Source organism: Centruroides vittatus, unplaced genomic scaffold, assembly GCF_030686945.1.
Source record: "Centruroides vittatus isolate TY-2023 unplaced genomic scaffold, ASM3068694v2 contig_378, whole genome shotgun sequence".
Classification (NCBI taxonomy): Eukaryota; Metazoa; Arthropoda; class Arachnida; order Scorpiones; family Buthidae; genus Centruroides; species Centruroides vittatus.
Window position 1 is genome coordinate 433,562 of NW_027122199.1, and position 66,787 is coordinate 500,348.

A 66,787-nucleotide genomic window follows, 5' to 3' on the forward strand; every position below is an offset into this window, starting at 1 on the left:
GCTAAACTACAAATAACCATTTCCAGTACTGTATTTTATTTATAAATGCATTTTTAATAATATATGGTTAATAAGAATCTATTTTAAGCTTACAAACAAATAAATTTTAGTTTTTAATACACTACAGAAAAAAAGTAATCTAAATTTACGAATACATGTACAGTACATGTTTACAATTTGGCAATGTTTACAGTACATCGCGGACTCTATTTGGGAATGTGGTTTGCTCTAAGACATTATGAAATAAAATGCTTTTGTAAGGTTAAATAACAAATACAGTTATAAAATTATTTTGTGATAGTGGAAAAAACTAATTTATGTTCAATTTACCAATATTTACATTCAATTTGTTTATTTACATCCAGGATGTAGATGGATCTGGATCATCAGCATCCTCAGCTGATTCTGAGTATTTTAACTTAATATGATTTTATATACTTTTATTCTCATTTATTGTACAGTAACATGATTTTATGTGCTTTTAGCGCTTTTCTAGTGATATTACGACATCAATATTTGTGACAGACAGAGTTAAAGTCGATTAAAATGACTTAAACTTGATTTTCATTTTTCCATATATACATTTTTTTTTTTTTTTACAAACGACGTATAATCGAGAACTACTTCACTCGAAACGACGTGACTTAAAGGTATACCTGTAGTTTTATTGTTAGGATTATAAAATATAATCACTTGGTCTTTACGAAATTTCTCGAAATGTCAAAAGATTATATCAGTTTGATTGAACAAACAATTCTTGGAATATCATGAAAATCCATTGTCTTTTCTAGCTCTTTTAATAATTTTATATAAAAAATGAAAATAATAGACTGAAAAGTCACGTACAGCTGACTGAAAAGTCAGCTGTACATGAGTTTTCGTAGTTGAATTTAATTGTAATGTTGAAAAATTTAATTGTCACTTAAATTCACTAAAATTTTTAAATATAAATAAAATTAAATGATCAATTAAAAACTATAACAGCAATTCACTACTTTATTATTTATTATTTATAACGTAATAACACATGAAATAATTATTATTAACATATCTTAATCTATCATCAATTTATGCACTTTTACTTACATATAATATTAGTTTTTATTTCAAAAAATTTATCTAAATATTCTATTCTTTAAAATTCTGAATGTGATTTATTGATTTATTGTTTTCCATATGAACCCTCGATGTCATTAATATTTTTCCTGTAAGTTTCCGTGTGTTTTATGACAATAAATACGTTTAGGTGCACAATACTCAATCGATTTTGCACAGTCACAAGATGAGGACGAGCATACTTTCTTCACTTTTCGTCTTACTGTTTTCGTTAGTGGTTCCAGGACAATCGTTATCCATAAATGAATCACTTAACAACGAAACTCAACCACGAGACGAAAGTGAACGGGTTTTACATTTTATTAAAGATATGGATAGAAACATGAAAACATTAATAAGTTCTGTAGTGAAGTCAAATTTACCTTATATGTTGAAGATGTCCGAAGAGGTGACGTTATCTTCTTCGTGTATGAGTAGTTTAATGCGATTCGTGAAAGATTTCATGAAAATGAAAGATTGGACCTTCAGCTGTAAGTATATTATATAAATTATTAATTTCAACTCACATTTAATTTTTTTTTTTGCTTAATATTACTCTTTGCTTATGATACATATTACAGAAAGTAAATGATGCTCTTTAAGATAGAATAAAACTTGGTCTAAAACAAATCTACTTTTTAATTATATTTATGAATTTCTTTCTTTATCTATTTAATTTTGCTAGTATATTAATAATATTTCTGTAAAATTATATCTAAAGCTTAGCTTCATGATGTCCATGAGCTACGTTAAACTGATCTTAAACGTGATTTTTGAACTAAACCATTTTATTATTATATTTTCTTTTAAAATGCATAGTATTAACAGTAAAGATTTCCACGTATTCTCAGTAATTTGTCTATGGAATGAATAGACTGGAGAACAACGTTACGCCTAATATTGCTCGAGTTATAGCAATCAGCTCTTTCACTAATAATGTCGGCACTTTTTGCCTAATTAATATATCAGATAATCTGTGAATTTTACTTTTTTTAAAGTACGACTTTCCCATTAACTGTATTAATTACCTTTCCGATTATTATATATAACGGAGAAAAACTACAGCGATAGATCAAAAAGTAGTTTCCCAGTTTTTTATATTTCTCACTCTGTCTTTGAAACGCAGAAAAATGCAAATAAGTTGAGTTTTTTTTTCTATGTGTGTGCACGATTTTGTAGTTTAATTTTGAAGCTTAATTAATTAATAACTTTTGTCTTTATTCGAATTTGTGAAATTTTGCAAGTTTGTGTGTAGGGAAATCCAGGTTATTAAATTTTGGTAATTGAAAATCAAAGTGATGCGCGTGATATCTCGGGTGAAATCGGTCTTAATTAATGAAGTTTTTATTTTTTATAAGTTTTTACTTTTTTAAATTAAACTTATTCTTATTCTCAAAATTAAGCTTTTTCATTCTATAAAACTAAAAATATAAAAAGTTTTTAATAATAAAAAACATAACAGATGGCTCTACAAGCAGTTTTAAATACTGTTTCCATGTAAGTAAATCAACCAGTTTCTAGATTTTTTATGGCATGCATTAAGTGTAAAGAATCATACATTTAACAACTATTGTGATATTTTCTATTTTTTATATTTTTTCAAATGTATTGAACAATAATTGTTGTGTTATAAGTTTAGATTTAAGTTTGAATTAGCTGCTCTTTACCAGTACATTGTGGTCCTGTAAAGTTTCTCACATTTACTTTTATGATATCAATCTGACAGTGAAATGAGAACTTCATTTTTGCTTTCAGAATAGCCGCTAGGTGATATATTAATCACAAGATATTCTACAACGTTTTCATTCGGTTAGTGAAATTTCTGTATTTTTCTATAATTTTCATGTGACAAATCGATCTTATCCAATTTTCTTTATTACTTAATATGAAACTTTCTCTACTACCGTTATACATTGGCCAATTTGAACGCGCTGTAATTTCGAGTGACGTATGCTGTTATCTCAACCCATATTAATTCAATAGTTAAATTTTCGATGATTGAGAGGCAACAAATTACCTCTGGATGCAACCTCTTCATCAATGTCATGGTGTACCATGGAAGTCTTATGCATGTTAATTATTTTACAATGCTCAATTATGTTTAGGTAGCAAGTCAATTATTCAATGTTTTTGATTATTACTGGAAGGAAGTTTTTCTGGTTGATGACCATTTTCAAAGAATGGTCCATAAAAAAGTGGTTTTTTTGTGGAATGTTTCGAATAAGTTGATTCTTAAATAGTTTCAGAGCTATTTCTTTGTAGTAATTTGGTTAATCATTGCCTTAGGAAACGAAAAAAGCTAATTATTTGGAATAAAACTATTTGTATTTCCACTACAAAGAATTATTAATCGTCTGCCTTTTGCAATCGGACTTTCATGTTAGTTGCACCTTTGACAGCATTTTGATACAATGTGCTACTCATTCACACACGTCTCATCTAACTACACTGCTGGCCATTAAAATTGCAACACCAGGAAGGAATACGAACGCCAAAATCATACGAAAGGAAGAAGAGGTTGAGATATGCAAATGATTAGTATTTCAGCGCATTTATACGATGCAGGAGGAACCATCGACATCTGAAGCACTACATGAAAGAAAAGTTGTGCAGTGGATTTCTCATACGGAAATCGCTTTGTAAGGTTGGGGTTTCATCAGAATATTGTGTTATGCGTCGAATAAGAAGAAGAAATGCTTACAAGCAAGTATCGGAATTCGATAGAGGCAGGATCGTTGCCTATTGAGAGTGTGGATTATCGTTCCGTGATATTGCCACTCGCACTGGTCAAAATCCAACCACTGTCATACGAATATGGAATCGATGGATTGCTGAGGGTCTTACTGAACGGCATGCAGGATCTCAACACCCTCCCATGAATAACGCCCGAGAGGACAGACATATTCTGAAGTCAGCTGTGCAAAACCGTACAACCACATCACGAACCATTAGTCTGGAAATGGGCTTGTTTGCAGCACGTTCAGTATCCACTCGTACGGTACAATGACGTTTGCAGCAGCATGGACTGTCAGCACGGTGACCATTACTTCGGCTTCCCTTGACAATGCAGCATAGAGTGAGATAGCGACTCTGGTGCGCCCAACGACAAAGCGGGATTCAGGAGTGGCGCAATGTCTTTTCAGACGAGTCCCGGTTCTGCATGCAGCATTCTGATGGCCGCATACGTGTCTGAAGGCTCCTAGGAGACCACTCGTCGCTTGCTTGCATTCGATATCAGCATAGGGGCTCTGCACCTGGTGTGATGGTATGGGCAGCCATTGGGTACATGACACGCACATCTCTAGTTTGGATCAACGGTAATTTGAACAAAGATCGGTACATTTCTGACATCTTATGTCCAGTGGTTGTGCCCTATGTTTAAGGCCTGCGAAACGCCATCTTGCAACAAGATAATGCAAGACCTCATGTTGCATGTCATGTTCTGACTTTCCTCGATACAGAAGGTATTCGATTGTTGCCCTGGCCTGAATGGTCTCCAGATCTCTCACCAATTGAAAACATCTGGTCATGGGTTGCTGAGAGACTGGCCCACCACCCCTCTTCAGCTAATACGGTTGATGAAGTGTGGCATAGACTTGAAGCAACATGGGAATGGGAACATTAAGAATCAACATTTTTGAGTTGCCTGTTTCTATCATCCAAGCCCAATTTGACTCCATGCCTAACCAGATAAGGGCCGTTTTAGCTGCCAGAGGTAGCAACCGTTTCTACTAATTTTGCACCCCTGTAAACCCCTAAACTGCTTGGAAATTTAATCATTTTGTCTTAACGCCATACTGTTTATGTACAATAAATAATTTTTTTTTATTTGTTTTCCTTCTTGGTGTTGCAATGTTAATGGCCAGCAGTGTATATAGTACATATTTTTTATTTTAGAATAGTCGTTACCATCGAACCAGTGGTAGTCGTGTCTGTCCACTGTTTTATCTATTTTACTTTGTAAGATTTACCAACTAACGAGCGGGTACAATCCATCTTGCGTCAGGAGAAGTTCAAAGGGAATCTCATATGTGGGCTGTGGCAAAGGAGGCAAATGAAAAACAAGTGTTTTACAATTAAAACCGTTTATTTAGGAATGTCCATAGCTTACATCAGGTTTATAGTTCTACTTCCTTGCTCTTTCGTCTGTTGTGGCCTCGGGGAGAACGAGTTCAAGTTTTTGAGCATTGTCAGCAGGATGAGAATCACTGTGGCATTCTAAGTGACACAAATTTTCACACTAGCACACAACGAGCTATCTCCACAGAATTGTCAGAGGAGACTGTCAGAGAGAAGCTCTTTGACCTTGAAGTTTAAATTTTTATACGTTTTTCTCTCTTCCTCCGTACTTTTGATTGGTTTCTCGCAGGGTTGTGGAGTCGGTAAAAAAACACTCGACTCTGACTCTGACACCAACTCCTGATAATTTTAGTAGGCCGACTCTGACTCTGACTCTGACTGCTGACTCTGGCAAAATTAAATATAAAGTCATTTTATGGGGGGCAGAGGCGCTCATAGAGGGGTACCCTCCTATAAACTCTAAAAAAAAGCCCAAAAAATTTATCCAAATACTTTTGTACGTAGGCTGTTTTTTCCAAGCTCCGATGTTCCATAAAAAAAGACAAGTAGAAATTACAAAATGAATTTATTACCAAAAGTTAGGTACAGACATGGTTACTTTTCGACATAATCACCTTGGAGATTGAGAAATTTATATCTGTGCACGAGTTTTTCCATCTTAGTGATAGAATGTTGCCGCCAATGACTCGAGATAGACCCTAGCGTTTTTTTGAAGATCGTGATTAGTCTCAAACCTTTGTCCTCCTAGCCACTTTTCCTGCTCAGGAAAGAGGTGGAAGTCGCTCGGCGCTAAATCAGCGCTATACGCTGGGTGTTTAAAAGTAGTGACAACTTCTACTTTTCAGACTTCCACTCAGTTTAAAATTTTTTAATGTGTGGAGATTTCCATCTCTTTTTCTGAAATGAAAACAGCTAGCAAGGCAGACGTTTGAGACTGCCTTGCTAGCTGAATTAATTAATGACGATCTTCAAAACAACGTTGTTAATTAAGGACATCTCAATTCACTGGTGGCAACATTCTATGACAAAAGGATGGAAAAGCTTCTCCACAGATATGACAAATGCCTCAATCCTCACAGTGATTATGTCGAAAAGTAACCATGTTTGTACCTAACTTTTGAGAATAAATTCATTTTGTTATTTACACTTGTCTTTGTTTTGTGGGCTATCAGAGCTTGAAAAAAAACATCCTTGTAGTTAGTATTTTTAATATTTAACTTACATTAATATTTATTTGTATAAAACATTAACTTTTAACAAATATTTAATAAGAGGAGTAAGGGTGCGATAAAATTTTACATCTACATATATTCGACAGCATCTGCACTTCAATTTTACTCGTCCAGAAAAGTTAGTCCAACTAAAACGTGTGTGATCTAGCTACTTCAGCCCCTTGTTCAGAAAAAAAATATGAACTTTGATCAATTACTCTGCCTCATTCAGAAAAATAGAGTACTTATTTAGAGCAGGGATAATAAAGAAATGATTCAAAAATATTTAAATTCAATCGGGTCAAAATAATTTAACTACTAAACACAAACACTACAAAGAACACTACATATTTAATAAATTAAATTGATGCATTTTGTATTTAAAATAAATGAATTATAACAAAATATAAAGAGATTTTTAAAAATTAATAAATATATAATAAATTTTTTTTACATTTAAGTAAAAAAAAACTAAAGTAAATTTAAAATGTGGGAGTCAACACACATTTCCGACTCCGACTCCTCTGGCCAGAAATTCCTCCTGACTGCGACTCCGACTTCACGACTTTGACTCGACTATGCAACCCTGGTTTCTTGTCCTCTTTCTCTTTCTGCGATTGGTCTCTCCCCTGACTCCAGGTGTAAAACGAGACCATCTCGGATCTCGGAAAAATCCGATTCGATCCTGCTCGGGGATTGTTTATAAAGCAATAACATCTGCACCCATAACTCAAGCCATTGTTTGTAATTTTTTTGGCGTCCAGAAATTTTAACGATTGTTTTTATCTATCAATAATTTCCCTTTTTGGAAGTTTATCCCAGTCAAAATTTTATATATACTCGAGTCAAAGATCTACCTGTTTATGAGCAGAGAGTTCACATTCCAGTTTAACATTGACAGATCGTTTAACACGTATCCGAGCAGTCCCGAGTCTCGTTGTTTACATTTTTGTGTCGCGGTGTTTAGATCAAATAGATTTTTACACTCTTGATAAAATTTATTGCTATAATTTTTAGCGCAAGAATTTCGTGATTTACTCGATTTGGAACCTTGTCTTGAAACTCACAGTGCTCTCCGCCTTTGAAAATGTTGCTCGGGTTAGCAACATAGCAACATTTTAGCTGACAGCTCCCAGAGCTTTCAGTTTGAACTCCCATTTATTTGAAAGTGACCGTTTCATTGAGATTAGATCGGTTTCTCCTTTTTACACATGCGTAAGAGCGTTTTACCGTGAGTTATACTTCGAAATTTGCCGTACAACCTCGGTCACATTTGTTGTAACCTTTATATAAACCGCTTTCTCGATCGTCTCATATTTGCTAAACGTTACCCAGGAAAAATTTTTCCTTTTTTTTTGGTTTATTTTTGATGACAACACTTCCTTTCACATTATATTTAAAAATTTTCATTTATTTGTAATATTGATTATGGAAAAAGATTAAAAAATAATCTATCCTAATAAGAGGAGATTTCAATGCAAAGTCTGCAACCTGGCATAGTCTAAAACAGGGATGGGCAACCTTTTTCTATGTAAGGGCCGCATTTTAAGACTTTTGAACTGATGCGGGCCGCATACAAGAGAAAGAGGAAAAAAAATGTTGGTAAATCAGAATTATTTATTCATATATAATTATAAATTAGATTAGGTATACCTAATTTAGCTTCTGGAACTGATGTAAACGTAATATATTGGAAATATTTGGTTAAATATTCGTCACTGCTAGTTTTAAATTAGTTTCCATATGTCTGTTAGCCGGTTTCTTGTTTTAATTTTTACTAAATTCATTGCGGGAAAAAGTATTCACATACATAAGTTGTAAAAATAACGTTTGAATTTTTGCTACATACTTCCTTAAGCTGGGAAATTGATATATTTATTCACATTTTATGCGTCGCGGGCTGCAAAATATATGAATGCGGGCCGCATGCGGCCCGGGGGCCGCAGGTTGCCCATCCCTGGTCTAAAAGATGACCTCGTGGTAACGTAGTTAACAAAACAGCACCCTTCTGACCTACTCCTGTACCATAGGGGAAAGTTGAATCAACCTAACATTAGGAAACAGTCACATTACTACTAGGATCAACCACTGTTACAATACGAACATAGATTCTGCCAGTGACCATAGGTATATCATCATCCAACTGAATGCTACTGGTAACCTCTCTAAGTCATAATTATTTTAAAAAATGACTTCAGATGAAAAAGTCTTTTATTTTTATTTAAAATTAAACATCTATTTTATTTGAAAAAAATGTCATCTGAATTTTTTTCAATTTGGAAAAATTGATTCCTAAATGGTACCCTTTCTTTTGGATAGCCAACTTTACAGGAGCCTACAGGGGCAACGGGTGGCTTCTCTGCATAAGGGTTCTATTGTGCTAAAAAGCTGCCATTCGTAAGTTAGCTTTAAAAAAATTTTAAAATGAAAACATGACAAAACATAAAATGAAAATAAATTTATGGACATAAAGACATATGTTAATATGTTAAATGATTACAAGTAATAAGAAGTGTAAAAAATAATTATAAAATACAATGTTATACACAATACATTCATGTTTGATTTTTTTATGTTTTGAATATAGAAAACAATAATAAAATACATTTTTAAAAATGTTAATATAAAACTGTATTGTATTATGTATTGTTTAGATAAATTTTATTATTCATATAACACAAACTTGCAACCAGATACCATACACTGCAGTACACTATAAATAGTTACTTGACCTAGAGAGCAGCTGCTTCTGGACATTCGTGAGTCATTCTAAACAATGCTTGAGGACGAGTAAGTTCTTTATACACATGTTTGAACTAGTTACTGTAGATACTCGAATGTATTTCGTTATTTTCTAATAATTTTTATATTAGTTTCATCTTATTGTTTATATTATATGCTAAGATTAATTTTCCATTGTTTTTTGTGCTTTACAGGAAAAACTTCCACAAAGAATTTAAAAAATTTTTAATACACCAATCCATAAATTACATTTTTAAAACATTTTAGCATAAAACTCTATTTTCTTTTTGTAGTGTTTATGAAACCGTGCCGGTGCTTATTCTGCAACTTGAACACAAACTATATGGTGTATTTTCTCGGACACATGGCAAATTTCATCACTAAGTTTTCTTCAGTTGAAGAAAACTTAGTCAACTGAAGAAAACTTAGTGATGAAATTTGCCATGTGTCCGAGAAAATACACCATATAGTTTGTGTTCAAGTTGCAGTCTATTTTCTTTATTAAGTATTATTCACAAATAACAAATCTTTATTTTGACAAAAAATCGCAATGGATCACGTGACACAAGCCGCATTTCGGTGTATAAAGCTAAATGTCCTTGAGAACAGCTGTTTTTCAATGTTTGCGGATAATTTTCATAAAACTCTACGACAGGTTTCTAAGCAGATCTGCATCAGTTGCCACAGATTATCAAATACGTCACGATTTTTTCCATCCGATATGCTATCTATATGGATAGGACCAAAAAATGGTCTAAAACATAAACTTTTATTGGGTGTAAAATTACAAATTTGCTGAGGTCATAAACAACATCCAATAGAATGTAAATAAGTTTTGTTTTAATTATTTCGAGCAATGCATTCTTACGTACGATTATTTAAATTAGCCCGAGATATCTCGGGTCCGGACAGCAAGTGTGTAATACTAATAATCATAGTTTTCAATATACTTGTACTAACTGGCAATTATTCTGCAACACCTTCAATAATATTTGGGCTGGTAATCCTCACCACAGTCAATGTTTTCGGAACACCTTAGACCATCTTGTCACCAAGCTTACAAATACAATCACTAACTCTTACAATATTGCCTCCGAGGTCAAACATTGTAAACACAAAAAGGTTCCTTGGTAGACCAATATGCTAGAAAACAAGAAAAAAGTTTTTTTTGTAAAATAAAAAGACAGTCGATCCAAAGATTCTTTTGGAAACCACCATTTATTATGTGTTTTAGAATAAAACTTTAGACGACCTGACCTTTTTTTATAGGCTACTCGGCCGTACAGTTAAACCATTCCTTAAAAACACAAAAAAATTATCCAATTAAAAATATAAATTTAAAAAGTTGAATCTTATAAGAAAAAAGTTGTTAGAAAAATATGGAAGCAATTAAGGAATAAACAGCCCGGACATTAACCATGCGGTTATACGCCTTTAAGCGTATGTCACGTGACTTGCTGTTAATTCGTGATGCGGCATACGCCTTTTGGCGTAATTAATCAAAAAATTCGATTATTTTGCGTTATATTCGATTTTCCAGCTATCTTAGCTTTGATTCGCTATTTTGTAGGTCGATTGACTTTGTTTAAGCCAATAAACGTTTTGTTACCACCCCTAAGCCATAAATATTTAGGTAAATACATCCTCTACTATTCTACAGTAAGTCTTCGCAGTTAACTACACAGTTGGCTGAAAACAATCAAAGGGAAACGCCTTCTACAGTTTTATTGAGTCTCTTCTGTCTTTGTTGACGTTACTTTAACTAATCACAGACTTATGAAATGAAAAAATTGCCGCAAAAAGCCTTGCCTCCAACCTTTGACGTAAAATGTAAACAATCACTGTAAATTCGCTTTTTAAATCGATTTTTAATTCTACTTAACTAATTTAATGCACTTAGACATTAAATTAGCTAATTCGACAATATTTAGGCGAGTAAATATGTTTTTAAAACTATCTTCACGATAACAATCGACTACTCTCCCAGCTAAGTAATTAGAGACATAGTGTGAATAATGCAATAACTTCTCCCCCGCTCTAGGTAGAAAGCTGCGGTTTGTTTTGTTTAATAGAGGACAGATGTTTCTATCTAACAGATGTACAAAGTTCAGCGATTCTCTGTAAATTAATTTTTTTTTTGTTCGTAACCTTCAAATTTGTTCGTAAACTTCATATTATTTTAAATATGTATAAAACTAAAAATTATACAATCGTAAACTGTAATATGTTCTTAATCAAACGCAAAAAACAGATTAAACATAACGCGATTTTAAAGCGAAATATCGCGATTTAAAATCATCCAAAAACTGCAAAAAATGCGCTGCATGACGAATTCCACTCAATTATTTGCTGTAGATCGCTTGCATGGAAAGGGTTAAAGTCAATCTTAGAGATCAGTACAGCGACAAACACAACGCTTACAAAACCCTTACAAATAAAACAAGGACTAACATTTGGAAAAATTTCTGTACCAACACCAGATCTCAACCCCTTGTCTGAACCATACTACTTAGCTTGTAAAGAAAAACGCCAACTCCAAATCCAGCTCCCCAATGGTTGCTACTACATCAACAACACAAAAAAAGTATCATGCTCATCCTCACCAGCCTTTACCCTTCAGATGACCCACAGCAGGATGACAATACACAAGGTTCATCTGGAGTTCTACACTCTTTCACTCATAATACAGACAATAATCACAACTTCATATACATCGAGGTTTCGAATGCCATCTGTTCGCTCTCTGATAACAAATCCCCAGGTCTTGACAGCATAACCCCTAAGATGAAAACAATGTGTTTGAGGCTAATCCTACAGCGTTTGTAATTCTCTTCAATATCTGCTTGAACACAGGACTTTTTCCTACTTAGCGGAAAAAGGCTAGTGTCAAATTGATTCCCAAACCCACCAGCTCTAACACTTACAAAAAATACAGGCAAATCTGGAAAAAGTGTTAGACGGCCTAATGATTAATACGATCATATTGCATCTATACTATCATAGAGCCCTGCATCAGAATCAGTTCGCTTCTCTAAAAAGAAAGGTACAATAGATATGTGATCCACTGGTTGTTAACTACATCCACTAGGTTAAACAAAGCAATCAGCACACTGCAATTATCACTTTTGACTTTAGAGGCGCCTTCTATCACGCCTAGCGGCCTTTTATCCTGCACACATTACATGCTCATCACTGCACTCAAAATCTTTACAAACTTCTTCAATCCTATCTTAGCAACAGGAGTGCAGGTGTATATTCAATACAAAATAACATAGTCATACTCATCACTCTAGGCCAGGGGTTCCCAACCTTTTTGTACATAAGAGCACATTCTAGAATACCGGCTGGACGACAGGCACAATTTATTTTTTCAAGGTGAATTTATATTTGGACATAGTTAACAGCGCCGGATTAAGCCTCTAGCGGGCCCTACACAATATTTTAATTGGGGCCCCATTTAAATAAGTTGCTTCTAAACAAATCTTATATAATGTGACATTAGCATGGGTGACACCCGGTGCGGATATCGTGGTGTCACCCAGGAATATTTCCAGATGGTGCGAGAGATATCGTGGCGGAGATTACTTCTGACACACGGATGGCTGTTGACCTTTTTTTTTCTTTTTTTTTTAGTTAACGACTGCTGAAATTTCTAGGTTACTCCAAGTTACGGGCCCTACACGTTTCCCTACTTTGATTTTATGGTATTCAGAACGGACCGATTTACTTCACTTCAGATATGGGAAATTGAATTGGTGCAGATTTGGCGGAAGTGAAAAAGAGATCGGTCGCATTTCGCTTTGTGCTTTCATCTGTGTTGGACGCCATTTCTACTTTTGAATGGTTAATCATTCAAAGTGAAAAAACTTTTTCATAGCATTTTATCGAAAACCGAAATATTTTTATTTTTATCGTGGTCGCACAGTGGCGGGCACACGTAAAACGATTGGCGGGCGCCATGGTGTCTGCGGACATAGTGTTGGGGACCACTGCTCTAGGCTGTCCTCAGGGATCCAGGTCTGGTCCTGGTTTCTGGAACGTAGCCTATAACTCTATCCTGCACTTAAACGACACCCTGCCTTCTCGATGCCGTATACAGAGCTATGCAGATAACACAATTATCATAGCTTCGCACAGTGAATGCTTACAGGACATATGCAATGACATTCACCGGTAGAGTATTAAGCATAGGCAACCTATTGACACAGACAAATGCAAAAGCATAATAGTCAGCAGGAACGTGCCACTCTTCAGGAAGCTTACCCTTCGAATAGGTGATCACAGAATAAAGCGAACAACAGAAATTAAATAATTAGGTATTATTCTTGACAAGAGACTTAACTTCACACCCCACATTAAATACATCACTGTACAAAGGTAAAAAAACTGCCAACGCTCTTATTATTGCTAGGAACACTTGTGGACTTGGCTCAAGGAGTGCTGGGTAAAATTCAGCCAGCACTCCTCTATGCCATATAGGTCTGGGGCCACTTGGTTGCCAAAGTCCATAACCATAAAAAATTGTTATCTGTTCAAAGGATTGCAGCTCTCCACATTTGTAAGGCTTATAGGACCGCATCCACTTGGTAATGTCAGGATTGACCCCTATCAACTTAGAAATTAAACGCTTTATTTGAGAGAAAAATCTCGTCGCCATATCCTGGCAAGATTATAGCGACTTGAATGTCAGCAAAATGATTACAGTATGTAAGATTACTCCAGTTTGACCTTGACCGATGATATAAACAAATTCAACATGAACAAAAATATTTTCCAGACTTACGAATATCATCCCTCCCAGGTGATCATCCCATGTTTAGGTTTTACACCGACGATTTTAATATCAGTGACAATGTGGGTGCCGCTTTTGTAGTTTACTTTGACATAGGCCGTGAGATTGAGAACTCTTCGGTCTAGGTACACACTGCTCAATAGCACAGGCAGAAACTTTAGCTATTTATATGAGCTTAATTCACATTAGGCGTAGGAAGAACAAAATATACTATTTACACTATCGCATTTATTCTGACAGTAGGTAGCTTTACACAGGATTGCAAAGTTTGATAGCCGCTTAAAACTCGTCAATCTTATACAAAACATCCTCAGACACTTAGACAACAATATTAGAATAGATTCCCAATGGGTCCCGGGTCATGAGGGGATTCTTGACAACGAGACCGCTGACCTTTTGCCAAACAAGCTGCATTGTCTTCAGTCACTTGTAGTTTCATTTACATTCCTACTTCATACATCTACAATGATATCAAGAAGCAAATCTTTCTCTGGCAAGACTGGTAGGCTCACTTACACTTTCATCCCCAAGGTTGACACTACTGCGATTCTTTGCCACTTTTACCCTAGTTACACCGTGACTCAGCTACTTACAGGACACAGCAACTTTAAGCAATATTTGAATATATTTAACTTTGGGGACAATTCACAATGCGATTGTGGAATTCAGGAGGACCAAAAAAACACCACACAACTTTACTTAGTTTTTTGCCGCAATAAGTATAATCACATTAGGAATAGTGTAATGAGAGCTGCTATTCTTGAAGGGTACAACTGGCCTTTCATCCCGCATCAACTCATTCACACTCTTACAATGTACAATGTTCTATCATCTACTCGCATTCATGTCCCTTTGTGGGACTCTTGAGAGCACTCACTCCAGAGGTACAGATGGCAATTAGCTTTCCTTTGCTTTTTTACATATTAGCCCAGGATTATATAACTATTTTCAAAACTTAAACAATACAAACTACAACTCTCAGCTCAAATGCGATTATATAACATGGATGTTATCGTAAAGAATTCTAACGATATTTAGTGTTTGTAGACGTTGTAGCCTGGAAAAAAGCGTCGACGTCGAGATCATTTTTAATTGTGTGTAAGTTTTTTTATTGTATTCGTCTGTTATTTTTAGAAGTTTTACTTAAAGTCACCGGCTGTTTCTGCCAGAAACAGCCGGCGACTGTCTAGGAAGCAGAAACTTTCTGGTTCCTGGACAGGAATAAAAGGATAACTACGATAAATGACACAATTTTTGTTCCCTTGCATTGTTTCAACAGTCAGTATATAGCTGCCTTTTAACTTTGTATTTTACTTCTTATTTTCTGTCTTTTTTTTCACTCTAAATTCGATTAGTCCTAGTTGTTAAAGTGAGGGACTCTTAGCTTTGTTTTCGGTTGTTTTGATAGGTTAGGTTGAATTACATTTGGATTTGTTAGCTTTAGTCATCTGGTTAGGTTTGTCTTCGGTTATGGTAGGTTAGTTTAGTTAGTGAGTAAGTTAACGTTTAAAAAAAAAAAAAACAAAAATAAAAATAAACATTTTTGGAGTCTCTTGTTGGTCCGTTTGTCTTGTCTAGTTTGTCATTGTGTTCGTTGGCTTTTCGCGGTGTTTGTCTAGCTGTTAAGTAGCATTAAGATGCTCGATCGCATTTAGTTTTATTAATATTAAGTAGTAATAAAAATTAAAATGTTTAAACTTCTTAAACACAGTGAGTTAAAATACTCAATTTTTCCGACTTCGAAGTAGTTGACACAAGACAAGTGGAAATATTCAAAAACAACAATACCTTTTATTAAACAATTATCACCATATGCATTATGCTACAAATAGCCTCCTCACTGGTTCACTCAGTGGTTCACTCAGTGGTTTATTTATTATAATATTAAGTAGATATAAGTCTTCCTACTAACTGTCACTTTGCACTAACTTCTACATTATTCGTGGCGGCACTTAATTATGGGTGTTCACTACACTCAGGTTTTTTAGATTCTTTGGGGACCTCGGCGTAGCAGCCTGAAAACTGCACGCTAACCTCAAACGTACTGTAGCCTTATTTACGCCATTCAGAGGGATAATACCTTTCTCTACTGTCTATCACTTACCCTTTTTCTTCCCCTCTCCTTTCCCTTGCCATTCTTTCTTGCCAGCTAAATACTATGTGTCTTTCTTGTATGTATGTATATAAAATTTTATAACAGATGTTTTTAGTATTAAATATTGCCGGAAAGTTAAAAAACTCGTTGCAGGTTATTTTCAATAATTAAAGTTGTGAAATGCTAAAAGTAAAAGAATTATCTTTAGTTTTAAAACAAGTAAAAACTACTTTCTTATTTCAACTTCGAGAAAACGATACAAGTTTAAATGGACGAATCAATAATGAAAAATGACCTCAGTATTTTATTATTACCAGTTTTATTTTATCCTTTTTACAATTTATAAAGTCCAAATGCATTTCGCTCGACAGTTGAGCCTCTTCAGTGGAACAATGAGTAACAAGTTTAAAACAAGTAAAAATAAGTAGTTTTTACTTGTTTTAAAACTAAAGATAATTCTTCTATTTTTAGCATTTCATAAGTATACCGATTCTATTGTTTTATTATTGAATTTAGTATTTTATAATTAAAGTTGTGTTTGTTGTTTCAGTATTGGATTCTATCGGTAAACTTCCCTCGGGATTTTTACGAGCAACATTGTGGATGCAAGGTGACTACGATCAATGTCTTGACATCGAAACCATAGACAATAAAATCATCAGAGGAAAATTTTGTTCAGTTGTTATCAAATTGCCAAAGTTACGGCAGGATACAATACAGATGGTTTCTTCGTCCGACATCACAATCGTTCAATTATTGAAAAATCTTCTTGTGAGTATATAATGATAATTTTATATGTTATTTTTTATTGATAAAAATAATCAATGAACTATTTAAAGTCTCTTTAATCCGAAAAAATCTTTAACGGTAGACTATCCCACAGCTTTTACAGGTTATGAACTCCTTTATTGTTTTTCTACAGATGCATTTCGGGCCAGTGTTTTTTTCCTAGTTCCTCTTCAGTGCCTAAGTTCTTTTTATATTTCTTCACACTTTTACTGTACTTTTGTGTTTCAATCATATTATTTTCCAAAAACCTGCCGTTGTTTTTTTTTTCGTGTCAGCGTATTACAATGATTAAGTTTCCTTTCTTTAAAAGAATGTAACTTTTAAAATACACATTATTCTTCAAAAGGAACACCACAATGTATATTGTACACAATTAAAACAATTTAACAATTCATTTAATGATGAAATACCGGGAAAATAATTGTATTGTCAGTTAAATTGTTTTAATTTGAACAATATACATTGTGGTGTTCCTTTAGAAGAATGGTGTGCATTTTAAAAGTTACATTCTTTTAAAGAAAGGAAACTTCATCATTGTAATACGCTAACACAAAAAAAAACAACGGCAGGTTTTTGGAGAATAATATGATTGGAACACAAAAGTACCGTAAAAGTGTGAAGAAATATAAGGAGAACTTAGGCACTGAAGAGAAACCAGGAAGGAAACACTGGCCCGAAATGCATCTGTAGAAAAACAATAAAGGAGTTCATAACCTGTAAACTCTGTGGGATAGTCTACCCTTATAGATTTTTTCGGATTAAAGAGACTTTTAATAGTTCATCAAATTATACAGCTGTCATTAAAAAATTCAATAAAAATAATCAAGTCAGTTGGCGGGTACATAACTCAGTACAATACAGTAAAATCTTTCACAAATGTTGTATTTTACCCTAACGTTTAATACTGTTATTTATTAATTAAATTATTTAATTTACACAAAGTAAAGAAAATATGCGATTAGCAGTTACGTTGAAAAATATTGTAGTAAAGAAATAATGCAAACTTCGTAACAAATTGTAATTTCTATTTTTAATCTTTATTAACTTCAATAATAAATTAATCTTTCACAACTTTTGAGTTTTGTAAGAAGTGCTCTTGTAACTTGGTCGTTGAATGTAACCTAATTAAAAGCTATTATTTGCAAGTCCAAACAATCTGTTTAACTTAAATGCTGTTATATAATATACTGTAATTTACCTTTTTAAAACAATGTTTCAAGATACACAAACTCATTAACCTTCTTCACACTTTGCCTACCCGCCTTAATCGCAATTTGTGTTTGCACTGTCATGCTCAAGACAACCACTTTTCTCTTACTCTGATACGTGTGTGTAAGCCGTGTTTTATAATAACATAATAGCATATTGAAAATAACTTAAATAAATAATAATTTACAATAAAAGTGAAACCAATTCTACATAATGGTTGTAAGATTTTCTGTTAAGATTTTTGGTGTGAATGGACGTGATTGTCTTCTGTATTTCCTCCAATATTTGAGCTAATAAAATGCTGTAATTAGTTAATTTGAATATTAAATATCAGTGTAAAATGTAATTCACGTAACAGCATGTTTATATTTTGTCAATGCCTCTGTGTATGCTATGCGCGTAAAGTGATTGATTACCACATACATAGGCTTGCATTATTATAGCCGTTTTTAAGCAGCTTCAGTACAATAAAATTGTTAATATCCTCGTTTATATGCTAACTTACGACGAAATCTACTTCAGACAGTAAAAACAGAATCTAATTCGGAGATTTCTTCGAGTACAGAAAGGCAAAAACTATTTCTTATATGTCCAGTCCAGTACATTAGTGAAAACTGCTACAAGCTTTCTGAAGGAAATGTTGTGAAAACCCATAATTAGACATGACATTCCTCATAAAACTATCAAAGTTGTATTAAAAACTGAAACAAGTCTTTCCTAAATAGTTATAATCCAGGTGTGATATAAATCTAAAAAATGTTAGTTTTAAGAATTTGAAACACAAATATTCACTTTATAGTGCAGGCTTCTTGGCACTATTAAGCAAAACAGTCTTGGAATGAAGCGATTTTCTTCGAATCTCGATGGGAGAATAGTCATTAAATATGAAACTTTTAAAAGCTAGTACTTGTCACTAAACTCACTATCCAATATGGGCATACTTACCGTTTTCTTTCAAAAAAGCTCGCAAACTTATATCCTTTATTAAATTTCTCTCATCATTCCGATTTTACATTAAATGTAACAGGAAAATCACTAAGTTGGCATCATTGACTACCGGTATGTAGTGTTTCGCGAATGATTTTTAGTCCAGATGGCATCATTTTGTTCACTTACAACAGTAACTTCGAATGTTTGTGGTTGAAAGTAAATTAAAAATTAAAGTACAGATGTTTTTGAGAAAAAATGATCTATATTTTAAAAACGTCGGTTAAATAAGTTTCATCGATTATTTCTTAACATTAAGATACATCAGTGATACGTTTCGTTATTGCAATACATATCCTTTATTATTTGATTATTCTGATTAGCAGCTAGTGTTTTTTACAATTTACATACTAGAAGATTTTAAAAGCCTTTATCAGTACAAGAACGACTATTACTAACGAAGATTTTTTACCTTGAATTTTCAACGCCACGTTTAATGCTTATTATTAGTATCATTTAACAAAAGCATGAATCAAGCGAATTTGGCATCGCTGCTTTCTAATCAATCGTGTATGTAGTGCCTTCTAGCGAACTTTAAACCTCATTACTTCTGGTATACAGAGGTTTACGAAAAATATCAGAAAGCAAAAATAGCAAAAATACAGTCTTTTATAAAACTACAATAATGTTGTTCTAAAACCCAAGATTAATGGCAATTCTTGTAATTTCCAGAAACCCTTTTCTATATCTCAAGCGGTAAGCACGTTAAATGAGCTGCGTTTAGATGTTTGTATTCCAGATGCCTGCATTGAAAATGACTTGGAAAATATTGGAAATTGGCGTAAGTTCATTGCATGGAAATATTAAAAACATTTAAATATGGTTTGTAGACAAATATATTTTACAAATATTTGTAAAGTAAACTTACCTTAATTTTAATAACTCAAATATTCCTTTATTATAACATTATAAAAATATGAAACAGTACCTGATAATTAATATATTTTAATAAATAAGTTATTTTTAATAGTTGAACTTTATGCTTATTTTTTAAGTAATAAGAAATTCCGTAAAAATTGAAGTAGAATTCTGTAAAACGAAAGAAGAAAAGAAAAAATATTCAATATCTCAACTAATTTGTTTGTAAGTTACTTTTTTCTATGCATTTTTAATTATTACGCTATAATTTGAAAAATTGTAGACCTATAAATATCTACTGTCATCTGTCTGTTTGTTTGTCTGTCTTTCCTTAATCTCGAAAACGAAGACAGATAAATGAACAGCGGGAGGATCTTAGGAAAGAAGAACCCGACTAAGTATACAAGAATATTTAATGTAAATTGGAAGTCATGTTATTTCAATTCGAACATGTTCATTTGAAGAGAGTTAGATCACAACTCTACTGTCAAAGAAAAAATATGATTCACGGGATCAAGACACTAATTTGACGTGAAAAGCATATATAGTTAAACAAATTAAATATATCATAAAACTTGCAGCCTAACATTGTGACCACGTCACAATAAATATTGAAACGTTCCTTTATTTTAGTTAACTGAAAAAATAAGTGAGAGTTTTATGTTAATTAATTCAAGTTTGTGAAAATTATAATTTAACTAGGTTTTAAAACACTCCCAATTTAAAATTTTAATAACTGAGCTATGATTCAATTTATCAATTACTTTTCTTCGATGTGTCATAATAAAAAAATGGCAAATGATTTTAAATAATGGTGATAGATCATGACGTGGTTTACAATCTTAACATTCAATGGATGAACTTTTGAACTATTAATTATATAGATTGGCTGGTTCGACTTTCTTCTTTTCTGTTCCATTGTTTAAATGAAATGTATCTCGCTGAATAGCGTTCGATTTTAGAAAGTTATAGAAACAAATTTTTCAATAATTCACAGAAATACCGAAAACGTTATTTAAATTTTTAATTAATTTTACAGAATACGATCAAAACTTTCCAAAACATTGCACACAACAAATGGCAAAACACGATTAATATACTTTAATAGTTTTAAGTGAAAATTTCTTTTACATTTAAGAAACTTTTTCATATATATACAGTCGACTCTGCATAAGTCGACACCCCAAGGAGAAGTTGAAATGTGTCGAATTATCCGATGTGACAACTAAAGCGAAGTTGGAAAAAAACCACAAAACAACAATTAATAAAATGCAGTAGTGCATTATACACTAGTATAGGCTTACAATACATTGTGTCCTTCATTTAGAATTACTCTGTAGATAAAAAACTGAAAAATTCGTTTAGTGTTGTTTGTTTTGAGCACTTATTTGGCTCGACTGTCTTTTTCAACGATCATGAACGCCATTAAAACATCATCTTCACCATTGTCAATTGTTGTCAAGTAATGTCTAAGGATTCTTAATGCGGGTGTAGTATAGATTGCACCCTACGGAGTTTCGTGACTTTGAGTATATATTTGAACTTAGGGGCCCGAGACGAGTTCAAAGATACTCTACTTTTGGAACGGAGAGGAAAAATAAGAAAGTTATCATACTTTTTTCGGTGATTGCGCGATGATCAGGAGTCGTGTTGCTCTCTCCTCTAAGCCTATCGCGTGTTTTAGAGGCAGTTCGGCAAGTCGGCCATATATACCTTCAACAGAGGCATATGTTGATCCATGAGCACACAGATCGTCTGCAGTTCAAGTAAATTTTTTTTCGCACACCCTCGCGCTTTTCGTTTTCGGAGGCTACGGCCCTTCAGCCTCGCTGTCACTCGCGGTCTGCTAGTACTACGAGCCGACCACGCTATTGTGATCAAGGAGTCGCGATGCTTGAACAAAAAAAAAAAGGAACTGGCATTTAACTGTTTGTTCTCCTGACGATCTCCCCCAGGAGGGGAGCCGCCGGCAGGCCGCCGATTGTTTAATGTCACTAGTTATTGATTCACGGTAGTTCTTGAAAAAAAGAAAAAAAAGGAAGGGGCGTTCGACTGTTCGTCCAATTTCTTGCCTTTCAGAGTTCTTTTTTTAAATTTGTTTGCAGACTTCATTGTGAGATGGCAGCACTAGCAACTACAGTGCTGTCCGCATGAAAGCATTAAAAAGTATGATAACTTTTTTATTTTTGTCCCCTGTCCAAAAGTAAGGTATCGTTGAACTCGTCTCGGTCCCCTCAGTTCAAATATTAGTCCTCAAAGTCCCCCGAAATTCCACAGGGTGAAATCTATACTATCCCCCTTAATGCCTCTGACATGGGAAAATGCAAAATTGGATTCTGGTGTGATTGTTATGTCAATTCTATATTTTCTTTTTGTTTATTAGTTATTACTTTATACATAAAATACATAAAATGTTAAGGCATTTTTATTAATATGTATATGTATATTAATAATATTAATATATTATTATATTATTGTGGGTTCACCGGGAGGTCAGACGGAGTCAGACCTTCTTTTTCTCGGTTAACAAGTCAGTAAAACCTGCTCACTGTCAAGGATGGTGGTCCAGTCTGGAACTAATTGCTTGTCAAGTCGAGTGGAGGAGGAGAGTGAGCTCGTTGATAAGACAGAAGCGAGATTCAAATAAATGACACCCGTTAAAATAAGAAACAGAATTTATTACGAGACACTAAAGAACAGTTACACAGGATGACATCAACAGAGATATTACGTACTAAATTAGAAAAGTACAAACCCGAGAGAGAGTTTACAAATAAGTGGTCATTATACCTTCACAAGAATCGTTAGAGGACAGAGTCAATTTTGAATCCAATTGGTGGCGTAGAGGCTTCGAGTCCAAACAGAGGTGGGAGCTATGAATGACCCTTCTCCTCGCTCCCTTCCTTTTTATTTTGTCTCCTCGTTAATTTTCTTGCCAATTGGCAAATTTGTCTTTAGTTCTGACTCAGTTTCGAGTTACATGGAGAAGGGAAATACAATCATTCCCCTAAGACTTTTGGTTTGGAATTTGGTTATTGATGTTGGAATAAAGACTAATTTAAATTTATATTTTGCCGGTAGATTCGGATTCTCATATCACTGCAGGCTTTCCAAAATCGTACTTGTCCTAAAAGGGCAAGTTTTCGGAGCACGAGGCTAACATAAGATTTCCGGGGTTCAGAAGTCGGACGTTCGGAAGTTGATGACCGGTGATGTCAGTAAGTGCTTGATTGGCTGACCCCGTTAAGAGTGAGGTCGAGGGTGCAGTTAAAAGTTCGAAGTAAGTCATGAGCGTTTGTAGGTTAACCCTTCTTTGTTCTTGAGTGTGTGTTGTCTGGGTCGATAAGGTGTTATGTCGGAATTAAGGATGTAGGCGGTTGTTTCTTACTAGGCGATTATCCTCAGGTGAGCGAATAACAGTTTCTTTAACGTATATTAATAAATTTCAGAGTTGGAGAGTGAAGAGTCAACATACCCAAAGGCTTGTAGATGTCAGGTGAGGCTTCTTCGGTCAGCCATGGCCTGTCCTGTTCTTATAGGTACAAAAGTAATATTAAATTAGAGTATAGAGATTAAAGTTTTGTCCCTCGGGTACGTTGGAGGTATGCATGGGTTTACAGGTTATTTACCAGTACTCTCTCTCGGGATTATTATTAATGATTAAGATAATTAAGTAAAATAATAAAAATAAAAAGGATTAAAGTAGTAGTATTAAGAAATAACCTATTTCCCGCTAATTGAAAACGTATAATATAATAATAAAATAAGGGTTGGTATAAAATTTGTGATCTCGTAGGAGTATATGAATGTATAAAAGTTGTGAAAGTTAACTCCCGAAAATAGTTAAAGATGGTGATTAATAAGTTTGAACAATGGAAGCTTGGGTGGTCCGAGGCTTGGTATCCTCGCTGGAAGTTGGTTCGGCCATTCGCGGAAGTGGCTTGGGTTCTTCTATCCTGTCGAGGGGGGTGGTTTCCGCTTTCATTTCTGCAACAGGCCGTTGGTTTGTTGCCCTAGATCTTTGTCATCGTAGATAATAACGAAAGATGAAAGGGATGCAAATTAACAATGTGGTTGCACCAAGACAACTAAGGAGTATTGTCATAAATGGCGAGTTGGATGTTGGTGGAGGTTTCGTTGATATTTGTAACAAATGGTCGAGATCGTACTGGATGTAGTTCAGTGAGCGATCTGCTAGCTGGATGTCTGTATTTCCAGATATTTTTAGTAGGTCTGACTCGTGCGAGGGTACGAGATGTTTTTGTAGTACTTGTATTTCCGTTTGATTGATAATTTGCTCGATAGGTGGAACGATCAATTGTTGTTCCATGGTTAGGTGTATTGTAGATTGTCTTTGGAAATGTGGTGTGAGGATGAGATGAGGCAAATAGCCAGTACATGCCTTTGGGAGTTTAACTACTCCAGTACCATTTAATTTTCGAATAGTCGATAAAAAGGGTTACTTTTGAGATCGTGTTGGGCATTTGATCGTAAGGATAAGTGGTTTCAAAGTGGAATAGATCCATATGCCTTGTCGATCTATTTTCTTAAAGATCGACGTGTATTTAACGACGATCTGTCGGGTGCAAAGGTCTTTAATCTGTTCTTCGTTTCCGCTAAATAGCGAATATTCGCAACTTTGTTGAGGGGCTCGTTTTATAGGTACATCTAAGGAGCATGTAGCGAAACAAGCTGTTTGACTAGTGATGAGGTCGTGACAGTGTAGAAGCATGTAGGCCTGTCGGTCCATCGATAAAGCGATAACCGGATAGGTAGTTTGGACCTGTATAAAGGTCTTTATTGTAGGTATATAGGTGGGAAATTGGACGATCTTATACATGTCAAAGTACCCACTAGGCGTAATCAAAGGTATTTTGGCAAAAACTAGCAGTCTGCCCGGTTAGGCCACGGTGATGGTGGTAATCCACTGATAGTATTTAAACTACGTGTCTTCAAGGATGGGTTCGATCATCGCATAATCCTCTGGAAGTTGGGTTTGGATATCCCGGAGCGTGCGGTACATAATTTCTCGAGGGATAACATAAATGTTTATTTTTCCTTTCTCTAATATGTTAATCCCCTCGTGTAACTCAAGTAGTTGGAAATGGAGTTCTTGAACAGAAGAATCAATGGTTCGTAAAAAAATTTCGTATACGCGAGGTTAATCTGATAGACATTTATTAGCTCCCCAAAGTTTTCTATTCACTTGTATATGATATAGATCTGATGTCGGTTGTTTTTACTGATGTTGAGCGTGTCACTAAGTAAGGTAGTTTGTGATTGGAGAAGGTGTATTATGCCTTCATTTTGTTGTTAAGAGTTCCAATCTCGGTGTTAAGAGCTTCCACTTCCTCTGATGTAGCAGTTTCAAAGAGGAATTTAAGAGCTTTTCCTCCAAAGTCGATTAAACCTCGTTTCTTATTTCTCGTGGTATTGAGAGTGATGAGTGAGAGGAGTTCACGATAGTTCTTTTGATAATTACTGAAAGAGGCTTTGATTAGTTCAAAGCCCTTTGTAGGGAGTTTCCATTCAGTGGAGGCTGTGCCTTGGGAGAGATTAAGGTTTTGTCGTTCGATTAAAGCTTCCAAATAGTCGAGTGATTCAGAGACAAATTGTATTTGTTGAGATGTTCAAACGTAAAATCATTAACTAAAGTCCAATGACTGGAGGTCATGAGGAAATTTTCTTGGTGCATGAAAACTACTCCTTTCGTAAAGGTTATTGGTTCTGCGGCTGTTTCCAATGTAGCGCAGCATAGGTAAAGGATGCTGATTTGTAGATAGATCATGATGATCTTGGTTAGCTGCATAAGTGAGACAGAACTTTAGGTGAGAGAAAAAATAACTAACTTTGGGATCGTGATTAATCGCGTATTCTCGGGTTCGTTGTTCGCTGGGTTTTATTCTTTCATACAGTATGTTTTACTCGCAGCCACACGTTACGCGTTCGAGAAGAATGAAAGATATAGAAAATGGAAGAGGTAAGGAATTATAAAGGTGTAGAGATTGGTAAGAGACAAATGTAATCGTTTTTGTTTCCGCCGGAAGGCCGTTTTATTACAAGCTTACTATTTCTCTAGCTTGCATCGCTAGTTTCGGGTGAGGTAGGCCGACTGGTAGCGGGGGAGACAAGTCGAGGTATTCGACTTCGGCTATGACTGGGTCGCAGTATGACCCATGGGTAGTCGGCGACCAGTCCTTGACTCCGCAGGGCATAAGGAGGGGTGGCGTCTTGCATCTCTGAAGGTTCGGCTTCAGACATGCTACCTTTGTGCTCACTTTCTTCATCGGCGCTTGTGCCTTCCTCTTCCTGCGATTCCTCAAGCGGAGGAGAAGGGGTGGAGGTCAGTATAAATGCATCCCACGGGTCAAGATAAGGCAGTAGTTCTTTTGCTGTTACTGCGTCCGGTTGTACTACTCGGTTGGGCTGGTCTGTTAGGGCTTCCTCGAGGTGAAATTCTTGTCTCGCTGTGGTTAGTTTAATCCTGTCCGCATGTACGTGCAATTTTCGTTTAGTCCGTATATTTTCGATTTTAAAGTTGACCAGGCCGAGGACATCGATTAATCCGATACGGTCTGTCCCATTGCAATGCTAATTTTTGCTTTAGCCCCTGGGGCGTAGTAACTTCTTTTAGTAATACTCTGTCGCTGATGCTATAATGAGGAGGCTTGTTTTGCTTTCGATGTTGTTCTTGGCGTAGCACTGCTGCTTGGGCCGAGTATTGTTGTGCGGTTTAATGCCTATGCTTCATTCATTGTTCTGATTCCGTGACAAAATTATAATCGACATCGTACGACATGGTAGCTGGGCTAGTAAGTCGGTCAAACGGGTAAGTAGGGTTTTTTCCGTACAGCAAGATGAAAGGGCTTTTGTTGGTTGATGCATGCACTGAAGTATTGTATGCAAATAAAGCGTAAGGGATCCATTCGTCCCAGTCCCGTTGATCTTTAGCCACATAATGCGATAGAATATCGATAAAAGTCTTATTAAATCTCTCAACGACACCATTACTGGCAGGATGATAGGCGGTAGTGAGGAGTCTTTTTATTTGTAGGATTTTACATACTTCTGAAAACATTTTGGAGATCAGGTTCAGAGCTCTGTCGGTTAGAAGTTGTGTGGGAGTCGAGTGTCTCAATATAATGTTTGTCACAAATGCCTTTGCTATCGTTTTACTGTTGACATCCAGTAAAGGAACAGCTTCAGCATATCTACTGAAATGATCAATGAATACTAAGATATATTTATTTCCATCTTCCGTAAGGGGAAGGAATCCAACAATATCCATGGCGGTTCTCTCGAATAGGTGAGAAAAAGGAGCAAATAGTTGTAATTTCGCTTGCGATTGTCGTCCCTGTCGCCAATGTTTAATGCAGCTCTGACAACTTTGGCAATAATTGCGTATTTCTTTTTTAATTTCCTACCAATAGAAGGCTTTAGATATTATTACTTGCATCTTCCATTCGCCCAGATGTCCAGTGATATGGTTATCATGGTACGTATACAGGATATATTCCTTCAGGGCCGAAGGAACGACAATCTGCTCCCACCAATTCGTTCGTCGGGAATTTGTTCCCTTATGACATAGGGCATCCTCCTCATTGAGATAAAATTCTTCCAGGTTTAGGGTATCATAATTTCCTGTGGCCACTCTGTTCTTTAAAGTTTTTATAACGGGGCACCATCGAGCGTCGCGCTGCTGCATCTCTGCTATTCGCGTAACTGCAAAGATAGGTTCAACTTCCTGTATTTGTCAGATGGGTATGCAACTGAGGGCATCCGCATTTCTATGGGAATTTCTTGCTTTGTGAATGACCTCGAAATCAAATTCCTGAAGGAAGATGATCCACTGTGACAATCGGGAGTTGGTTGAGGAGTCTTTGCAATCTAGCAACTATCGTAGGGGTCAATGATCTGTTACTATCACAAATTTTTGTCCATATAGGTATGGTTTAAAATACCTTACGGCCCAGACTGTGGCCAGACATTCTTTCTCGGTCGTACTATAATTTAATTCGGGTTTCCATAATAAGTGACTCGCATACGCAATGGGCTTTTTGATGCCATTCTCTTCTAGTAATAAGATATCCCCAGGGCGGCGTTTGATGCATCAGTCGTGAGAATAAAAGGTTTAGAGAAATCAGGAGAAGTTAATAAATGGGCCAACGTTATGATTTGTTTAAGCGCTTCAAAGCTTTCTTGTTGCGCCGGGCCTCAGTTAAATGAGGCATCCTTTTTCAATAAATCGGTTAAAGGCTTCGCAATTTTTGCATATTCGCCTATGTGTCGCCAGTAATATCCTGTTAGCCCTAGGAAGGAGCGAATTTCCTGGTCGTTCTCTGGTTTAGGGAAGTCTAAAACGCACTTTATCTTATCGGAGTCTAATTTGATTCCTTGTTCGGAGTTCTCATGCCTTAAAAATTTTATTTGACGTTGCAGAAAGTGGCGTTTCTTGGGTTTCAATTTAATTCCTGCCTCTCTTAGTCTTTGGAATATTTGTTCCAAGCATTTGAGATGAGTAGGAAAGTCAGGGCTGAAAGTTAAGATGTCGTCCATGTAGACGAGACATATCTTTCCTTTTAGACTATGTAAGACAAAGTCCATGGTCCTTTCAAATGCTGCAGGGCTATTACGTAATCCCATGGAACAGCGGTTCCATTGATAATGGCTGTCAGGTGTGGAGAAGGCAGTCTTCTCCTTGTCACACACACTTAACTGCCAAAATCCCGAAATCGTGTCCATAGTTGAGAAATATTTTGCCCGTCCCATTAGACTGAGAGATTCCTGTACAAGGGGGAGCGGGTATAAATCAACTTTCGTAACTTTATTAAACTTACAATAATCTATTACTAATCTTAATCCACCTAATTTCTTTTTAACCAGGAGCGCCGCTGAACTCCATGGGGAAGTTGAGTGTTCGATGATGTTATGAGCTAAAAGTCCATTTATTATTTCGTTTAGCTGTTGCCGTTGGGCATGAGGAATTCGATAGGAGGGAGTAGATAGGCGCGGCATCCCCTGTATCAATTTTATGCTGCATGATATCACAGTATCCCAAATCATAATCGTTTACAGCGAAAACGTGTCGATATCTATATAATAGGGCTAGCAGTGCCTGCTTCTCTTCTGCAGGGATGCCGGTCCAGTCAAAAAGTTGACCAAATTCTCCCTCAGACAGTTTTGCAGTGTCCCCCTCTTTAATACTTTCTATAGGATCGTACTCTTCTACCGCGTCAAAGAATAATCCAACCTTTGTGCCTTTCTCCAACTTAATCATTTTACTAGTAGTGTTATGGAGGTGTATAGGTACTGTGTATATACAGTCAAACCTGTTTTTATGCGGGGGATAGGGACCGCATTAAAAAAAACGCATAAAAAGAAATCGCACGAAACTTCACGAATGGCTGTAAAAAATAGTTTTCGCAACACAATTAAAAAATATTTTTTTTATGCGGTCAACAGGGACCGCATAAAAAAAGTCTCACATAGAAAATAACTCAAAACCGTACGAAATAGAATTTATTGACAACAGATGTCAGCACTTGACTGCATCGTCTGGTCTATCGTCTGTTTTACATATTTTTGTCCAGGTGGTGTTTTGTTGACTTAAAAAGTAAATTATTTCATTTTTCGCATATTCATGCAATAATATTACTATAATAAGTGCATTTATGCTATAATAAGTTTATTTAGCTATAATAAGTCAACGTAAGACATGACGAATCGCACGAGACTAGTCGCCAACTATACCGCACAAATTAAAAATTCGCATTAAAAAAATCGCACAAATAAAAATCGCACATAAAAAGAGCGCATAAAAACAGGTTTGACTGTATATATTTTTTAACTTCTCAAAATAAATAGAAAAACCTATTTTTTGAAAGAATTTCAGAATTCTTCGTTTGAGAATTTTTTTGCCTTTTTACATTATCTTTAATTTTGTAAAAATGAAATACATTTGGGGCTAAATCTATAGATCACCTTGATTGAAAAAGTATGGAAGTGTTACATTAGTGAGAAAAGAAAACTAAACAAAATGTTTGTGGCCGAACATTATCGTGATTGGAAAACCGATTGAAGACTAATCTCTTTTGAAACTTTTTTTACAGTTTACGCAATTTTCGCAAAGATTGTTTATCATATTTGTTATACAAATACCGCTTTTACATGTTACATGTTAAATCATTTAAACGGTAAAAATGAATTATCAAGGAAATTAAAATGATAAAGAATAATTAGAATTAGGGTACTTGCACCAGTAATTGACCAATTAAGCACCTTGGCAAGAAAATTTGAATATAATCACTTAACAAACAAATATTTAACATAAGTAGTTGTCATGGCTGGTTACCGAGGACTCGCTGTACATTCAAAGAGCAAATGTTTATTTTTCTGTAATATTGATTAAATTAATGGCATAATGTTTCTAAGATTTAAAATTCACTAGTGAATGACCGACCTTACGGCTTTAGTAATTGACCAGCTGAGGGCTTGTGAATGACTGCAAATGACTAATAATGAGTAATTAGAGTTTTAGGGTACTATATGCAATTTTTATACAATTGTATACCATATATGTGTTGCCAATTTTATGTAATTCAGTTATGTAATTTCAGATTAAGGAATTATAATAAGAATATTAATTTTTAGAAAAGACCTCTAATTCAAAACTATCATATATACAACGTTAAACAAATGACCATTTTGATAATCTATACAAAAATGTGTTTAATAGATAGACATTATTGCAATAATAACTATCTAAGTTTATCTATTGTTATCCTATGCAACGGCTTACTCGAAATCTGATAACAGATTAAGTTGAATCTCATTTTCTATCATTTGCAGTGCACATTTATATGGTTTATTATAATTAATTGAGAAACCATGTTCATTTTCGGGAAACAATTCCTTACGCCAAATACAAAAACTTTTCGAATAATCCGCCCTATTTGGATGAAAAGGATACAAACCACATGTTTCAAACCTGTGTTGAATTTTTTTCAATTTAAAAGCTTTTTCGGAAGCTTCGAACAATAAAACAGAGCAAAGGTAGTTTTGTAAACTGATTTTGGTGATTGTTGTTTGTGTTTGCTGATATTCTTATCCAGAAGCCAGGGGTAAAAAATATTTACAACATATTCATAATATGTGGCATTTATCACCCATCCTGAATCACTTCTGCCTACAGCAAAGCCATTTGGAACTGAATATGCAGTATCCCTTGGAATTCTCCTGTATGGGAACACGATCATAGGATCCACTGACTGGCCACTTGCTAAGAAATTACACAAAACTGCGATACACTGTTTTTCTTGTCCTGACACAATGTCATAAAAGTTCTTATAATCTTTAGGTCCTACAAGTTTGCTAGTTTTTGGACAAAATAACATCCCTGTCTCATCTGCATTGAAGATATGGAAAGGATTTTGCAGTATATCATTTGCCTGTTCTTTTCTCAAATAATTATCTAATTCTTGAAAGTAATTCCCTATCATCTCTTCTGAAAGTGCTGCTCGAACTTTAGATATCACTGTGTTCTTTGCTGCTACATTAGGGTGCCTTTTCAGAAAAAGTCCTAGCCATTTTTTAATCATTGTAGCCGCAGGACCCATTTTTCGTTCTATTGCTACTTTTTAATGTAATTTATTTATTAAAGTTCTATTTGGATTGTCATAGTCCTTTGCTAGCCTTATTACTACTTATTTTATTTTCACATGTTTTTTCTACAGCTGCATACAAATCTCCACTATATTGATAACATCTGTAAGCTTTCTTCGTTTTATTTACTTCATCTGTCCTTTCGAATTTATCTAAAAAATAAATTCAAATGACTTTAGTTGTTCATTCTAAATTATTTTAATACGCAGCAATGAATGACCACATAACTTTATACCATTGTAATTTACTGGTACAAGTTAGTTTTTTGGTCATTCACTCATACATTAGTATGGAACATTTATAGATTTTGAATTTTGTGCTCATAAATGAAAATAACGCATACGACTTCACCATTAAATAACCGAAGTGTTTCTTCTCTAGAGAAGAATCAGGTTTTAAATCCAGTAAATGACTATCCACACACCTTTAAATGTTAGAATTAATTTTTGTACTAATACTACTAATACTAATACTTTAGATATCTACAAAACTATTTTTTTACTCACCGCTTAAAAAAAATCAATAAATAATTATTTTAAAATGCTGCTACAAGAATCTTTGTCACAGTTCTTACCTTATCACAAGCAGGATTACATCTTACACATACATCACATAAACGCTGCTATATTTCAAACACTATCGCACGTTTCTGAATAACCAATAAAACAGAATATTTCAAAATTAGTTGATTTTCAGTAATTCAGCGCTTCTAATTCGTTTTTTATGCCGCGGCGTTTATTTTAAACAAATTTCTGACAATATGGTCATTCATCGGTGCATCTAACCTATTTTAACTTTACAGGTACTTAATATTATCTAGTATAATTTAATATTTTTTTATATGATTACATTCCATTTACTTCTTGAAAGTATTTGGCCCTTTTTGCATTTCCTACATTTTTAATCGTTATTCGAAGATAATATCTTATTCTTTGGATAAGTGTACGAATATTAAACAAAACTCTTCATAAGAAATTTATTTTTATTTTAGATCCGTGTTCGGCACTTTAATAATTTGCGTAATCATAGCAACAACCGTCCATGCTTTATTTAAATTACAATTAATTAACAAAGAACAAGTAAACGGTATGTCAATTGCGTATATTTTGTGAAGGAACATATAGATTCTTATTTTTTAAACTTACTCAGCAGATAATTTATATATTTTATATTATTATTAATAATTTAACAATTTTTATTTATAGCGAAAATATTTGATATAGTTGTTTCCATGTCTGCACTCACCACTTCAAGTAAACTGTTTTCCAGCAACATTTATGAGAAGACAAAAGCGCTAGGTGGAATCAAAGTCTTATTTTTAAATTGTTTTATATTTGGTCACGTTACGACAGCTCACCGTATAATACCGACCGTTTTCGGTAATTATGTTTTCTGATAAGTAATACGTTGATATTTTTCAAACTGCCAAAATATAATTAAGTAGAAGTGTCTTGCTAATATCAGAATTATATTTTATGACACTATACACTTAATGTTATCTATAAAGAGACTTCAGTTTATTTTTAGATGTTAATAGGTTTGATAATTTAGTGAGGCATTGATTTTTTGACTCTATCAATTGATCTACCAGTGACCGAGTGCATTAAATTAAACACAGCTTCCGACGTTTGTATACACTTGCCCTCGTGGACATTCACGGATTTCCTCCACGTTCATAAACCTAAATAAGAGCCAGTTTTCCAAAAAAAGATGTTCTGGAAGACATCTTCTTTCGGAAAACCTTTTTGTTAGATCGCCCACGTGTCGTGTTGCCGTATACAAACGAAAACAAAATAAAACAAAATAAACTTCTACCAATTTTACATAGTGTCTCAGCAAATGTCACTATATATTTGCTAAATTCGATAGTTTGGCGGTGTCTACTTTTAAAAATTTTCGATCGTAAATTGAATAAATTATTGGTAGAGAAAACTGTAGTAATACAACTTCGTAATTAGTTAAGAATTTTTTAAACTTCATTATTTAAAGTGTGTGTAAGTTTTGAGAATTAGGCCTAATACTGAAAATTCCCATTTATAAATATCGGAATATCTGATATTTCGTTTTATTAAGATGCGTCTTATTTTAAATAATAAATACATTTTACTACTGCAGATAATTATGATTTACAGTTCGATAGTTTTTTGCTCGAAAGTAACTTTTTTTGAAAGCCATTATGCAGTATTTAGAATAGATTTATTTATTTTTGTTTATTTTCCATTGACATTGTCGTAAGAAAATCTCTTACTTTGTAGTTCTACATATGTTATTTCATTTCGGTAACATTATTAATCAGACTGAAGATTCTCGTATCTTAGGGGCCGTCTATTAATTTTGTAAGGTATTTTGGGGTGGGTGGAAGTCAAGGGTTTCTCACGATTTCTTACTCAGGGGTAGGGGGATAATAGATCTCGTCTTACGTAATATTCTTATTTTTATTTTTTGATTTCGTTGAGTGGTGAAGTTTTGAATTTGGCGGTTTCTATTAAGAACGCTCGTTGTACCAATGCCGTCTCGTGTGACGTGATAGAATAATAACGCTAGCAGACTCACTCTCTACGCATTTTTTATCCTGGGAGATAGGCAGTTTGATGGTTTCTCTCTTTTGTTTTGTTTTGTATGACGTTTCTGTTTACACGTGTAGTAGCTAGTCGATCTGTCAAAGTTTTTTGCGACCTTTCGTGAAAATTAAAATTAATATAAAAATGAATATTATGACTTTGATTAATGATAATAATAACAGAAAGATTGTTGATAATTAAAAAATAAATTTCTTAAAATATATTGTTCATTCGAATTCATTAAATTATTATATTTTTACATTTGTTCACATAAAGTCTTTATATATAATAGTACTGTACATATTAATTAACTAATTAATAATTATATATTTTGGCCCTAAGATTTTTAAGGTTTCATAAAAAAATTTTTTTGTTAAAATTTTTTTTAATCATGCCTAAATATTACGTAAGATAGGTAAGAGGAGGGGGATCAAAGAAAATATTACGGTTTCTTACACAGGGGTGGGTGGAGGTCTTGAATGGCCGAAATCGCCCTTACGTAATTTATGGACGGCCCCTTACGTAGTGTTAAAATGTAAACTTAACGTCAATAGATGAATAATTTTTAAATATTATTGTAAACTTTATTGCAGAAAAACATATAAATTTCTCAAGAATATTTACTTGCATATCAATAGAAATTTCTTCAAATTCATTTGTATTCGTTGAAAGTTTTTTCTTAATCAGGTAAGATACTGTTTAATTTGAAAAATTCAAAAAAATTAAGATTATTATGCTAATTTACTTTTATGCAATTTAAATTTCAAGAATTCTGTTTATCTTTGTCTTAAATCAAATAGCAGGTGTTCGTAATTAAAACATTTGTATTAAACGACTGCAGATAATTATGATTTATAGTTCGATAGTTTTTTGCTCGAAAGTAACCTTTTTTGAATACCATTATGCAATATTAAGAATAGATTTATTTATTTTTGGTTATTTTCCATTGACATTGTCGTAAGAAAATCTCTAAAGAGATATTTAGCATTTAATAAAATAGTTGTTCGGATTAAGAAGTTTAAACATGCAAATTTAAATAAATTTTTAAAATATAATTTTATCAAGTGCATTAATTATTTTTTAATTGTGCCGTCGCCAGGTGAAAGAATTTAAAGCGTTACATATCGATGCGTAAAAGTTGCCTCCATTAAAAGGTCGACTACTCCGTGATACTGTTAATTTCTTCATTTCTGTGCAAAAAAACAAAGTGAAAAGACACTTTTTCGTATTTTCTATTTTAACAATTTTCTTAAATTTTGCATGTTCAAATATTCAGCTATTTAAATTACATCGAATTTCGTACGGTGACATTACACACGTCATGTGATGAAAACCTCAATTCGAAAATATAACAATATATCACTTCATCAGAGAATTTGTGAAAACAATCATTCAATTGTGAGGATTATTCATGCAAGAAACTCTACTAAATGTAGTCTTCATTTTAAAGTCGCCACCCGCACATAGGATCAATTATAATCAGCTGTTGAATACGTAGCCAGCATTTTCAAAATTTAAAAATTTAAAATATTGCACACTTATTAGTTTTCACTGTCCTCTGGTTGGCTACGTGTCTGCTTTTCCTTAATCTCGAAAACGAAGTTAGAGAAGTGAAAGCCTAGACCAGATATGGCAAGATCAGGGATCAGGAGATCCTGATTTACTATAATGTGATGTCATCGTACAATATTCGGTTGCATTTCCACTGCTAAATATCTTTGTAAATAGCGTTTATTAATATCGATACTTTATTCATCATTATAATCATTTATCTTTATTGTTTTATAACTAATTATTTTCTTGCAAATGCAATAAAGTAGTACAGTAGAGCATCGATTATCCGACCCCCAATTAACCGACCGCGTTCTAGTCAGCAAATTCAAATGTCTGCTAGTGATGTGGTACTACAATATTTGGTTATGTCTTGGCTACTTTAATATTATTTTTGTTAAATTTTTGCATGTTTTAGCTGGCAGCACTGGCTCGACCATGAAAGAGAGACTAGTATTTAAACCAGGCCTAATACACTATACTAATAATGTTTTTTCATACTTTTCGGTTATCCGACCTTTCAGTTATCCGACCTTTCAATTATCCGACCAACCCCAGTCCCCAATTAAGTCGGATAATCGATGCTCTACTGTATATATATATTTCTAATTGCAGTTAAATTCAGAGGAAATTTAAATTGCTATGTTATAAATTGCTGTATAATAAAATAGCTGATAAAATGATCTGCATTTTTATTTTTTATTTAGTGGATTAATAACATTTTATACCCGAAAACAAAAAGCAAATTCAAAGACGCAATGTGTGCAATTCATGATAAACAGAGCAATCAGGTAAAATAAATTAAATGAAAGTTTCGTATGAAAAAGATTTTAGTAATGTGACATGCACCAAAATTTTTCAGGTTAACATTACCAGTTCTTTGTATTATTGCCACGATGATTATTTTACCTCTTTTGGGCGATGGTCCACATTGGGAAGACGTTAAACGTGAGGCTGAATTTGCAGAACAACATTGGTGGGAATTTGCATTTCATACTCACATTTATATGAATTATCCATATAATGTAATTGTTCCAAATTTCATAACAATAAATATTTTTGTAAATGTTACCTATGGTGCCAAAATGGCGGCTCGTCTCTGATTCAAGGAAATAGAAGAAAGAAAACAGTGGAGACACACTTTCTAACCTAACATCACCTAACCTAACCTATTCTATTAATTTGGTTGGTAATAATTATAGTAATTTATTAAAATAGGTTAGGTTAGGTTAGAACGTGCTTCCCTACTGTTTACTTTCTTCTGTTTCCTTGAATCAGAGCCAAGCCGCCATTTTTGCATCATCAGTAACATTAACCAATATTTTTATTATATTTTTAATCTACGTCCTTTATGAAATTGCAGTCTTTGACTCATTTATGGTTTATGGGTGATTTGATGCAATTAACGGTTATTACAGCACCATTGTTATTCGTGTGTGACAGGTAAGGAAAAAAATTACGTATTATGGCTATTTAGTGAAATTATTAAATTCAAATCTTTAGTCAAGCTCCAATTACAATAATTATTTGCAAAATTATTATACAGTAGAGCGTCGATAAGTGGAACGTCGGTAAGTGGAATGGTCGGAAAGTGGAACGATTTTCAGTCGGACTGTGTCGTGCTGAATCGAATGTTTTTGATACTAAATTTACTTCTAAAGTATAATTTTCATGTTTTTTATATTCTTTAATATATTTATTTTGTTTGTACAAAATGCAGAAATAATTTTTAACGATACGATAGCCTCGATTATTATTATAAAAATTTTCGTTAGGCTTAAAATCGACGAAAATTCAACACGAAGCGACACGCAACGGAGAAAAATTCAACAGGAAGCGATACGCAACAGAGAAAAATTTGAACATCAGACAGGTTAATGTATTTTTTCGTACAAAGTCGGAAACTGGAACAAATCATTAACTGGAAGGACCCCAGTCCCCAATTGGTTCCACTTATCGACGCTCTACTGTAATTAGATATAACTTCGTTTCTTTCAATTAGATACCAGTCATATAATTGATATAAAAACTTTAAAGAATATTTTTCAAAAACTGTTTGTAAATCTGACATTATGAAAATTAGTAATATATATATAAATGTACAGACGATCGTACACCATTAATTTAATGCACAGTGAAACGTGTCAAAAATAAAACCTGAATAAAACAAAAAAGATTTTTCTTGGTTGTAATTATACAAGGGCGAAATCAAATACGTTCAACAATTAAATGAGAATTCGAAATTCGGGTACTCAAGAACAAGGAAATAGTTGATAAAAAACGATAGAAATAAGACGGTACATGGTGCAAATTTATCTTTGGTGAGGGGTTACTCCCTAATTAGCATCGAGTATACGAGAAGAAATTGATTAAAATTATGGATACTGATAAAGGGTAAAGTTAGGAATAGTATTCAGAGTATTACATTGCTGAAGTTGACACATCACATAATAATTTCATCCGTGTATCACTGTAATTAAATTAAAATTACGCGACACCAGATTTTAGTTTCGAATTGGCTTATTAATTGTCACATGTGTACATGAGATCTTCATGAGATATTCGAATGCCTAGCCCAAAGTTTTCGGACAAAGCAGAACATTCTGCAATGACATTCTTATAAATTCTTGCATTCGTATACAGTAGAGCATCGATTATCCGACCCCGATCAACTGTCACATCGTTTAACCGAACGCGTTCTACTCGGCAAATTCAAATGTCCGCTAGTGATGTGGCGCTACAATATTTGGTTATGTCTTGGCTACTTTAATATTATTTTTGTTCAATTTTTGCATGTTTTAGCTGGCAGCACTGGCTCGACCATGAAAGAGAGGCTAGTATTTAAACGAGGCTTAATTTTATTTAACGACCCAGGCGGCAGCACTTCGGAGAAAATAGCCTAAGTAGCTGGAATCTCCAGATGAACAAAAACAAAGAAAAAAAGAAAGATTTCACGACGCTGTCCAATTGCTGTTTTTAAAACGTGGGCGAGATTTAGCGGCAAAAAACGAGTGTCAATTGTAAAGCGAAAGAAAATTTGGGCTTCTTTTTTTAATTTATAGGCCTACTTTATGTAAAATATGTAACCCGAATATATATTTTTTTGTTTTGTATTTTTCAATGTACAGTACTGTATTTATTTTGTGCAAAATAAAGAAATAATTCTTAACGATACAATAGCGACAATTATTATCTTGAAAATATTTTGTTAGGTTTTGTAAATTTCGAGTTATTTATTTCGAGAAAATTCGCAATTATAATTGTTAGCAAAGCTAGTTCGACGTAAAAGTTCGAATATAAGTCGAACTTTTTGCTGACAATTTTACTTTTCTCACGCTGTAGATAAATTAGAAGTATTTTATTAATTTGTTATTATTTTACTGAAAACATTTGTATATTTTTTTAAATTTTAGATGGCCAAAACACGGACAATTTGTAATATTTATGTTACTTATTGTTGGCATTATCTCACACGTGACTTACATGGTGATGACAGACACCTTTATTTTCATTGGACATTCTTATGACATAAAGTATGTTTTAATGATATTAAGTATTTAGAGTAAACTATTTTATATTTTTATTTACAAGTAAATTTCATTTTCATACATGTAAATCTTACTTATTGTGACAATATGAGGCAAAGTGTTAAATCTATTTATGGAACATTTATATTCTTATGTATGTGTTGTTAATTTATATAAAAGAGTTTTTATGTAATATACCTGAAAGATTTCTGTATCATGCAGCTTCATAAAGAAAATATATACATAACATTTTGCCAGGCCATAAATTATTTATATTAGTCTGTTAAAAGGTTTAAACAATAATAAGAACCTGTCCATTATAATATAGTTAGCATTCCATATGCAAAAAGTAATAATTTCATGAATTTTCTTTACAGAAAATTTTTTACTTTTTTCTTTAATAACTATGAAAGACCGTATTACTCGCACCTCAGTTCTTATTGCACCGGTTTACTTATTGGAAATATTCTATCAAACAAAATGGAGCTGAAGATTAAAAAAGTAAGTCAATTTCTTATCAATAAAACATAAATCATATTATAGATAAATAGTTAAATGGGAGGATAACGTTAACGTGCACAACGTCATCAGTCAAAAAATTAAAATTCAGAATATTTGTCATTATTTAATCAGCTGAATTAAATACAAAATTCGATAATCCACACTTTCGTTTTCATCGATGTGTTCCTGCTTCAATGTATAAATACTAAACTACAGGTTTCTTTCTAATGTCATCATCAGTCTATTTATGATTAAATTATAAATCTATATATTTTTAAATGCAACAATAACTTTGAATTTAAATATTAAAATACTGTATATTACCGTGAAACTTTTGTAAGAAAAGAAAGACCCTTGGAAACGAACAATATTAGTGGTTTTGCAACTGGGTTCCTGATTGGATATTTAGCATTTTTAAAGGTTCACTAATATAGACTTCTTCAGTTTGGAATTAACAGTGGTCTGCTTGGTGGCAATCATCTGGTCTTTGGCTTCGGAATTAAAAACTATTTCAGATTTACCAACAGTCGGATATTCACATTTACTCTTTTTTTGATGGTAGGTTTGTCGAAAGATCCATCAAACGGCTCTGATAATTGTCGCAGGGGTCGATATTAAACAAAAACTAATTTATTTACTGAGTTTTCTTTTATATTTCCTATATTTCGTTGCCAATTATAATATCATGTTATTAATTCTCATTACATTATGGCGCAAAATAACGTTTCTTATGTTCCTTAGTAGTGACATAGTAGTAGGCAAATAAGTTATTTTTCTTTCAGATGTTTTCGTGCACAACAATTACACTTCAAGTATTTTCAATTCTTCTGCTTGCATTTTCTCACAAATATAGGAAATACAGAATAAAAAAATCGCAACGGAAGCCGGAAAAAATTACCACAGGAAAGAATTTAACAATGCTTTTTTTAAAAGTCTGTTTTGAAGACAAAAACGACTAATATATAAATTAAAACATAATGTCTGATAAGGAAGGACTTTGAACCGAAATGCTAAAATGTGGTGGCATTAAGAATTATTTTACATTAAAGATGTTTTACGTAGCTAGAAATTGTGATTCACTTCTTTCAATATAACAAGTCCTAGTTCACAAGTACGTTCAAACAAAACAACTATATAAAATATCCATTTGATTTATTCGATACTTATATTACAAATAAGTTATTTGGCGAAAATTTGAAAAAAATTTAAGACTGAAATTCCCACTGTCATCCGTTTGTCCGCCTGCCTGTCTTTCTTGATATCGACAAGTGTGTTAAATAAATGAAGTTAAAAACCACTTATGGAAGAATAGGGACAGTAATTTTAAATTAACTATATAAGAACCTTTTGGATCCAACGGAAGTTACGTTATTTTAATTCAAACTTATACTTCTGAATCTAGTTAAATAAATAACAGGCAAATCTCTATTGTTAGCAGGAAAAGTATTGTGTGCAGGGTCAAGACACTACTAATTTGAGGCGGAGAGCACATATTTTAAATTAAATAAATTAAAATTTTCTTATAAATTGCATCCCGGCATTGAGACCATGTCACGATAAATAATTACTTCTATTTTATATATGTTCGACGGCTTTTTCAAAATTCAAAAATGAAGCAGGCTAAATTAAACCTAAATATAATTAAATTCTAAACTGTTACGAAAAAGTATTTTAATTTAAACAACAATTATTTTTTCAGATTTACTGGGTAATCTTCTGGATATTTTCCTTGTCTTTATTGATGTATTCTACTTTTGGATTGCACAAACAGATCACTGAAGTGTCTCCAAACAAATTCCTTGTTTTTATTCACAGAGCTTTGTCACCGTTTATGTGTATAATAGGACTTTCTTGGATATGTGTGGCTTGTATAACTGGATATGGAGGTACGTCGATTGCACAGCTTTATATTTTAAAATGTTATAATACAGAAAGTGAGTATATAAACTAAAAAATATCGTTTTGAATTATTGTATTTACAAGCAAATAAAATACAACTGACAGTTTTAAAATGTATTTAAAATAAAATATCAGATTTATAATAAGTTGTAAGGCAGAATCGCCCTATCTACAGTCCCGGGACAAATTAAATTCGCCATATCAGTTACAAATGATAACAATATGCGAACCTTTTGTTTATATAAAATACACAAACATTTGTTAGGCAACAAAGTAAAGTTCGGCCTTTCAATCGAAACGTCTGGACAACACTATTCTAAGAGTTCAATGAAAGAAAATACGCGAAAAAAGATTTCTATGTATTTACTATTAAAAAATTATGAGAAGAAACAGCAACGGTTTTCTTAGGGACGGAATATTAAAATAATGCTGTGATGTGGGATAAGACCATTCATTTCATCAACTTAATTTGAAGAAAAAAAAAAATTAACAACGAGTTTGTTAAATTTTTTGGCAATATTCGCTAGTACCATCTGTTATAAAATTTTATTCTAATCTACTTGTTATATGGTGAACTTATATTATTAACCGTTATAAAATCGCAAACAACTTAATTTTTAGGGGTATTACAATTTTTTGTAATACCCATCCCCTGGGTATTACAAAAAATTGTAAACGCTAATAACGAGTAAAATCAACATCAAGTCTGACCCTTCTGTAGACTCACCCGACTCACTCGACATTTAATAACCTACACACACACACACACACACACACACACACTACCAATATCGATACATAAGGAAGAGAAACCCATTTTTTTCTCATTTCTCATGTTTCAAGATTTTCTGAATCCAAAAATGTGAAAAAAATTTTAGGGGTAGTTTTTTACCTTTTTCTCTTTCATATATAACAGCCGGATAAGTAATATCGAAATGAAAACGTAAAACATTGTAACTCACCGTTTTCGGAAACAACAATAGGTTACATAATAATGAGGCAAGTACCAGACCAGGACTTTATTTAAAACTAATAATTTCCACAAACCACAGACAATATCAAAATCTTGTACAGCTTTCTCATAATAAAGAAAACGTTTTATCTCCTCCTCAAGCTATAAATAGTGTACAGCCAAACACAATTTCCTCGAACTTATCACTGACGTTTACCACCTTGGTCACCTGAAGCTCTCTCTCCTTTTGGTCCTGGCTGTTCCGCTTTTAATTGTTCATCCAGTGTAGCTCCGCACTGTCTAATTTACATAGGATAATGTTCCAGGATCGGGCAACGATGCAAACTAAGTTAAAAATTTTCGTTTTTTTGTTCTTTTGGTCATTGGTGCTTGGGAGTTTGTCCGTAACAACAAAAAAAAGGAACCAAGAAAAAGAAAAGAACAAAATAAAAATAACGCCCCAAAACAAGAATTAATGATCGGACATTGACTCCTTTACACCATAATGAGAATATCACAGCAAAATACATTTCGAAATTCGATTCTTCAAACCTGACTTTTCACATCGAGTTTCACTTTCCTTGTCTATTGTATACATTTAAAAAAAAGGTTTATTATGCAAACATGCACAAATCTACATTTTTGTTTTTTAACTTCAGTCATTAGAATTATCTCTTGAAGGATTAAATCATTGAATTACAGCTTGAAGGATTAATTGACCATAATGTTACAATATGCATAAATTATTTATATAATAATTTTGTACAGTTGTAATTATTTCACTTAATTCAAAAAACAAACGCTATAATATTGTAATAACAAGTAACATAAGCTTATTTTCCAGGCATAATATTTTTTTGTACAAAACGGAATTTATCTACATTCTGTCTCTTTATTTATAAATTAAATACTGTTTATTGTTAAAAATATATTTTATCAGTTTCAAAGAAGTGATATTTTCGTAATTTTCTATCAATATATGTTTACCTTAATGGTTATTTTAATATTACAACAGAAAACTAGTATTGGATAAAGTGCAATAATTTTTTAAAAAACTAATATGCTTTTATAATACTTATATTACTAGAAAAATTGAATAATTGATATTTAGATATTCATTATTCGTAAGGCGAAAAACAGAAAAATAAGATTTAAAATAATGTACATAGAAAATATAATTAGGACAACTCTTACTGCATTTTACAAGAAGAAAGAATACTACTGGTTGTCGCTCAATTTATTTAAAATGTTTAATAATTTAGTAATTTATCTTGCACAAAAATATATACTTCCTCATTTAGTGCTTAACACATTGTTATTTTTACATTATGTAAACATGTAGAACGTTACTTCTGTCAGATATATTTTTTAAAGTTTTCGAATTTATTTTTTTATTTTTAGGGGTTGTTAACAGATTTCTGTCTATGAAAATCTTCACCATTTTAGATCATTTGAATATATGGATTTACTTGATTCATCCCTTGATTATTCTTTATATTTACGGTCAGCTTAGAAAGGCAACAACCTTCACTGTGATAAATGTGGTAATTTCATATTATTTTTTAACTAGAAGTAAAAATAATTAATTAATTTACTTACAATAAAATAATACATCCATATATATATATGTTTTCTTTTGTCATATTTATTTATATATTTTTAAATTACATCAGTAAAATATTTTGATTTAAGATTATTCATAATGTTATACAAATGTACTCAATAGTATAAAAAAAATTTACTGAACACAAATGAAATAGAATGATATTTGTAATATTTCTTGTTTAACATATTTTAAAATTGTTAACACAATAAGCGAATATGTAATAATAAGTAAGTTTCCACACATATCCAACTTAGTCTTTGTGACAGAATGTTGTGCGTGCCGGATAATTGCGGCTAAGATTAGCGAGAGTGTATTATGTAGAATGTAGATTTAGAGTCATATACTTCACAATATATATCATATTTATTAATTATCTTTTGCAATAAAAAATAAATAACACCATTTAAGCAAGCAAGTGACAGTTTAGAATTGTTCGAATATTGCTGATAAATAAATGTTTGACCAAATGGCAATGACTCGTCAATAATGTTCATGATTATTTTGTAAATAAAAAATTCATAATTTATTTATTGTTAAATAAAAAGTATAAGATAAGGGCGCAAACCATTAATAATCTGAAGTTGAGATAATATATTTTAAATTATTAAAATTTAAAATATGATTAAAAATTTCACTTCGGCATTCTGACGATATCATAATAAACACTTTCTCGTTCGAAATTTTAAAAATATTTGAATTAGTTGTAAAAAAATTGAAATTGCTGAATAAAATTCAAAATCTTATTATAAGTGTTTACGTTGTAATGAATAAGTGTTCAGTGGCTTAGGATTTATTGAATAAACACTGTATATTTTAAGTTAAAACGACAGATAATTTGTCATTAATATAACTAGTACTGCTTTACTTGTTGTTTTATTCAACTTGTCACATCTTATTTTATTTATTGTTATTTAATAATTCAGAAATTAAACAATTTGAGTCGTATTAGTTAACTACAGTAGAGAGTCGTTAATCGGGACCCCGGTAATCGGAATAGCCGGTAATCGGAACGATTTTCAGTCGGACTGTGTCGTGCTGAATCGAACGTTTTTGATACTAGATTTACTTCTAAAGTATAATTTTTGTTTTTATATTTTTCAATATATTTATTTTGTTTGTACAAAATGCAGAAATAATTTTTAACGATACGATAGCCTCGATTATTATTATAAAAATTTTCGTTAGGCTTAAAATCGACGAAAATTCAACACGAAGCGACACGCAACGGAGAAAATTCAACAGAAGCGACACGCAATGGAGAAAAATTTGAACATCGGACAGGTTAATGTATTTTTTCGTACATAATCGGTAATCAGAAGAAATCACTAATCTGAACAACTCCAGTCCCCAATTGATTCCGATTAACGACTCTCTGCTGTATTTTCGATACTTTCAAACTTTAATTGTATTCTTAACATCTATTTTTCAGTGGATGCTGTTCACACTGGTGTTGTTGTTTTCGCTGATTGTATCTTTCTTCTATTACATCTTTATTCAAGCTCTTATCGACTTCCTGGCTTCGAAATTGTCACGTTCAACATCAAGAAAGAAAGCTTCAGTCGAAAATTGTCAATTGAAAACCGTAAACATGCGGCTTCAATCCGATTGATATGCAGAAATTATAAAAAGGAGGTTATTGATTATATTGAAATGTCTGTATTCAATTTTTTAAGTACTTATGTTTTAACTTTCCTCATATAATATATTAAAATGTATTTACACAATGAATATTTAGAAATTTTTATTTTCTCTAACGGGAATGAAACATCGTAGGACTATATATTTTGTATACGAATTTTAAAAGTATTTTTTAATTAATAAATTACTTAAATGCTCATAATTTTTCAGTTTTTTAAAGATATATTTAAAATAATTCAAATTACTTGTAAGTAAATACTTCATACTCTTTTGAAATTATCAGAATTGATATGGATATTGATGGGAGTGAATTTATAACAAAAAAAATCTGGCATAGAATTGATTACATCGCAAATACGATAATTTTATTTAAGTAGTTTTGTTTTATAATAATAAAATAATTATTAGAATTTTTATTATTGATTCTTTTCCTTTTCTGGTTGGCGGTATCGAAGGTAATGGCGGAAATTACATAAAAAATACTTCTGGTAAAGTGATTTACTAAGTATAGGTAGTTGCTGTGAAATTATAATTTTTGTCAATTTATTCATAATATAGTAATATATTTAACAAATAACTTATGCTTTCATACCAAAATTATTGTCAAATGAATATTCTAATTGTATTAAGCATTTCTCTTTATCAGTGAGGAGCAAGCGAAAATTGCTGGTGGTTAGGTCAAAGTTGGCGGGGTTCTATTCCTTCTTTTATCACTTCATAAGATAAAATTGAATCCGAACGAATGATTTTCGTTCGGAATGTTGTTCAGAATAACCAAAGCTCAAATTTATAAAAATTAAGCTTTTTTGTAACGATTACACTAACAGCATATTCAAAGCATTTGATGGGTGCCCGTTGTGTCGCCAACTGCCCACAGAATTGTTGATCGTAGCTGTTTCAGTTTTGAAACTACAAACTATAGGTATTTCAAAGTTCGTAAATTAATAAAACCCGAGGCACACTTACGAAATAAACCGTAAACGTTTGTAAATTAAACGGTTTCCATAAGCGCTGTAAAATTCTGCCTGATTTTAAATCCAGTTTAGACTACTATTCCGTACAAAAGTTATAATTTTGTGTAACTTACAGATCCATTTAAACATTGTAAATAAAAATGAGTTTATTAAACGATTGTGGCCTGAAATTTTCTGCAAACCAAAATTTTCGCAATGACAGTATTACCGTCGCTTTGTGTGGGTGCACCGGGAGGTAGACGAAGTCCTACCTCCTTTGGTCGGCTAACAGGTCGGTGAGACCTGCTTACAATCAAGATGACGGTTCGGGTTCGTTAAGCGTTACGCGTTACGCGAGTGGAGAAAGAGGATGTGGATGGGTCCTAACGATAGAGCAGCGGCGATACTCGAATAAATGACATCGATGGAAAATACAACTATTTATTAAAACTAAAATCTACAGCTACAAATATGGATGATATACAGTCACTCTCCCGGAGAGAGAGTTCACACGAATTTGGGAAGATAATACCTCTTTGTCCGAGTGGATAGGTACTTGTAAAAGTTTAGAGAGTATCTTCGGCTCGCGCTTCCTTCCGTAACGGAGTGGGTTTCCCTCAGGACGGACACGCTGCTTTGCGGACTTGTTAGGCCTGGACGGGCACTCGGTAATCGGCCTGGAGTCGATCGGACGGACAAACTGTAACTGACCTCCTCTCCCTCTGTGGTCGCCCTTTTATCTTCTCGGTCACGTTCCACTCCTTCACCAACCAGCACTATTCGGATTTTGTTCCTCATGATTCATTTTTTTCTTCGTGGGAAACAAGCAATAAACAATTTTATTGCTAGATTTTGGTTCCGGCGGGTTCGAATTTTCATACTTGAGACTAACCAGTTAAGGGGAAAGCGACGATTTAATTTTAAACCGAAATTACTATTTCACATTTAATGACTTGCCCCATCTGTATTTTTAGTAAATATATATACATATATAGTCAAGTCTTCATAAGTCGACAGTCGGATAACTAGACACCATCGGTTAAGTAGTCACTTTTCTGTGGTCCCAGCCGACTTACATAAGCATTAGTGTTTAAAAAAAACCGCGGTTTACTGAACACCGTTTAACTCGTCACCACCGGATAAGTCGACATACTTTTGCTGGCCCACACTCTGGTAAGTTGTCACCCCCTCCTGAAAAAATGAATTTCACTCCACACGTGTGGTGCTGCAAACTCATCTATTTTCAGGGGGAGTCGATTTATTTATTAATATATAATTAATATATTTAATAATATATTAATATTATTAATATATATATAATATATATATATATATATATATATACATATTAATAAAAATGCCTTAACATTTTATGTATCAATATTTTTATGTATAAAATAATAACAGATAAACAAAATGAAAATATACAATCTACATCAACGTCACACCAGCATCCAATTTTGCATTTTCTCATGCCAGAGGCATTAAGAATCCTTAGACATTACTTGCCAATGATTGAAAATTGCGAAGATGATGTTTTAAAGGCGATCGTGATCGTTGAAAAACAAAGTCGAGACAGTAAAGTGCTCAAAACAAACAACACTAAACAAATTTTTCAGTTTTTCATCTACAGAGTAATTGTAAACGGAGGACACAATGTATTGTAAACCTATACTACTGTATAACGCACTACTGCATTTTATTAATTGTTGTTTTGTGGTTTTTTTTAACTTCGCTTTAGTCGTCACATCGGATAACTCGACACATTTCCACTTCCCCTTGGGGTGTCGACTTATGCACAGTCGACTGTAATAGACTATTGCTCGATTTTGGTGATAGCTGAAGTATATTCTTTTACACGTAATAAACGCATTTAAACGCCTAGTTTGCCTTGTTAATTGATACAAGGTATGTTTACCGAGAATTTTTAAAACAGCGTACAAGAAGCAAAAGATTATAGAAATGTTTGCTTGACATAATGTGTTAAAGAAACATTACTGCGCGAAGTAATTAATTTTATTAGACGAGAGAAAAAGACTTAGGTCGAAGAATAAAAGAAAAAGAATAGTGACGGCAGCATCCAGTATTCTCAGGTCGTCTCTGTCTCAAGCACTATGCTCATTGTTTTTTTTTAAATAAAGATTTGTTTACAAAAAAAGAAGGTATTAGAAATAGCATATTTACATAGTTACTGGTACAACATATATTAACCTTAGCTAATTACATCTTTATAGTAGGCTACAGTGACTATGCCATATAGGTGCAAGTGAGGATACAATTTTATTTGAGTAGTTCTATTCTGTGGTTACCCGATGTGTCGTTATATCTGTCTTCCGGTATGTGTTTCCTACAGGCATCTAAAATATGTTTCAGTCTGTAATATAAACGGTCCTTGTAGTCATTGATGGTTAGTTAGTTTTCTATTCTCGAATCTCGTTTCGTTCCTGTTTAGCCAGATAGAGAATCTGGCTCCGCACATAATAATGCTGCCCTTTTTGCATAGCATTATGCTTTTCAATCGAGCTTTATGTTCAGTTATTAATATATATTTATCGCAGTTTTCTGTCGCTTTTCTAATTTGTTTCTATATGTAGTTCGCTGATTGGCATTTATAGAATTTGTGTAACCCAGCTTCCAATTTTCATTCCTATCGTTTTGGATGGGTTAATGATCAATTCCGACGCTCGTTCAAATTGTTTAATTACATGGAATAGTTTTCTTATGCTTTTATCGTCACTGCACATTACTGATATGAGCCACACATTTAAAACTTTTTTCGGGGGTACTCTAATTCCATTTATGTGTTTGCCTTCGTTTATGGCTTTTATCAGTGGATCGAATGCTTGAGTAAACAGTGTCATAGACAGCGGGCACCCTTGCCTCACCGATCTTTCTACTATGAATGTGTCCGAGAAGTTACCATTTATTATTATTCTACTACTTACTTATATTTTCATAGATGATTTTTATCATTTTGGTGGAGCCTTTGCCCAAGTTAAAATTATCTAGCACCTGCAGCATATAATACATCAGGTCAAAAGCATGGTCCATGTCGATGGATTAGATTAGGTTAGGTTAGGTGGGTTGGGTTAGGTTAGTATAAGCAAAAAACAATTGCTGGTAAAGCAATTGTTTTTCGCTTATATAATCTGTGATATTTCTTAGGTGATGGATTGTTTTTCTGAATTTTTCTCCCTGTGACAGCGCGTGGCAGTTCTATAGAAACAATCCGGTAGTACTTGTCTTAAACGATTCGTCATAATTATTATTATTATTTGATAATTACAGTTAAGAAGCGATATTGACCTGTACTGTTTCAATTCAGTAGGGTTTTTTTATTTTTGGAATGAGTTTTATTATACTTTGTTTCATGCTATTGGGTAGTCCGTGTTTGAGACCGTAGTTTATCATTTTTACAAAGTTTGTCATAAAATGTTGACTGCATGTTGCATAGAATTCTTTTGTGAGGCTGTCACTTCTGGGAGCTCTGTTGTTGCCCAGACTGTTAATAGCTCTAATACATTCATCCTCAGTCACATCAGCTTCGAGCATTTGCTGTTGCTGCTCCTGTACTTTCGACAGGTCGTGCGTAAACTTTCTCGCCGCTTCTATATTTGTAGTTTTGAGTAGAGCTTTTCGAAAAAAGCTCCACATTCGTTCAAAATTTCTGTTTAGTCTGTTAATAATTGACTATTAGCTCCATACAACTCTGTAATGTCATTTTTTTTCTATACTTGTTTTTTCAACTCGAAAGAAATGTTTTGCGGGTTTCTCATTATGTTCAATTTTTTTTTTATCCTTGATGGGATTAAGGCCCATTCCATGTGTTCTTTTTCTGCTTGGTTAATTTTTTTAAAAAGAGGCTATTGTATCTTCATTCTAGCTATTTATGTTGTTCATTGTGCTTCTTAATTTTGCTTTTAGCAAGTTAATTTCTTTTTTTTCTTACAGTTTCTTTCTTTGCATTTTCGAATATTAAAGTATTTAGTGTCTAATTTAAATCCATCCTACCATTTCGGTGATCGGACGAGAACCAATATTTTCAGAGTGGTATGGTAGCTGTCGAATGGTCACTTTCGCTACTACTTTTAACTGGTTGCTAACTCTTCTGTCTCCCTAAAAGAAAATAAATAACTACTACTACACTTCCCCCCCCAAAAAAAAAGTTATAAGAACTGAGAATTTAAGCTTTTTAACGGATTATTTTACACTAGAAACTTCAACGTTAAAAAAACCCTTTAATATTTTATGCAAATTTGTTTTATTATTTGCAACTAGCAGAAGTAGCTAGTTGCAAAATCAACCATTTCAAAACCATCTAATTAAGCAAAACTGTTGCAAAAGTAGGTAATTACAATTTTCAATCGTTATTTAAAATTATTGGAGTGTGTTATAGTTGTTATTATTTCTTTATTTAGTATTGTAATTTTCTTAAAATCTCAATAATCAAGACTTCAATATCACTATTACAAACAGAAAAAGCCTTTGCATTTCCTGTATATATTAGGTTACTTCAGTTAGATTATTTTGCAACTCATCGACACAAATAAAAATATAGATACATATCTTTCATGCCAAAAAAGTTTCTAATATCCATTTTAGATTGCTACTCACTCTCAATGATTGCAGTGCTTAAATGGGGAACAGAAGATAATACAACTTTTCCGCTAAATCCGAACCTCGAACATTCTATAACCTTCGAGTCTTATCACAGACCATCCAGGCCTTAAACCGCCACTTCCCCACTCATTCACCAGAGAGCGCTTTCATCACAGACCAACATTATAGCGTTTTCCGCCACGATTCAAGCATGCTTTCTTCCTGCACAATACTAATATAACCTATTCACCTCCAATTTTTCGTTTGACTAAATTAGCCAGGGTAGGAAAAACGCCCATCCTACCCCCATCGTGGCTACGTCCCTGATAATAATTACCACACAGCACTTACAAATGATGCTACACAATGGTCAATAAAACTATCATAAAACGTGCATTTTTTCAGTACAACCATACAACGACCCATGTTATAGTTTCTTTCGATGTACGTAAACTTCTGTGTATATCCAGCCTACTTGGACCTTGTTTATTAAAATCAGAAACTATACCAGCATAGTAAGTCCTAATAATAAACATGGTTCAAGTAGACAGGATATACACAGAAATTTAAAAGTGTGGTCTGTAGAGAGTAGGTTTCAAATTTGGCAGCCTCGAAACTTAGTATCTCACTCTGTGTGACAAGCGTAGCAAATTAGCTTTTACAGTCGACCAACGACACTCTTTTCCTTCAGAATTTAAAGATGAGTACCATTTTTAGCAGTGCCCTGCACGCTTAAATCTCTGTATATTATAAGCGTTTCAAAGAAACGAAATATTTCTTGCAGCACCAAAATCGTCATAGTGGTGAGTTTTGGTACTAATTTTTGTACACAAATGTTTTCTAAATGTTCTGAAGTGTCCTACTACTAGTTATTGTTGTATTTAGACTGTTGAATGTCTCTGTAAATAGAGTGGAATAGGGATACTTGAATTACTATCACCAATATTTAAGATTTCTTATAAGTATTGGCTTTAATCTTATTAATACCTCTCACAGAATAGTGTATTCTTTATGCTATCAAGTGTGCAAAATGTACCAATGTCTTCGTGCATAACAGCATTAAAAATTCGCATTTATTACGTAGAAAAAACTTTTTAATGACTCATTTTATACTAGTGGTTACTAGGAGGGTCTTTTTAGCAAGCCCATTACGGTTTCGGCCAGCCCATTCGGGACAGGTTTGAGCCCGAAATATCTAGACAGATCATTTTCTTCTTGGCCTGAGAGGAAATCGAGTTCGTACGTGTGATAGAAGCTGTTTCATGATATCAGAAAGAAGTAATATTAGGAAATATATTTATCAAATAAATGTACTATATATTAATATTATTTTGTATTTTTACTGGAATAATACATTACATTTAATTTCAAGTTGATAAATTATCAGTTTATAATTCTAAAATAACACTCTATATTATGGAAATTTAATCTGTGGACGTTAACAATAACAGCGAGAACTTGATATGTGGTGCTTCTAGTTGGCAAGGGATAAGTAATCAAGTTGACTGTGTTATTGGCTTACATAGCTGTTTGTTACTTTGAAATGCACTACATATTTTGTAATTGTATAATTATTCTGTCATATGTTTATTGCGTAATGTAATATTATAAAGTTAAATTCTTTTATCTCTTATAACCTTATTTTTATCTGCCACGCGATATTTCTATGTTAATATATAGACGGTTTCCTGAACTTTTCATTTATTTAGTCATTCTCGGGAGCTATAATATAGCTATTTTTGCTTTGTCCTAGACGTAAAAGAACATTCGAACTTTTGAAAAGGTAAGGTTAAATATAGTTACAGCATACGTAGGATCTGTTTACTTACTATAAACATACACACGGGTGTAATTAATATTTGGCACTGAAGCCCTTCTTTGAAACCCTTTGACAGATTTTGGCCAGTCACAATTATCATCACAAAATCGTCTAATCTGATAATTTCCGATAGAACACATTATTATACGGAACACTAGATATAAACTGCTAAGTGTTAATAGTGTAATAATTGTATGGTGTGAAACATTAGCGCCCCTATCAAAAATTCTATTTAATCGGACACTTTTAGATACTTCTATGCATCTGAATGTTTCAATGTTCCATGTTTAGAGTGACAAGGAAAATTTCTCTTCATCTCTTTGGTGTGGCGTAAATGTCATACACACGAACATATTTCTATAGTTGCTACAGCACTAAGTACTTATTTCCAATGACTTGCTGCAGCGCTGCTTTTGATACATTAGCAAATGAAGGAAGTAAGTCAAAATTTTAAGGAAACAACTTATAGAAGTAAATCATGAATAAACTTATACATTTATTTTTGCTCCGGACAGCTTGGGGTAACACTGACGTATGGGAATATGCAGCATTCTATCTGAAATTGTCCACTGAAATTGAAATTGTCTTTATTTAACAAAAAAAATAGAAAACATCGAGCAATACGTCATTGACTTTGCATTCGTAAAAAATATCTTAATTTATATATTTTATTTTTTCATGGCTACGCGAAGTAATTGATATAGTAATGTGGGAAATACTTCAAGAAGCAAATGATTTTTCAATTCGTGACTGTATTGATTGATTAGTATTATAAGATGAAACACAAGAGCGATCTGCCGATCGAAGTACGTGCCTGCCGGGTTGGTTTTTAAGAAAAACTGACATGTATTCTGACGTTATCGACACGAAGAAAACCCGGAAAACTTCACTGGGCAGCCCGAGCCGACTACCAGTGTTTCGGGATTAAATTTGCGTTAAATTTAGCCACTGATGCAGCATGGATAGGATGGAAAACGACGCATAGGTAGGTAGAAAATTTTTTGCAGCAGACTCGATCAGCATTCGATCCTGAATCCTTTATGTAACGCTACCACTCAGTCATCTGACCGGCTTTCAATGTGTAAGAAAAACAATAAGTGTTTTTCAAATTAGTTCTGTAAAGCTTCAACGTGTTACTAATGAAAGAAGGCGAAGGGAAAAGATAATAACAAAAATCTAGCAACGAGTCGTGCCTTCTGTGCCTTTTGTCAAAATTTTTGAAACTTTGCAAAAAACTTTCTCTAGTGGCAAATTGGGCTGATGATATTAAATTTTGGTGGTTAAAAGTCAAGGAGGATTATGTATCTTATCTCGACAGGGGTCTGACTTAATGTAGCTATTATTCGTCATTAAAATTTTCAATTTTAAAAAATAATAATAATAAAACACATCCCTATCCTCAAAATTAAGCTTTTGACATTTTATAATAATTATCAATATAAAAAGTTTTTCAAATAAAATCCCATAACAGATGGCGCCGTACGCACTTTTACTGGCTGGGAAAGTACCACAACTCGTTGATGGATTTTTTAAATGCCATGATGTAATTTACACAATTTGCTCATAGTAGCTAACATCTGGAACGTAACGCTTCCATGTTGAACGTAATTACTTTTAAAAATAAATTTATTTATTACAGAAAACTTCAAAAATTAAATACGAAAATTCAACTTTTTTTTGAAATCTCAGCTATGGAAAGCTTCTTAAGGTTCGTTTTTTTAAATTTTTTTACTTTAATAACTGTAGAAAAAACTTAGTTTGAACTTATATCAATAATTTTTGTTATAAAGTAACAGAAATATTTTCTCTGTTATTGAATTTCAACTGTATTTTTTCTGTTTTCAAATCTCTTAAATGCTCACAAATGACAGAGTTGGATTAATGATTTTTCTAAGTGCTGAATATTACTTTTGTGCTTCTGAAAAAAATGAGAGTACGTCAGGTAGGAGTAAGAATATTAACTAATGTTTTATTAAGTGAAAAATTAGTTAATTGAAAAATTTTTGTATATTTTAGTAATTGAACGTAGGATGATTGGAGGAAGGGTAGCAGAAAATGGAGAATTTCCATTTCTGGTGAGTTTATAGGTGTAAACAATTTTGTTCCGGCTACTCTACTTATAAGGAACATTACACTAATTTAGATAGCAATATATGAAGAAGGAGGATTCGAGGGTACTTTTTCGTTAATCACATCACAAACATTAATAGGAGCAGCACACGTTGTAGAAAGGTGTGTTTACTTTAATGTTTATTAGAAATTTCCGCAGAAATTTTATTTGACGATGAATATTTTGATATAAATTTGGTTAATGATTAGCAGTAAATAAATTTTTAATTTTGTGCTTTTCGGTAAGCTATAACTAAATTTAAAAAGTGCGGTTTCAATCTAGACTCTTCTATATAACAAGTGCAAAAGTGATCAGAGCATAGTAAGCTATTCACGCAACAATAGCCTAAGCGGGCATAAAAGTGCAACGGTATACTAAGATATGGCAACGATATTTACACTTCAGAAGGAAAATAAACTGTATTTACTCTAAATATTAAGCAGCGAATATATTCAGCTAAAAATTAACCAGAAGAAATCAAAACGTCTAAAAGTGAATCCCAGCATTTGAAGGTTACAACTGCACATATAAATGATACCACATTTAAGAGATACAGTGCTCAGGTTCGAACTTGAGCACTGTATTTAATTCATAAAATTCAGTTAAATGTAATATTTGAAGCTTGTATACAAGCTGTAAAAAGAGCTAATTTTGCAATATTTAAGTAATATCTGTGGTATCTGGAATGATCCAAAATGAAAACAAACACATACAAAACAGGAATACAACCAGTGATCTCGTATGAATAAAAACCTAGTTACTGACAAATGAAGCGAAAGAACTCCTGGAATACAATACAGTAGAGCGTCGATAAGTGGAACATCGGTAAGTGGAATGGCCGGAAAGTGGAACGATTTTCAGTCGGACTGTGTCGTGCTGAATCGAATGTTTTTGATACTAAATTTACTTCTAAAGTATAATTTTCATGTTTTTTATATTCTTTAATATATTTATTTTGTTTGTACAAAATGCAGAAATAATTTTTAACGATACGATAGCCTCGATTATTATTATAAAAATTTTCGTTAGGCTTAAAATCGACGAAAATTCAACGCAAAGCGACACGCAACGGAGAAAAATTCAACAGGAAGCGATACGCAACGGAGAAAATTTGAACATCAGACAGGTTAATGTATTTTTTCGTACAAAGTCAGAAACTGGAACAAATCATTAACTGGAAGGACCCCAGTCCCCAATTGGTTCCACTTATCGACGCTCTACTGTATATTGAAAAAAAACATTTGATCCATAGAAGACAATCTCACACTAAAATAATACAAGACAAAAGAAATGAAATTCAGAGCCGAATGCAAGTACATGAATATCAAAACAAACCATTAGAAATAATAAGCCACGTCATTAGGTGTGATGTAAGAATAAACGACATCAAAGATCTGAAGAGCGATTTTAAAGACTCCAATAAAAACGATGCTGCTGTAGATTAGAATGGAATCTGATCCAAACCATCTTAATTTATCATTAATTGCATTCATTTGGCCATTTCCCTTTTCTGCTTACGCTTGCAAACGAAATTCTTTTTAAATCATCTCTAAAACTGTCCAGTCACCTATCCATAGATATATGTAATGCATGACATTAACACTTCAACCAATGAATTAAATATTAAATTCTAATTAAAGTGAACACTTTTATATAATGTTTATCTTCTATATCAAAGTATAAAATTCTTATTTTTCTGTAAAATTGCCATACATACATACATACATACAAGAAAGACATCCGCCGTGCACGAAGTGTTTAGCCAGCAGACAAGAGGATAAAGGAAAGGGGAGGGGAAGAAAGGGGAGAGCAGATAGACAGTAGAAAAAGGTAGAATTCCTCTGAACGGCGTACAAATGGTTATAGTACCCTCTACGTTTGATGTTGGCGTGGAGTTTATATGCTGCAAGGCCGTTGTTACCCAAAGGGTCTAAAAGAAAACCTGAGTGTAGCGAACACCAGTAATTGAGTGCTGCCACGAATATCTAAGTGTAGAAGTTAGTGCCAAGTGGGTGTTAGTAGGATGAGTTATATCTACTGAACACAAATAAAACTGAACACGATTGCGGATCTTAATACTACTTAACAGCTAGACAGACAGTGCGAAAAGAAAACGAAAACAATGACAAACTAGATGAGACAAACGGGCAAGACCCCAATTTATTTATATATTTATTTTTATTTTATTTTATTTTATTTTTAAGCATTAACTTACTGACTAACAAAACTAACCTACCATAACCTAGGACGAACCTAACCAGAGGACTAAAGCTAACAAACCCTAATCTAATTTAACCTAACTCATATCCTAATTGGAAACCAAGCTGAATCTTAATCTAACTTACAATTTAGGACTAACCGAATTTAGACTTAAAAAGAAGACAAAAGAAAAAAGAATTAAAATACAAAATTAAAAGGCAGCTAAATGCTGACAGTTGAAACAATGCAAGGAAAAGCTAATTGCCATTCATGCCCCTGGAGTGAGTGCTCTCAAGATCCCCACTAATCGATATGAATGCGAGTAGATGATGGAACATTATACGCATGTGTATGAGTTGGTGCGGATTGCAAGGCCAATTCTACCCTTCAAGAATAGCAGCTCTCATTAAACTGTCCTTAATGTGATTGTACGTATTGCAGCGAAAAACTAAGTAAAGTAATGTTTGGTTCTCCCGAATACCACAATTGCTTTGTGGATTGTCCCCAAGGTTAAATCTATGCAAGTATTGCTTAAAGTGCCGTGTTTTGTAAGTAGCTCAGTCAGGGTAGATTCATCTACACTTTCATCCCCAAGGTTGACAAAGAATCGCAGTAGTGTCAACCTTGGGGATGAAAGTGTAGGTGAGTCTACCAGTGGTGTCACGGTCCCAGCTGTCTTGCCAGAGAATGAAGATTTGCTTCTTGACGTGATTGTTAATGTATGACGTAGGATTGTAACTGAAGACTTTGCAGCTTGTTTGGCAAGACGGTCAGTGGTCTCGTTGCCAAGAACTCCCTCATGACCTGGGACCGATTGGAAATCTATTCTAATGTTGTTGTCTAAGTATCTGAGAATGTGGTGTATGAGACGGATGAGTTTTAAGCGGCTATCAGACTTCGCAATCCTGTGTAAAGCTACCCTACTATCAGAATAAATGCGATAGTGTAAGTAGTGTCTTTTGTCCCTCCTATGCCTAATGTGAATTAAGCTCATATAAATAGCTAAAGTTTCTGCCTGTGCTATTGAGCAGTGTGAACCTAGACAGAAGCAAGCGCTGTGAAACTCGCGGCCTAAGTCGGAATAAACTACGAAAGCGGCACCCACATCGTCACCCATCTTGGAACCGTCAATGTAAATCCTAAACATGGGATGATCACCTGGATCTTCAAAGTAAACGTCAGGGGCAAGCTGATGGGAGAGATGGTAATCATAAATCGGGAGGATATTTTTGTCGATGCTGAATTTTTTGATATCATCGATCAATGTCAAACTGGGGGGGAATCTTACCTACTCTAATCATATTGTCGACATCTGAGTCGCTATAATCTTGCCAGGGTAAGGTGACAAGATTTTCCTGCCAAATAATGCATTTAATTTCTAATGTGAAATTGGCACCAGGTGTTTTATCAAAACTTTTCGAAGTTAGAACAAATTCACGTCGACCTATAATTATGTTACTTGACAAAAGCACCTATGGACCAGTCTCAACTGTATTCAGGAGTTTTCAAGAATAGTATTGCAGTACGCACGGCAAATTTTACTTAAGAGTACAGTATAAATGTACAAAAATAGAAACACAGCTTTTAGTTAGTACAAACGCTGGAAAAACCTACTTCAAATGGCTAACGCCTAAATATGGATACCATATTTGGTTTACTATTGAATGTCATCCCAGAAGGCGTTCAACCTTGGCAGATTGTCATAGTCAAAATTGAGTTATTTTTCCTATATAAAGTTGAGTTCCCTCTATCACATGTGGTATAATTAGGGAAATGCCAACTTCATTCATTTTTTCCTGTCTGTATTAAGAGTATTCTCTTTTCACATTTTACTCTCCTTTTCTTCATTTCTTTCTCTTCAACTCTCTTCACTTCTTCACTTTCTATACCTATTGGTTTCGGCCTTCTAATCGCTTTTTTCCAATGTATTAAGAGTATGTAGGAAGTAGCAGATAAAAACAATAAACATAATTACATACCGGAAAAGTAGTGTAATAATTTAAATTAAATAATTATCTCAAATAACCAATGTTTAGATATACCAGGCTTATCAAACTGTAATGGAGCCAAGTAATCGAAATCACATCAAGAAAATCAGACTAATTTTATTTCTGGGATGCATTTCGGTCTTTTTATACCCTCTTCAGCTACAATTACATAAATACAGATACCTTTAATATATAACTTAATAATTACAGGTTATATTGGTATACTGCAACTGTTCATACGTCCAACTGGTTACAATTTCTACTATAAATCTACCAATTACAGTGTGATCTACACGAATCTACAAGTGATTACTTTGTTTATTACTGATGGTTATGACCAAATTACAATTCGTAAACTTGGAAATTACATTGGTTATTTGAGATAATTATTTAATTTCATTTATTAGAGGCAAGAATCTCACGACTAGAGTGTAATGACGTTTTACTTTATTCTATTGTCACATATAATGATTATTTATTTAAAATTCGTTTTTATCTAGCTGTGAAATTGAAGATTATTATGGAAGAAAGATGACGTTAACAAAAGTAAAGGGAGGAAACTGCTGTTTAGGAGTAAGATCATACACCCACGTTATGATTCAAGAATGTATCACGATGATATTGCGCTTCTGATTCTTAAAGATCCTGTTGAAAATATATGTCCAATTACTTTACCTGGAAAAAACTTAAGATTTACTCATGGTTACGCCAAGTTAGTCGGTTGGGGAAAAATTGGTTACAGTAAGTCTGCTGTTTTTCTGTATTGTTTAAAGTCAATACGACAATAAAAAGCAATATAAATGACATTTCCTGTAATTTAGATAAAGAAGATGACACAGACATTCTACGAGTAGCGGACGTAAGATTAGTAAAGCCACAACTCGCGGAACGTGTGTTTGACATGACTTTAACTAATGGAGAAATTGTAACAATGACGCCTGGGAAGATCGCAATGAAAGTAAAGAAGTTATTACTTATGACATTATGGTTATTGTTAATGTTACACTGTTATTTATAAACTTTTATATCTTACAGGGAGATTCTGGCTCACCGCTGATTATCACAGATGCGATAAAAGGACAAATTCTTATTGGCGTTTTGTCTTCTGGCGGCACTAATACTAACGAACCAGATATTTACATGTCAACCAGTTTTTACTATGATTTTATACAAACTCACAGATTTGGATGTCTCACATACTAATAGATATAGAATTACAATGATTTTGTGTTAGATAACTTTATTTATTTATTGTATAAATAAAACGTCCCTATAAAAATAGGATTTTTGCAAACTAAATTTTAAGTTAGTAATGGCCGAACGCCGTGTCGGTAAAACATTGCTTAAATAGTTGACCTCTGTAATAATCGCGTGTTCTTTTATTCTGTGTTGATAAATAGCGTTAGAATATCTGGCGACCGAGCTGCTTGTTAAATAAGCAATCGGTTTTTCGTAGCACACAGTGTTACCCCAAGAAAATGTCGGTGAAAGATAGCGATTCGTGTGTTTTGTAAGCTTTTATTCGTCTCTAGTAAAGTCAGAAACATCCGATCTTTAACATTATTTTAAAAACTCCTTTCAGAGTATTAACAGCCTATATTTATAAATCGAAAAATATTACATTTAGGAGTATTAGGCCAGATGGAGGACACAGTCCAGGAATGATAGCGTAGAAGAAATTTCAACAAATTCCACATTGCCAGCTCGTTACTCAAGTGATACAAACAATCAGTATTCATTCATGTTATCCATTTAGTTTTGATAGGCCTGTAATTTATTCGTAAATTCCTTTTAATAAACTAGTTAGTCACTCGCATACAATTTTGATTTGATAAAGAAGGCTTCTTTTAGTATTTTTCTTCTTTGTGACGATGGAGTCTTTGCCAAAAGTGATAATTTTTTACGTTCTTTGTTTTTTAAATAAGTATATACAAAAAATACTTTGTTTATTAGGAAAACACAAATCTCTCACAAAAAATTTCTTATCTGTTTTAGGATGAAAGTACAATAAACAAATTTCTTTTTTGTTGCTTTTTTATATGCATCCATGAAAAAATTAAATTTTCCTGCAAAAGCTCGATGACCCAACAACATACTTAACTCTCATAACGATTATTTTTAAATAAAGTCAAATAATTTGAATTTTAATTTATATCTCTCGAAATCTTACTTTTGGGAAACAAATTTTGCATTGTTAAAATCACACTTACATCGCAATGATGAGATTCGGTGTAATACAAATGCTCTTTTCAAAGACAGCTCATGCAAGATAACATTACTTGTTCTTAAATGCCATCCTTGTAGAGTCTGGTTAACCATACGTAAAAGTAATATGTTTTTCTTTTTGAAAAATTGGTAAATATAGAGGAACACAACAAACTCTTCTTCAGAGGAATTTTATAACAAATAATTTTTCTTCGTAATGTAGTTTTTTAGATTGTGAGTTTCCACAATTACAAAAGTACTTGGATATTTAAAATACATATCGATCAATTTTATCTACCTTAGGAAATTTAAAAAAATTATAGTATTTAAATCCCCTGGCTTATCTCTTGAAACATTAATGAAAATTTTTTGTTTATTTTTATATAAATTCTTTCCATGTCTTCTGCACATCGTTCAAACAAACTTTAAAATCTGATACATCTCTAATTCTTTCATCTTCCCCGACAATCATAAAACAATATTTTCCTTCTCCCTTAAATTTTTTGACTTTAAAATAACGTAACATAACAGAAAAACTGTCAAAAATATCGAACGAAAAGTTATTTGCCGCAAAACACAAGCATTCAGAGATTTGAGCAAATGAAGAGAAAAACAATAATTTTTATACTCGGTGTAAATAATCTCAAAACCATATATCTTTATGTTTGCAGCTTTACTATAAAGGACTAATTCTCTCTTTTATTAAAAAAAAGTAGTTTATATAAAATACCGACCAACGATATCTCTTAAAATGCAGAATAGAAACACATTGATTGGAAAAAATTGTCTACTTCATAAGATTTTGTAACGTTTAATGACTTGAAACCGTGTCGTGCTTGATTCTTGTTGACTACGAACACAATATAGTGCTTACGACGATCACTTGGCTTTTCTTCTCCCTATTAATTTTGTAACGTTTTTCATGAAATGATTAAAAAGTTAAATACATTTCAATGCCTGAAAATTTTAAAAATTCGAAAAGAGGAAAATTAAATATATTCAAAGAAAAAAAGAAGAAGAAAATTCAAAAAATATACCTTCACTTTGTCTTGGGTTAAAATAAATTCAAAGATACGATAGAAAAATCAAATAACTTCGAAATAAATTCGAAGTAGAAAAATATAATTCTCATGCTTAAAATAAAATATACCCCAAAGTGTATCGAATTACTACTACTTATAGGTGCTAGCAACTGCATTTTAATGTTTAATATAATATACAAGTAAATTATAAAATGAACATATTGTTAAGAGTTTACTTTAAAACACTATATTTTATTTATTTTGTAATTTCGTTATAATTTTATGTATTCTTTTAACAAAAATTTAAATTTCACACTGTTTTAGTTAGATTCACGAAAAATTAAATAAACATCGATAAGGGAAATAGTGTTCGAGAATCATATCCTCTAGTATCAATAAAGCCTATTTATTTATCTTCGTTCTGTGTTCCTGTACAATTCGTTCTTTCAAGGAATTTTATGCTTATTTCAAACAATTATAACGAAAACAAGAAGAAACCGTGTTACGATCTCAACCAAATTTTTCATTCAGAAATTTACGGAAGGGTTTTTAAGCTGCATCCGGTCATCCTATTCTGAGTGTATATCCGAAGCCATGATAAGAATGACTAAAAACTCTCATAGAATGGAACAAGTGAAAAAATGCAAGAATTTCAAAATAACTGCAGAAAACCTAATCTTTTTCATATATTTGCAGCATGGACACATTTTCACTTCGAATGGTATTTTAATTTAGATAAAGAACTTCTAAAACGTCTTTTCGCGATTTTCTTGTACATGTGAATATATACAAGTTTGTTCTTATCTAAGAAAGTTAAAGTGACTAAACTATAAAATTAGAATGAACAGTGAATATGACGAGAGGTGCTGTACACTAGTAATTTGTAGAAATACAAATAATTATTTGTATACAAATTATAATTTGTGTATTTGACTACTCGAATTCTACTTTTGCTTTTCGTATTATAATTAAAAGAATATTTATTTTATTTATCTTCCTTTATTATTTAATAAAAAAACAATTTGTCCACTTGTATACTTTTGAATATACTCTTGTAATGAACTATGAAACAAGCAGATAATATATTTTCGTAAATACGAAAGAGTTACTATAAAAAAAGTTAATATGGAATATCAAGTGATTTAATTTCGAATTTTAAGTTGACATCATTCTGCAAATATTATTATAAATAACTTTAATTTCATTTCAACTAAATACAATTACCCCTATGTTATTGAATATATTTGAATACATTGAATAAAAAAATACATTTAGCCAATATTGTTACAAATCAGTTTAATTATATTTGAAATCATATCTTCAAATATATTTATCAAATAAAGATAATTCATATTATTAGACTTTACTGTTGTCTTCGGTTTGATTTTCATGAAAATTATCAATTCCGCTTTCTTCCTTTTTGTCCACTCTTCGTTTCTTACGGAGAAAATCGATTATTTTATCAATAAGACAATTTAATGGCGTTTCCACAAATAAATGCATGAGTAATGACGCTATCAAGGATACGCACATCACCATTAGGAACAACATCCACTATCCGAGAATAAGCATGTATTAATTAAAAATAAATAAATTCTCTTATTTATTAAATAACAATATTTCTCTTATTATTCTTAATTGTGTACTTGGACTTTACTTATTAATAGTAATTTATACTGGTGTTTAAAAGCTAACTAACCTATTAATAGGATAGTTATAGTATAGATTAGTAATAGGATATCTATCCTATTAATAAGTAATGTTTAAGTAGAAAATTAACAATAATAATAGAATTAAGGACAGTAAGGCTTTTACAATAACAATATTTCTTGTTTATAAACACTTTTAATAATCTAAATGTTTAAAATGTTTGCTTATATACCTTGGTGAACTCCTCTGTATAAAATGCGAAAAGTTACATTTGAATTTAGAATTATTTCTATGTTATATATTTTTATCAGATTACATCAGAAGATAGAAAAGTTCCAAAATTACTCTTATCACCTAAGTACATAGGTGCATCACCTGTATTTTATTTTATTACAAGGGTGTTTAACATGTAAGTTTCCCAACTCTGGTAAGTTACTAAATTTTACTCACTCGTGATATATTACAGGAAAATTTTCTCACCTCCTTAAGTTAGTTTTCCACATATCTTTAATTGTTAGACATTCATTTTTCTTTCTCATTAATTTATCAAACATTGTATTGTATAGAATAAAGAAAGGTTTCTGAAATGAATTAAGCCTGTATGGTAGATAATTAAAATCTGTAATTTTTCCAACTGGTTATTGAACAATATGAAGAACAGCATTGTCTTCGAGAAGAATTAAACTTTTTGTAACGAATTCAGTTAACTTTAAAGCAGTGATTTCCAATTTTTTTTTTTGATCCACTGCCCTTGTTGTTTCATAAAGTTATACCCAACGTTTCCAATCATACGCCACTGTCCCCACACCCATTTTCAGTTGTGTGAGAAAAGCTCGGAAATATTCTTAAAAAAACTTTTCTATGAACTTCACATTTTGTATCTTTACCATACGCTGTTCTCCAAATGTGGAAACCATTAAAACCAATATTTCTTCCCACTCGTTTTAAAAGAAGACAGAAAAAGATTGTCAGTGACCTCAACGTTTATCTATAGTAACCGTTCAGTTCCCTCCCTCTAGCTTTCCTCGCCCACACGGCATCAATAGCGCCCATTATGGAAACCATTGCTTCAGATTATACAAAACCAGAATTTCCTCAAAGTCTCACAATAATGGACAACATTCACCGTTCATTTTTTTAAAAATACATTCGATTTTTGTGTCCGTTTTATCTTAAACAACACCATATTATAGCCATACATTTCTATGAGCCTACCATGAATTTCGCTTTCCGATTAACTACGTGTGTGATCGTATCATATAACTGATCTCATCAATAGAATACTGAGTCGTTCATATATAAAAACCTGCCATTTTTAATTTTTCGTTAATGTAAGCTAACTTTCTGGTCTATTTTAAAGCGCATAAATGGGAAGTCATCTTTTGTATTAGTTAACAAAATTTCACTATAATATTGTAATTTTTGCATTATCCGTTCTATTATGTATAACAGAGGCAAAACTATGGCGATCGGTCAAACAGAGAGCCTGCAAGATTTTAACGTTTCTGGAAAAGGGGGATTTCGAAACGTCGAGAAATATAAATTATTCAAGGGATTTTCTGTATGTATGGATGTTAGTGTGTGTCTGTGTGTGTGTATGTGGATAAGCACCATTTTGAATACTTTTTTGAAGATTAATAACTCTTTTGCTTTAAGTCGAAATTTTTAAAAACTTTTAAAGAGAGGATTATTATTTTGAAATTCATGCTATTCAATGTCGGTGGTTAAAGGTCCCGAGGGTGAGGAAATAAAGACAGATTGTGTGTCATGTCTCGAGTAGGATCGAACATTATGACGATTTCATTCGTTACTAGCACTTACAATTTTTTTATAAAGCCCATCCTTATCTTCAAAATTATGTTTCTTGCCATTTTATAATATTTAAAAGTACAGTCAAACCTGTTTTTATGCGCTCTTTTTATGTGCGATCTTTATTTGTGCGATTTTTATTTGTGCGATTTTTTTAATGCTAATTTTTAATTTGTGCGGTATAGTTGGCGACTAGTCTCGTGCGATTCGTCATGTCTTACGTTGACTTATTATAGCTAAATAAACTTATTATAGCATAAATGCACTTATTATAGTAATATTATTGCATGAATATGCGAAAAATGAAATAATTTACTTTTTAAGTCAACAAAACACCACCTGGACAAAAATATGTAAAACAGACGATAGACCAGACGATGCAGTCAAGTGCTGACATCTGTTGTCAATAAATTCTATTTCGTACGGTTTTGAGTTATTTTCTATGTGAGACTTTTTTTATGCGGTCCCTGTTGACCGCATAAAAAAATATTTTTTAATTGTGTTGCGAAAACTATTATTTACAGCCATTCGTGAAGTTTCGTGAGATTTTTTTATGCGTTTTTTTTAATGCGGTCCCTATCCCCTGCATAAAAACAGGTTTGACTGTATAAAAATTATTAGTAATAAAACACAATGAGATGAGGTCACATGCGTAATTTTTGAATGTTTCTGGAAAAGT

General features: G+C 32.9%; 4 protein-coding genes and 1 long non-coding RNA gene across 5 annotated transcripts; all 5 read left to right on the plus strand.

Annotated features, from left to right (window-relative positions):
- The first annotated feature begins 1,282 nt into the window (after positions 1–1,282).
- On the plus strand, positions 1,283–32,915 carry LOC136975716 (nose resistant to fluoxetine protein 6-like). The gene is made up of 6 exons (XM_067270815.1): positions 1,283–1,586; positions 16,566–16,786; positions 19,673–19,781; positions 19,996–20,083; positions 32,511–32,605; positions 32,725–32,915. The coding sequence occupies exons 1-6, from the start codon at positions 1,283–1,285 to the stop codon at positions 32,913–32,915; spliced, it is 1,008 nt and encodes a 335-aa protein (XP_067126916.1).
- Positions 32,916–34,678: 1,763 nt separating this feature from the next.
- On the plus strand, positions 34,679–38,624 carry LOC136975725 (uncharacterized). The gene is made up of 5 exons (XM_067270822.1): positions 34,679–34,767; positions 36,339–36,422; positions 36,494–36,656; positions 36,995–37,074; positions 38,434–38,624. The coding sequence occupies exons 2-5, from the start codon at positions 36,403–36,405 to the stop codon at positions 38,474–38,476; spliced, it is 306 nt and encodes a 101-aa protein (XP_067126923.1). The 5' UTR covers positions 34,679–34,767; positions 36,339–36,402; the 3' UTR covers positions 38,477–38,624.
- Positions 38,625–39,568: 944 nt separating this feature from the next.
- Positions 39,569–44,013, plus strand: LOC136975727 (uncharacterized). The gene is made up of 3 exons (XR_010880818.1): positions 39,569–39,659; positions 41,359–41,545; positions 43,912–44,013. It is a non-coding gene; the product is annotated as an uncharacterized lncRNA (long non-coding RNA).
- Positions 44,014–54,808: 10,795 nt separating this feature from the next.
- LOC136975717 (uncharacterized) lies at positions 54,809–56,680 on the plus strand. The gene is made up of 5 exons (XM_067270816.1): positions 54,809–54,833; positions 54,997–55,067; positions 55,142–55,200; positions 55,269–55,357; positions 56,488–56,680. The coding sequence occupies exons 1-5, from the start codon at positions 54,817–54,819 to the stop codon at positions 56,678–56,680; spliced, it is 429 nt and encodes a 142-aa protein (XP_067126917.1). The 5' UTR covers positions 54,809–54,816.
- A 3,280-nt stretch (positions 56,681–59,960) lies between these two features.
- Positions 59,961–60,680, plus strand: LOC136975728 (thrombin-like enzyme chitribrisin). The gene is made up of 3 exons (XM_067270823.1): positions 59,961–60,163; positions 60,244–60,380; positions 60,458–60,680. The coding sequence occupies exons 1-3, from the start codon at positions 60,028–60,030 to the stop codon at positions 60,623–60,625; spliced, it is 441 nt and encodes a 146-aa protein (XP_067126924.1). The 5' UTR covers positions 59,961–60,027; the 3' UTR covers positions 60,626–60,680.
- The last annotated feature ends 6,107 nt before the right edge of the window (positions 60,681–66,787 follow it).

Bases quoted from the DNA above. Each gene is read 5' to 3' on its own strand.
- LOC136975716 (XM_067270815.1), top strand. From the start codon at position 1,283: ATGAGGACGAGCATACTTTCTTCACTTTTCGTCTTACTGTTTTCGTTA. The intron at 20,084-32,510 runs GTAAGTTACTTT...TTTTTATTTTAG, and splicing joins ATATCTCAACTAATTTGTTT to ATCCGTGTTCGGCACTTTAA. The intron at 32,606-32,724 runs GTATGTCAATTG...TTTTATTTATAG, and splicing joins TAACAAAGAACAAGTAAACG to CGAAAATATTTGATATAGTT.
- LOC136975725 (XM_067270822.1), top strand. From the start codon at position 36,403: ATGATAAACAGAGCAATCAG. The intron at 36,423-36,493 runs GTAAAATAAATT...AAAATTTTTCAG, and splicing joins ATGATAAACAGAGCAATCAG to GTTAACATTACCAGTTCTTT. The intron at 36,657-36,994 runs GTAATTGTTCCA...ATGAAATTGCAG, and splicing joins ATATGAATTATCCATATAAT to TCTTTGACTCATTTATGGTT.
- LOC136975717 (XM_067270816.1), top strand. The intron at 55,068-55,141 runs GTAGGAGTAAGA...TGTATATTTTAG, and splicing joins AAAAAATGAGAGTACGTCAG to TAATTGAACGTAGGATGATT. The intron at 55,358-56,487 runs GTGTGTTTACTT...TTTGATCCATAG, and splicing joins GCAGCACACGTTGTAGAAAG to AAGACAATCTCACACTAAAA.
- LOC136975728 (XM_067270823.1), top strand. From the start codon at position 60,028: ATGTATCACGATGATATTGCGCTTCTGATTCTTAAAGATCCTGTTGAA. The intron at 60,164-60,243 runs GTAAGTCTGCTG...CCTGTAATTTAG, and splicing joins TTGGGGAAAAATTGGTTACA to ATAAAGAAGATGACACAGAC. The intron at 60,381-60,457 runs GTAAAGAAGTTA...TATATCTTACAG, and splicing joins CTGGGAAGATCGCAATGAAA to GGAGATTCTGGCTCACCGCT.